The sequence below is a fragment of the Pinus tabuliformis genome, chromosome 4_2 (genome assembly GCF_031772625.1).
Source record: "Pinus tabuliformis cultivar Carrire ecotype Pingquan chromosome 4_2, CPIR1, whole genome shotgun sequence".
Taxonomy (NCBI): Eukaryota; Viridiplantae; Streptophyta; class Pinopsida; order Pinales; family Pinaceae; genus Pinus; species Pinus tabuliformis.
Genome location: NC_142304.1, coordinates 195,427,150 through 195,499,238, shown reverse-complemented (window position 1 = coordinate 195,499,238; position 72,089 = coordinate 195,427,150).

Below are 72,089 nucleotides of genomic sequence, written 5' to 3'. Positions count from 1 at the left end.
TAGGCAACACCAGTATGTCACTACCAGAGTATTTCCACCATTTTTTATGTGTGTATATTATGGATGTAGTCTGTTTCACTACTAGTTTCCCAACCATGGGGTGGAAATGGACCCTTCAAGATCCCACTCCCATCCATATATACCATAAAATCCTGTGGGAATCTAATTTCCACACCCTTTTCTATAAAATTTGCCAAGGAGTTATGCTACCCATCCACCAAGCCGTTTTTGATAAAAGAGCCCCAAGATTGTCTAATGAGGCCAAAAATGATTTCATACCAATAGGAAGTGGTTTGGAGGAGAGATTTTGACCCATGTCAGAGTCAATGGAAGCCTAGCACCTCCCCATGTTCTCCCATTGTATGTCCCGGATAAACTACTTACTAGGGAGATTACCTATCAAACTATAGGGGATGGGCTAACAAAAACCCTAAAGGAATCCAAGAAGTCTCTTTGGCCTTAATTCCCCCTCCAATGCAATGTTTATGCACTACATGATTTCAAGCATGTTGCGCTTGAAATTTATCATATTACATGCTTGAAACTTGCCACCATTCTTGGAAGATAGTTCGACCCTAACAAATTTGCATAGAATTTCACTGCCCAAGTGAAAATTAGACAGTTCAGTCATGAAGATGATGACTATGATGACCTATTTGAGTTTGTTGAACTATTTTCACAAATACAACATTTGGCCACATTAAAACTAGATCCAGAAAGGCTAGCCCAATTTCGACAATACAGAGAAAGAAGACTGCAAAATGTCCCTTTGGATCTGTTGAGGATCCCTCTACTGATTATCCAAGAGGAGAAGGGTTCAGATCAAGACTCAAAAAAGGGATTGGAATAGGATTTGGAACATAATTCAGGGCACAAATCAGAACAAGGCTAGAAACAAGGTTCAAAGCATAATTCAGAACAAGGTTCAAAGAACAACTCAAAGCAAAACTCAAAGCATAAGTGAGAGAAGAGTTCAGAAAAGTATTCTGAACAGAAATCAGAAAAATTTTCCAAGGAGATTGAAGTGGAAGATATATCCATAGAAGTTGTAATAACCTTGGTGAAAATTCCACATAAAAATATATAAATACCACGGATGATGGGACACGTATTCCAAGCTGAATGGAGGGCAGGAAATCCTAGTATGTGTTCATTTGGTTGTTTATGGCTAAGAAAATTGGCAAAGGCAATGGCTAAGGCATTAAAGAGGCAAAAAGGTATTTTGGCACAATTATTTATGAAAATAATGGAAATTAGGAGAAAAGGAAGGTGCAGGGTCACAGGTTGCATGTGAGGAGGAAATTGAAGGAAAATAATGGAAAATAAAGAAAATAGAGGCCTAATTAATAAGAAGGCTTCTGAGGATCAGTGGGCAAGCTTCTTCCTTGGGGAGCGAACCTTTTGTCAATTTAGCTTTGGATCTCTCTCATTATTCTCTCTCTCTCATACTCTTGGACACTTAGATTTTTCTTGGAGCACTTTGGCATTGGAGCAAGAAAGGCAAAGAAGGCAAGAGGAAGCAAAGATCAAGTAGGGAAAGGCAGGATCAAGTAGCTACAATAGGTTTCATTGCAGGTATCAACTTGCATGTGTGTTTTCCTTGCTAGATTTGGAATGCATGGGATTGCATGTGTTTCTTTTCTACCATGGATGGGTCTTGCCAAGTGTGACAGCATTTTCAGCCTATCTTTTCCATTTCCTGATAGCTTTGATGAGATGCGTTCTCTCATGTAGTTTATGGGGCATGGACGGATTGGATTCGAAGCTAAGTGGGGTGGATATCCGAATTTACAAACACATGGTGGTAGTGGTCCCTGAACCGGACTGAGGATGCACAAATCCACTGGCCTAGAAACCCCTGAACCAGACTGTGGGCTGCAGTAAATCCAGATTGTGTGCCTCGGTGGGCCTAGGAATCCTTATTGGTGAATGGCGGGATATACGGTAAAGTGAAGAGGTGGATTTTCTCTCCATTGGGCCTAGTGATTCCGGGATGGAATGCATAGTAAAACCTGGAGAGTATGTCTCGATGTAGAGCCTAGTGATCCCTGGATCAGATTGCAGATGCACGGTAAAGCCTGAAAGACTAGGAGGCACTCAAATTCCTCACGATGTAGGAAGAGAACTCTGGTGGAATCCACATTGATCGGTGTTTTTGATGTGTTCTATGAGTCCCACATTCATGTGTGGAATATGGCATGGGGGTGATTGGCTGAAGGGAGACTTGGCTCAGCTAATCTATGGTTGGGTGGAACGTGGTAGTCCTTGTTAGCTATGCTACATGTTTAGGCGTTTGGATGATCAAATTTCAACTCGGCCATGTGTTATTGCAGGAAGGGGAGCTCGCAGTGTTTCTTTTAGGCTTCTTCCCCTTCATTTTCGCTTATCCTCTGCTATCTGCGTTTTTCCTCCGCTTGGTCTTTCCATCGCCTATTTAAACCTTCCGAAACCCATGACCCTGCTGCCTTTATTTTTTATGTATAAATTCTGCATAGCTCCTTTTATTTAAGCCGTGGGCGCTAAATTTATCAGGCCGCGCCCACGTGACCCACCCCTCCATAGCCCTTTACCGCCTTTTCCTCGCACGTTAAATATCGTGCACCTCTCCACCATCGATCCCGTCCGTCGCACAATCGGACGGTTGACGCTCCCCCCGAACGCGCGATTAACGCACTCGTTAACTTGCAGGGGCGGTGGTTTTTTTCCGCCACGCGTCATGTTTTGATTGGATCGCGCGGCGATTTACGGATACCACCTACCCCCGATAGGCGATGCGGGGAAACCGCTTACCGCCGCCATACTTGTTCCTCGGTCGTTAACTTTCACGTACCTTCCGCTTGCGATCACCGTCGGATCTGCGCGGATCGCGATCTGACGGCTGACGATTGTCTTCGCCTATCCGCCTCCCGATTCCTCCCGCCAACGATCTCCGCCATCTGATTATTTAATCTAACGGCTAATGTTTATTCACCTTCTGCTCATGCTTCCACCATGTTTTTTAACTCCTTTGACTGTCTGGAGCTCCCGATGGATAGCAACGATCAATTACCTGTACCCAGCACATTCAATCTGCAACCAACTGCATTTAAAGAAGAGCATGGCCGAGAAGAAAATGGACGACCTCGGGCAGATAACAGCATTTATCAGTTATGGGTTTCTTTCAGTCAGTACTCCGCCTGAGCAAAGAAGGACAACAGAATATCTAGAAAGGTCGATTTTGTCCATTAAAACACTGAGATTGCAGCAGAGGCCCATATCTAATTGTAAATGTGGTTGGTGATCCATTAAGACACCTCCACACATAGGTTAGCAGAGATTTTTGTGAACAAACTCTATATATACCAAAAAGCAAGATGTAATAGGTTGATGAATGTTATTTTGTTGTAAGCTTCAACTTCTGGAGACTGTAACTACTGTGATACCTACAGCGTCTGGTCTTCATTTTCAGTTAATGCAAGCTTCTTTTGTTGTTAATTGCTCATTGTCCACTTCTTCTTCTTTGTTCCAGGTTGTGCATGTTATGCATTTATTCATGTGTTGTAGATGTTTAGCATTAGAGGGGCTATCATCCCACCTTTGTGTTTGGATCTAGCATGTATCATTGAACTTGTATGCAGGTTTCTGTTGTCTTAATGCCAGAGAGCTATCATCCTATCTGTGCATTAGGAAATAGAATTTACATACCTTTTAACTGGTTGTAGCTATCCATCACAAGGTCCTGTGCATCTGCTGGTGTGGTCAGTCTTCTCCATCATCACATTTTCTTTAAACTGTGAGTAATTCGTGGTCTAAAGCCTTGTAGTCTGGGGGTGTTCACCCATGTCTGGGGTCAAGCATAGTAGAAGTGGTTATCTGGCTTGAATATGCAGCATTTCTTTCATTCATCCACCATTTATCCAACATTTTGTTGAGTTTGTAATGTTCCCGAGCATCTCTGATATACAACCTAGGAGAATTTCTTGGGGTGATAACGGTCCCATCATCGCTTGGTTCGTTGCATTTATTAATGAAAAAATCATTCCCTTGATTTTCATGTGCAAATGTAAAGATGTATATATGGATTTTGATGGTCGATATGTCCATTGTCTTTTCGTTCCTATTATGCTGGTTATATGTATATTTTGTGACAGCAACTATGTATGGCTCTCGGCATGTTTTTACTTGTATTTGAATGGATATTGTATCTATGACCTAATAAGTGATAAGGCAGCAAAAGACATGAGGAAAATATGGTTCATGGCGATTCTCATATAAGTATGAGATCCCTACACTTAATTCTGTTGATCACACCTGTAGGTTACAGGTTGATGATATGTTTGAAAAAATGCCTGTCATGACTAGTAGGGGTATGGTTATGGTTTTTTTCATCTTATTGCTTTTGCATCCTTGTTTCCTTGTACCCTTACCAATTCCAAGTGATCATTCCATTCTGAGTAGTGTCCCTGGCTCTGGGCCGAAAAAGGTGGCTCAAATCCCACAATGTTAGCAAAACAGATCTTTAGTTTGAGACTAACCTGCCTAGCCAGTGTTTAGGAAGCCTTATAAAGCACCTTATCAGTGTCTGGGGAGCATTAGTCCTGAGACTAACTTTCCTGGGCAGTGTTTAGGGAGCGCTACCCTACCCTAAGTTTCTCAAACAACAGTAGGACCCAGGGACAGGTAGTCTGAGTGGCTGACTTGTCTCCTAAGGGTTATTTGGGTGATGTTGGATGACTGTATGTGATGTTCTGTTGATTCCATTTCCTTAAAGTCACCAAGGAGGTTTAACCTTATCATAGTGGCCTCTCGTCGCATGTTTACCCCAACTGGCTGGTTTCTTGGGTAGATGTGGGAGGAGGTTGTTAGAGAAGTACATACTGATGAATCTCCCTTCAAGAATCAGTTGGATGAAGCATGGAAACAATTTGATCAACAACTTCATGGAAAGTAAGGGGTAGAAGATGTTGAAATGGAGAAAACACTCAGCACACCCCAGAACACTGGACAAAGCTCATTCACTGATAGAGCTACTGATAAAGTTGTCGCTACCAAATAAATTGAGATCATCTTGGCCTTCCCTTAATCTAAAATCACCCTCAAGGTGGAAGAATTCCCTCCTCTTGACGTCTTTTACAGTCCCAAACATCAGGTTGTGGTGAAAATATAGAGGAAAAGGAGAATAACATAAACGTCGTCAGTATTCATTCCTGGTGATGAACATATAGATATAGTATGGAAGGATACTCCTATTGATCCTTCAGAGAATTTGAAAAAATTGTCACAGTTTACAGGTGCTTATGCATCTGCTACAATTGACAAGGCAGTCGAGGTTAGACAACTGGTCAGAGAAAAAGAAGAAATAATTCAACAATTAGAACAACAGTTGGTAGAAGAGAGACAAAGTATTGACCATCAAATAAAAACAAAAATATCCCAATTATAGCGGAGCTTTGATCAATTAAAGCTCTAGTATTAGGCAGAGATAAGTACTAAGGATATCCAAATACAACAGCTACAGTTTTCACTTGATCAGTTGAAGGATAATCCTAAAGTGGAGGATTTTATTAAAGAAGCATTAGAGCTCAACACTTTGTTATCAAGGCAACATGTAACATTCTATCAAAAGTTTTCTATCATAAATCCAATGTGCATTACAAGTGATTCACTGATGCATCAATTATCCGATCTGAGGGTGACTTTCAATGATATTGATGATAAAATCTTGGGATACATAACATGGTAGGATACTCCAAAAGGTAGAGCAGCAAATCTTCCCAGAATAGTGGAATCAAACAAGGAAATCCTCTTTACTGATTGGGGCATTCAATTGAAGCAAGCAAAAAGAGCAGTTTCCAGAGCAGCCAATGCTGCAAATCATATCATTGAAACTATCAATGATAATCTGCACAATGCTAACTTGATACAAGAATGCCCACCTGGAAATCTTCCCGATATAAAAGTCTTGGAAAGGCAATGGCGAGAAACTTCAAAAGCAAGGGAAGAGGCAATTAAACAGCTGACCAAACTCAACTGGGAGGGGTATTTTAAATATTTGGTGAAGCCACACAGTCAGTGGCTAATGCTACACTGCCTTGCTAACTCATCCACCCATTTGCTTCATACGCTTTCAGATGCAGTGTATACAGGACAGCTACGCATGAGAACAGGTAATCCTCTTAAAATTAAGCCAATGATGGATATTTACGAGCTCAGACAGCAAATGAAATAATAGACACGATTGCATTCTTGAGCTCGTCATTTCAACAGTTTCTATTTATGTATTTTTGTCACTTATTTTAAGGAGAGTGGTTTTAACCTCCTCATAACTTTCATGTAATGTCTATTTTTATACTTTATTTTTGTTATATAAACCCTTTCATGTCTATGAAGAAAGGGTCCCCAAATTTTATAAAGAAAAGCTTTGAAAGATTGCACTTTTGTACTTTTGAAGTTTGTCTTAGTAGAATGACTCAATCAGAGTCCCGAAGTTTTGTGAAGAAGACTTTGGAAGCTTGCACTTTTGTACTTTTGAAACCATTTTAATGACAAAGACTGGACTGGAGCTATTTATTTCATGAGCGAAGTCATATGCATCAGGTACTTTTATCATTGTATATTTGTTTGTTTATGAATTTATATCCATTTCTCTTTGTGTTTTTTGTTATATGTATCTCTTTTAATGCAGTTCTATATTAGTTCACTTCTAAACAAGCTTGAATTGTCATCCTTAATACATATATGAGAAATTTTTGAACGATATTTGATGCGTTATGTGTTTCATCAAATATTTTGATTAGCTATTTAATCAAAATAATTATCTTAAAATATTTTCATTTCTGTAAGTGTTTGATTGATCTTTATTATTATACACTAAGGACAATTATTCTAGATCACAGAAACACAAGCAAACCCCGGGTAATAGATAGATTAATATACAAGTATTCTAGTTTATAATCCAAACCATCTATCATTTAATTTTTGGTCATAAACACTTTATCCATATTATCACATTTTTATTGGGAAACTGGTCCCATTATATCCAGTCGAAGCCACTATCCACATGGATAAGGGATGGTATTCAAGTCTTCGACTGGGTGGTTTTCCCCCATGTTGTTGCAGCAATTTTCGAGGCTTCAAAATTTTGGCACTAGGAGGGCCACCGACTATGAATGGAAAAGAGAACTCAATCTAAATTAACAAGCAATTCCAAGAGTCACTCCCACAAAATATCACCTCCAACTTCTAGATCTTCATCCAAAACTCATATTTCTAGATCAGACGTTGAGCAATCACCTCCTAAATCTCCTAGTACATTTCCTGAAGCACCTTCTTCATATTGTAATCCTGAATCAACTGAGGTCTAGACTTTAATAAAGAAATTAGGAGAAATCTCTATTTCAGCAGAAAATCATGTGCCATCCGAAGCTTCTGAAGGAAGTATTTCTTCTATTTTTCAACCTACTCGAATTCTAACCCGTTCTCAAAGCAAGAAGCTTGGGGTTCCTCCATTTTATTCTCCTCTTCCTTCTTTCCAAAAGAAGACTAAGAAATATGAGTCACAGACATCAACTAGTGAGGTTTTGTCAAATTCTCCTCCATAAACACCTTCATTCCCTCCATTCATTCCTGTTAATACCCCTTCTTCTCAAGGTATCGGTGCTAGTTCATCCAACACTAATACACAACATTCCTCTTCTTCCATGCAATCATCCTCAATATCCGCCTCTTCCCAAACTCCAATAATGGAAGGAAGGCAACAACCACAGCAGCAACAACCATTACCACCAGTCATACCATGGGCCAATCCTAGAGTTGTGAAAATGGAAGCACCTCTCCATGATCTACCTAAGCATCTTGAAAGATGGATACCAAAATTTAATCCTGATGATGGATTACTTGCTGAAGAGCATCTCCATAATTATATTTTAGCCATTAATCTTAATGGAGTGGTTGAAGAAGACTGTGTAGTAACATTATTTCCCTACACCCTCCAAGGATCAACAGGTTCATGGTATTTTTCCTTACCACCAGGGTCTATTACTAATTGAGACATGTTTGAAGAACAATTCTTAGCTAATTTGGTGATGACTGCACAATTTCATCCCTTATTAATGATCTTTCTAATTTAAAAGCTAAGTCAGGAGAAAGATCAAAGATTTAAACTCCAGATTCAATAAATTGCTAAACAAGATACCGGCCACATCAAGCCCTGGTGTTGATGTCTATATCAAGTGGTATAGTTCTTCTCTTCCTTCCAATATAGCAATTTTTGTGGATAGAGCCAATAAGGCTACTTTAGTAGAAAACATGAAAGAAGCCCTATCTGTAGAAAAGAGAATAGTTGCATTGGAAAAGAAGACTACCCAGGAAGAAAGAAAGATGAAAAAGGTCATATTTAAGGATGAATCAAAGAAGAAAGCCCACAAGGGTCCTTTTGATCATGAAGGCTTGCAAAAAGCCCTTAAAACCATGTTAAATGAGATGGCAGAAATTAAGAAACATGTAGTTGAATCCTCCTCTAAGAAACCTTTTTGATCCTTCAAGAGGAATCATACATCTAATCCTCAACGTCCAAATACAATATCCAATGTTGTGTCTAATTTAGATGAAGATGATGAAGATACTGCATTATCTGATGATGAGACTGAAGATGAAGAATTGGTTGAAGTACACGGGATGTGGAATTTTATCCTACCTACCTCCGACGATGAAGATGAACAAGAAGCTTTAGCTGTTAGCACTAGGAGTAAAGGTCTTGATGATTCAAAACAATCAACCCAAAAGAAAAATCCCTCAACCTCTGCTACCAGGGATAAAGTGGTCAATAAAAAGTATTCTCCTACATCTCCCCAATCAACCCCATCCTCATCTAATCCTCCATCTCCATCCAAAACCTTAGTAGTTTCTGATACCATGGAATATAACATAGTGGAGAACATGAAGAAAGCCAGAGAAAATATCTCTCTTCATGAGCTCAGTAAGCTTACACATCAGCAGAAGATATTACTATAAGAATTGAATGTAGTTCCTGCTTCTCCTCTTCATGTTGTTGTGTTATCCAAAAATTCTAGAGGAATGGGTAAGCCTCCCAATGATTCATCAAATAAGGTTGATCCTTCCGATGTTATCTTAATTGGCGATAGATCTAACTCACATACTCCTCCTTTCCTCTTAACTTATGAAATCTTCAATAAAAATATGCACAACTGCTTAATAGAATCAACGGCCTTTTCAAACATAATGCCAAGATCAGTCTACTCCAAATTAAATGTTTCACCTCACAAGTTTGTATTTCACATTGTTCAACTTGATAGAAAAAAAGTCGAATTCTTGGGGGAAATGAATTCAGTTACCATTAGACATTCTTCTAATCCAAAAGTTTGTCAAGTTATTGACATACTAGTTGCTAATATTCCCAAATTTTATGGTTTAATACTTAGTAGAGACTGGTCTGAGAAACTTCATGGCTATTTTGCAACAGATTCGTCTCACATGTGGCTCCCTTACTACGGAAAGCCAAATCATATCATAATTGACCGAGAAAAACATTTGAAGCATACAGTGACTGATTTTGAAGATGAAAACGAACCAGTAGCTTTTAATCATAATGTCATTGCAAACTACTTTGTTGAGTCATTTTCAGGAAATTTCAATGCATAAAAGTCACCTTTTTTGGATAACTCTGGTACTTCCCAGATTGAGAACTTTTCTCAAACAAATTCTTCCAAATGTATAAATCTTGTAGATAAACCATTAGTTAAAACTTTGTCTTGGACTTTATATGTTGATGGATCTAAATCCAATGATGGTGCAGGAGCCGGTTGTATATTAATTAGTCCAGAAGGAGAAAAAACAATGCTAGCATGTAGGTTGGAATTTGAATGCACAAATAATATTGTTGAATATGAGGCATTGATCCAATGTTTGTATAAAGCAATAGGTCTTGATATCAAATATCTTCAAGTTTTTGGAGATTCTGAAATTGTTATCAAACAAGTAAGAAACACCATTCATTGTCTCTCTAGAAATTTAAAACATTACCAATCATTAGTCCAGGATATTACTTCACATTTTTTACCATTCAACATCTCTCCTATCCCTAGACTTCAAAATGCAAGTGCTAACCTTCTGGCTAACATAGCATCCAAGCTTATACCATCAGAGGATTACAGTCCATATACGTTTTCCATAGAATTAATTTTTCGACCATCCATTCTCGATAATGTCACCAATTGGTGAGTGTTTAATGACAACGAAGATATCCTAAGCTTTTTAACATCTGAAGGATCATATGATGATCAGATAATTGATGAAAATGAACATGATAATCAGTTGAAACAAAAGTCCAATGAGAATCCCATACCTAAATATGTGGTAAAACTTGAAGATCTTTATGATCTAAAAGACAGATTTAAGAAGGTTACTAATTCTAAACTCCAAAGTTCAACCTTAAGGTTTGAACTAGTAAACCTTGGAACTGATATCAAACCACAAAACATCAATCTAGGACTTGGTCTCTCACCTGATGAGAGATCAACCTTTATTCATTTGTTAAAAAAGTATAAAGGTATATGATACCTCAATCATACAACACATTATTCCCATGATATCCAATGACAAACCAGTACAACAGAAATTAAGGAAAATTCACCCCAATCTAGAAAGTCAAATCAATTCTGAGCTAGATAAACTCCTTAAAGCCAAGATTATATTTCCTGTTAGGCATTCAAAATGGGTTTCTAAATTAGTACCTATCAGGAAAAAGAATGGTGACATTCACACCTGCATAGATTTTAGAAATCTCAATAAAGCTTGTCAGAAGGACAATTTCCCATCACTAACTATAGAGAAAATACTGCAATCAGTAGCTGGTTCAGAACTAATGTCTTTTCTTGATGGTTTTTCAGGATATAACCAAATTTTGATCCATCCATATGATAGATTAAAGAGTACATTCAGAACTAAATGGGGGACCTATGCCAACCAGAAAATGCCTTTTGGTTTAATAAACACAGGGGCAACCTTCCAAAGAGCTATGGATATAGCCTTCAAAGGTCTGATAAACAAAACTGTTGTCATTTACTTGGATGACATAACTATTTATTCCAAGAAGAGAAACAACCATTTACATGACTTGAAGCGGATCTTTGAACACTACAAAAAGTATGGAATTTCATTAAATCTAAAGAAATCTTATTTTGCGCTAGATGAAGGTAAGATTTTAGGGTTTATTGTATCCAAAAATGGCATCTGTATTGATCCAAATAGAATAAAAGAAATTTATGAAATTCCTTTGCCCCATAATAAAAAATCTATGCAATCCTTTCTAGGTCAGATAAATTTTGTTAAGAAATTTGTTCCTCACTATTCCCAAATTGTTTTACCATTACAAATGATTAAGAAAAATTAAATCTTTAAGTGGGGACATAACGAAAGGGAAGATTTTGATTTAATCAAACAAGCCATTATGAATGCTCCCTCTTTAACAAATCCAAATTTTTCTAATCATTTCATCTTGTACACATTCGCTTCTCAAACATCTTATGTTGTTGTTATAACACAACTTAATAATAAACAAATTGAAGCACCCATCTCTTTCTTTAGTTATAATTTTCAAGGTGTTGAACTAAATTATTCAGAGGTGGAGAAACAAGCTTTTGTTTTTTTCAAATCTATAAAGCACTTCAGGCCTTTTCTCCTAAAAACGCACACTAAAATAATAGCCCCATTCTCAATAATGAGACAATTGCTTATGCAAAGGGCAGTAGGGGAAAAAAGGGAAAATTGGGTAAGAGTCTTGCATGAATATGATATTGGCATTAAACCAGCCAAAATTGTCAAAGATCAAGGTTTTGTAGGTTGCTTACAGGAGCTTCCAAACTACTAGTAGATGAGGACTCAGGTAATACTGTACACATATCTGAGGTAAGCCTAAACGATTTGGACTCCCAATATGTTGATCTCATTTTCTATTTGAAAAATGGATATGCTCCCCCTGAACTCAATCACAAAAGGTAAAGGGATTTAATATTAAAATAAAATCAATATGAAATCATTGATGATGTGTTATTCATGAGAAATTGTGATTTTGTACTATGAAGATGCCTTAAAAAGTCTGAAGCACAAAAGGTTTTGCAGGAACTCCACGATGGACCAGTTGGTGGACATTTTGGAAGAGATACTACTACACATAAGATTCTGCATGTTGGGTACTATTGGCCAACTTTGTTCAAGGATACCCATGAATATGTGAGGAAATGCAAAATATGCCATATTGCTACTGGAAGACAACGGAAACCAGCCTTACCTTTACAACCGGTCAACATAGAACAACCTTTTGAACAATGGGGATTGGATATCATAGGTGAGATTATTCCTCATTCTTCAATGCAACACAAGTATATCCTTACAGGTACAAACTATTTTACTAAGTGGGTGGAAGAAATTCCACTAAAGGTAGTCAATTCTGATGTTATCATTGAATTCATTGATCAATTCATTATTACTATATTTGGCTTACCAACTGCACTTATGTTTGATAATGTATCTTACTTTTCAAGAAATAATATGGCTGAATTTGCTCTTAAGAGGGGTTTTAAACTTAAGTACTCTGCTAACTACTACCCCCAAGGATATGGTTTAGTAGAATCAACCAATAAGAACCTCATAAGAATTATTAAAAGAACTGTTGATCAAAGCCAAAATAATTGGCACAAATCTATGACATTTTCTCTTTGGGCAGATCGAATAACTTAGAAGGCCTCAATAGGCACATCTCCTTTCAATCTAGTATATGGGAAAGAGGCTATTATCCCTTCAAATATAGCTCTTCCCTCATTAGCCCTTGTCCAATTTATCGAAGAAACACCATATTCTTTACAGCTAAGACAGTCTCAAATTCTTAAACTAGAAGAAGAAAGAGAGAAAGCCAAGCTTACACATGCTCGCCATCAGTAGCTAGTCAAATCTTCTTTTGATGCAAGTTTTGTTTCCACAAAATCTCTTCAAATTGTAGATCTCGTCCTTAATTGGGATAAGGCACATGAGGAAAAAGGAAAGCATACTAAATTCCAGAAAATGTGGCTTGGACCATTTCAAATTGTTGAACAATTAGGCCCATCAACATTCATATTGCAAGATTTATCAGGAAAGAGAGATTCTCTTCATGTCAATGGGATTATTTTGAAAAAAATTCCTTTCTTAGAAGATTATATCTTCTACTATAACATTATTGCATTTACCTTTTTTGTTTTGTTAGAAAATAATGTTAGATAACATTACTTTTGGCTTTACAATAAAATCTCTTGAAACATTTCATGATCTTTTGCTTTGAGAGTGGGAATTCTTAAGGAAATGATCACAACATTGGAAAATTAGATAAGTATCATAAAACTCTAAAATTTTCTTTTTCCATTGAAGTTGTAAATTCTTTAAAAAGCCCTCAACTTTATAAAATCATTTTATTCTGTTATCAGTCAAGAAAGGTTATCTTTAACAAAGTAAATACTATTTACAGCTAAGCATCTCCAACTCTAAAATTGTCACCCAAAACTCTTGAGTCAATGATTATCCCCATCCATTAACTTTACTTTTTTTAGAGTGTAATTAAAAAATATATTAACCTTAAAAGATAAGAGGTCTCATCATGAGCCAGCTTACCATGGTCATAGAGAAATAATAGACTAGCATTACCAACACTAAATACCAAACCAGGGTAATGGGTTATGATTATTTTAATCTTAAGACAAGGGGTCTCATCATGAGCCAACTTGTTTAGTTCAATTACAACCAGTGAATGGCAGTGTCGATTTCTGGTCACCAAACCAGGACAATGGCTTTTAGGTAATGCAAAAAATAACAAAAGAAAATTAAATAAATAAAAAGAAAAATTGAAATATACATATAATTTTGTAATTATCTCTAAAGATTGCACTCTTAAATGGATGGGATTTTGAATCATTGATGGTTAAAAGGTAATCCTATCAAGGCTATGGATGCTTGCTGGCAATAGTGGCTCTACCTATGACAAATGAGTATATGAAAAGGCTAAGTTGTAAAAATCCCCCTACTTTATCTTTACAACCAATTAAACACTGTCATAGACAAAAAGTATTTTCATCTATAAGAGGGTATAAAAGGAATTATTATTAAGTGAGTTTTTTATATTCAGAGTAATGTTACTTATATAAATATTTTGAAAATACTCTTCCTTTCCTGAATTATTTTTACTTAGGAAAGTTTTAGAAATTTCATTATTTTAAATCAGAGATAACTGGTTTTTCCAGTGAATCGTCAATTGTTGTGTTGTGCAACAACCCCCCCCCCCCCATTTATTTATATATAAATCTCTTAGGAAATTATTATATAAATAAATGGGGACTCTTTAAAATTTAAAAAACATAGGAAAAATTCATAGTTTACGGTTTTAAAAGGACAATTTGATTTCTTTTGAATAAACAAATACAAAGTCATTAGGCCCGAACAACTTGAATAAACCTACCTTAAAAAAAAATCCCGACATCTCGCATTTCGCAAGTCTCAATGAAAAATGCCTCATTTTATCCTTTCGAAACTTGCGATGTGATAAAGAATAGCCCCGAGAACCAAACATGTCTAAATCTCAAAGTATTGTCAAAAAAACTACTTTACGTCAGAACTTGCCCGCATCGCAATTTTATAGCAAAACACAATATATGAAAAATCCCGAGGACCATTCTGATTGTGATATACGATAAAGATATCCGGACTCGATAAAACAATTAACACAGTCTATAACATCTCGTGTCCGGTTAAATTGTAAATTAGCAAAAGGCTCCCCGCTTGTTTCACCTTCGATCCTCTTATTGCGATAAAGTTATTTATTAAAAGGCACGCTTTAATAAAATCATGAGACTAAATAACTTAAAGAGAAATCCGTACTTATTAATCATCAGTCGGGCCCGCTATAACACCACATCATTTATCGCGATTTCGCAATCACAAAAAGCCTTTGGCTACATATCCATTCTCCTCTACTCCAAAACCTCTGATTGTGATTTTGCGATCATCGCATCGCACATCACCCACACCCAATGAACCGATATACCAATATCGTTATCGCATATCAGCAGAGCATATGTAAATAGGTTTTATATACCCTTTGAAAGGTTTCTACGATGCGATATATAAATGCGCTAATAAATAACCACGTGAAGCCATGATTTTAGTTATTAAAGAATTCTAACGGTATTTATGATTTAAAAACCCAAGGTGATATGATAGCTTGTGTAGATTGATTCACATTTAAACTATGCTTCCTGTCATTTTAAAGCCTTGTATGTTCAAACACTTCCACATTTCACACCTATTTCTCTTCATTCCTCTGTGTTTCCAATTTGCAGGTTTAACTCGAGAAGAAGTTGTGTAACAGGATGACTAAGTCAAAGAAAGGAAAGAAAACCATGGAGACTTACAATCTGCACCTTCTGCTCCTGATGTAACAGAAATTCCCATGCTTTTCTCATATACTACATGCACAATCGACAGTGGAACCTCCTCTTGGGAATCTATGTACCAATTGTTAGAGAGCAAGGGTCCAAAGATAATTCAAAGAGTGGCAACTATAGATGCTACTTCTTCTTCTGAAGCCTCCCACTATGAAGTTGCAAGCTCTTTTCTTCACAGAATTGTTGCTCGACCCAAGATTTTTGCCTTATACCAATATGCTAAAATGGATAATTGAGAATATTAACATTGTCGATGACATTCCTGACTTCAAGGAAAACAGTTATCGGGTCCTTTATAGCTGAAGACTTGAAGAAAATGTACCATATTCCTAACCCACAGAAGGTGTATGACAAAGCCTTCCTCAAGCACTTTGCAAGCGAGAATGATGTGGCATCATACCCAATCAAACAATGGAGATTCTACTCGAACAAACATAAGCATGAGAAATTGGGTATGTATTCTATATCTTCTCTCGCCGCTCCCTATTCTTATATTACAGCTATGATGTGTAGGTTGTTTGGGCATGCTAATATAGCTAAGTTATCAGTTGAATGGGTTCCTCTAATTGATGCAACAGTTAATTCTTTTATAATGGATTGGGGCATTATCTTGTCTAATAACATTGCCTTCCAAATCTGAGAGTTTAGGCAACACCTGTATGTCACTACCAGAGTAGTTCCGCCATTTTTTATGAGTGTATATATTATGGATGCAGTCTGTTTCACTACCAATTTCCCAACCATGGGGTGGAAATGGACCCTTCAAGATCCAACTCCCATCCATATATACCATAAAATCCTATGGGAATCTAATTTCCACACCCATTTCTATAAAATTTGCCAAGGAGTTATGTTACCCATCCACCAATCCGTTTTTTATAAAAGGGCCCCAAGATTGTCTAACAAGGCCAAAATTGATTTCATACCAATAGGTAGGTGGTTTGGAGAATATCTTTTTACCTATGTCAGAGTCTATGGAAGCCTAGCACCTCCCCATGTTCTCCCATTGTATGTCCTAGATAAACTACTTGTTAGGGAGATTGCCTATCAAACTGTAGGGCATGGGCTAACAAAAACCCTAAAGGAATCCAAGTTGGCCTTCATTCCCCCTCTGATGTGTTGTTTATGCACTACATGATTTCAAGCATGTTGTGCTTGAAATCGATCATATTACATGCTTGAAACTTGCAACCATTCTTGACAGACAGTTCGACCCTAACAAAGTTGCACAGAATTTCACTTCCCAAGTGAAAATTAGACAATCCAGTCATGAAGATGATGACTATGATGACCTATTTGAGTCTATTGAACCATTTTCACAAGTATAACTTTTGGCCACATTAAAACTGGATCTATAAAGGCTATCCCAATTCCGACAATATAGAGAAAGAAGACTGCAAAGTGTCCCTTTGGATCTGTTGAGGATCCCTCAACCAATTATCCAAGAGGAGGAGGGTTCAGAGCAAGACTCAGAATAGGCTTCGGAGCAAAATTCGTGGCACAAATCAAGACAAGGCTCAGAACAAGGTACATAGCATAATTCAGAACAAGGCTCAGAGCACAATTTAGAACAAGGCTCAGAGCACAATTCAGAACAAGGCTCAGAGCACAACTCAAAGAAAAACTCATAGCAGAAGTCAGAGATGAGTTCAGAAAAGGATTCTGAACAGAAACTAGAAAAAAAATTTCCAAGGAGATTGAAGTGGAAGATATATCCACAAAAGTACATATTGATGAATCTCCCTTCAAGAATCAGTTGGATGAAGCATGGAAACAATTTGATCAACAACTTCATGGATAATAAGGGGTAGAAGATGTTAAAATGGAGAAAACACTCAGCACACCCCAGAACTCTAGACAGAGCTCGTTCACTGATAGAGCTACTGATAAAATTTTCGCTACCGAATAAATTGAGATCATCTCGGCCTTCCCTTAATCTAAAATCATCCTCAAGGTGGAAGAAATCCCTCCTCTTGATGTCTTTTTACAGTCCCAAACATCGGGTTGTGGTCAAAATATAGAGGAAAAGGAGAAGAACATAACCATCGTCAATATTCGTTCCTGGTGATGAACCTATGGATATAGTATGGAAGGATACTCCCATTGATCCTTCAGAGAATTTGACAAAATCGTCGCATTTTACATGTGCTTATGCATCTGCTACGATTGACAAGGCAATCGAGGTTAGGCAACTGGTCAGAGAAAAATAACAAAGAATTCAACAATTAGAACAACAGTTCGTAGAAGAGAGACAAAGTATTGACCATCAAATGAAAACAAAAATGTCCCAATTACAGTGGAGCTTTGATCAATTAAAGCTCTAGTATCAGGCAGAGATAAGTACTGAGGATATCCAAATACAACAGCTACAGTTTTCACTTGATCAGTTGAAGGATAATCCTAAAGTGGAGGATTTTATTAAAGAAGCATTAGAGCTCAACACTTCGTTATCAAGGAAACATGCAACATTCTGTCAAAAGTTGTCTATCATCAATCCAATGTGTATTACAAGTGATTCAATGATGAATCAATCATCTGATCTGAGGGTGACTTTCAATGATATTGATGATAAAATCTTAGGATACATAACATGGCAGGATACTCCAGAGGACAGAGCAGCAGATCTTCCCAGAATAGTGGAATTACACAAGGAAATCCTCTTTACTTGTTGGGACATTCAATTGAAGCAAGCAAAAAGATAAGTTTCCAGAGAAACTGATGCTGCAAATAATATCATTGAAACTATCAATGATAATCTGCACAATGCTAACTTGATACAAGAATGCCCACCTGGTAGTCTTTCCGAAATCAAAGTCTTGTAAAGGAAATGGCAAGAAACTTCAAAAGAAAGGGAAGAGGCAATTAAACAGCTGACCAAACTCGACTGGGAGGTGTATTGGAAATATCTGGTGAAGCCACACAGTTAGTGGCTAATGCTACACTGCCTTGCTGACTCATCCACCCATATGCTTCATACGCTTTCAGATGCAGTGTATACAAGACAGCTACACATGAGGATAGGCCAGCCTCCTGAAGTTAAGCCAATGATGGATATTTACGAGCTCGAACAACGAATGAAAGAATAGACACAATTGCATTCTTGAGCTTGTCATTTCAACAATTTCTATTTCTATATTTTTGTCACTTATTTTAAGGAGAGTTGTTTTAACCTCCTCAAAACTTTCATGTAATGTCTATTTTTATACTTTATTTTTATTATATAAACCCTTTCATGTCTATGAAGAAAGTGTCCCAAAATTTTATAAAGAAAAGCTTTGAAACATTGCACTTTTGTACTTTTGAAGTTTGTCTTAGTAGAATGACTGGATCAGAGTCCTGAAGTTTTGTGAAGAAGGCTTATGAAGCTTGCACTTTTGTACTTTTGAAACCATCTTAATGAAAAAGACTGGACTGGAGCCATTTATTTCTGGATTCATATACATCAGGTACTTTTATCATTGTATATTTGTTTGTTTATGAATTGATAGCCATTTCTCTTTGTATTCTTTGTTATCTATATCTCTTTTAATGCAGTTATGTATTAATTCACTTCTGAACAATCTTGAATTGTCATCCTTAATCCTTAATACATATATGAGAAATTTTTGAACGATATTTGATGCGATATGTGTTTCATCAATTATTCTTATTAACCATTTAATCAAAATAATTATCTTAAAAACTTTTTATTTCTGTAAGTATTTGATCAATCTTTATTATCATACACTAAGGACAACTATTCTAGATCACAGAAACACAAGTAAACCCATGGTAATAGATAGATTAATATATAAGTATTCTAGTTTATAAACCACCCCATCTATCACTTAATTTTTGGTCATAAACACTTTATCCAACTTATCACATTGTTATTGGGAAATGGGTCCCATTATATCCAGTCGGAGCCACTATTCCAAACGGGTAAGGGATGGTATTCAAGTCCCCGACTGGGTGGTTTTCCCCCATGTTGTTGCAGTGACTTTCAAGGGTTCAACAGAATGTCAGTAGTTTTACCTGTTAAAATTTTACTGACAACGGAGATATCAGCGCTCCCTATTTCTCTCAAAATCGTTGACAAACTGAATGTCGTCTCTCATCCCTAAATCATCTTCTATTAGCGGAGACACAATTTCATTCCAAAATATTTGACAATGGAACTGCCAGCTTCACCCAAATCGCTGATGATGGTAATGTCAGCTTCTCGACCGTTCTGTTGTATGCAAAAAAGTATTAGGTTGATTGCCATCGATAATACAAAAACCCCTAGTTTGTGAAATAGATAATCAAAATTTTAAGTTTTCTTGCCCAAACCTCCTCGCTGAGGGTACTCGCTGCCCTGAGAAGTACATCCACCTTCTCCAGTCTTTGCTTCTTGCTCTGCCTTGTATCCATAGGACCCTTCCTTTTATTTTATTTGTCTTTTCTCTTCTTAGAGCCTACAACCTTCTTCTTGTTGATGATAAGGTCCTTCAGTGGCACATTGTCAACATCAATCATCTCTTTGGCCAACTCTGGGTTATTTATGAGTTTAATTTTATATCTTAGTTTGTTTGTTGGCCTTGTATGGGGTCTTTTGCCACCTTTATAAACTGCAAACAATGATTCCTCCTCTTGCGTCTCAATATCGGTCTCCTTGCCTTTAACAATTTTTGGTTTAGGTGTGTCTGCAGGGGGGGTTTCAATAGGTGGACTTACAACCTAGGGAGGACCGATATCAGCAGGTAGGTTTATAGGAGATGCGGGGTCTACTTACTAAGCCTAACACTTTTTCTCAGGTAGAATTTAGTGATTTTAAGGCTAGAGGATGTAGATGGGACCTCTAGGTTTTTCTGGATAGTAGTTGGCTCAACAGGGGCTTTTCCTTCAGTCTTTTTCCCTTTTTTATTGGTTTTTGACCTTCCTCTTCGTCTCTTGAGGGGTTGAGGTTAAAAACCTCCCCAAAACAGAAAGTGGTTCCAAGTCCTTTCTGCCCTAGCTAGTTGGTTTTCAATTAGAAGTTTGATCAGGGCTTTGTGATATATGAAATGGGAGGAGGGGTTTGTTCGAGCCCTGAACCTAGTTGCCATATGCCTAAGACTTTTTGGTAGATAAAAATAGGGATTAATTCTAATTTGACCAGCTAGATGTTTAAGGAAGTAGAAGTGATAAAGGTTTACCCGATTTGAATCTCCCTTTGCAAGTGAAGTATTGCTGACAGAGGTGAAGAGGGGAGTGTTATTTTTCTTGTAACCATTCCTACCGAACTCCAGCCCTCTAGTTCTGACCCTTGAACTCCTCTTTCAAAAAGAAAGGGACATCGGTCCCTGTCAACATGTGACTTTGAAAAATCCTTTCTCCATCTATTGGTAAGGCAGTGGCCTCAACAATTAACTACTTTGTAACTGAAAAAGACAGACCCCCAACCTCCATGTGATTTCCATCAAACCCCTTAGCAAAAGACCAAGCCACTGCATCGTGGTAGTCGGTGCAACTATGGAAAAACTAACTCGAACCGGATTTCTGAAACTGTTGCTGGATCTCACGATATATGTATAACAAATTTGGTTCTTTGGGCTCATAATGATTTGATTTACCTCCTTTTCCCATTATGTTGTGTGGCCTTCCCGAGATTTGATCCTGAATCTGCGTGAGTAAGATAGGTTCAACAATGCCAAGTGTGGTTAACTCCTAACTGAAAACAAAAATTATTGGCGGGACATGGTAAAATATCTTGACATGTGAAATAGAATATTACAACTATGCAGGTTAATGATTACATTTTTGAAGTGATAATTACGAACAAGGTTCGTAACACATGATAAAATCATTACAATAAAATCACTCATAGCAGGGCTAAGAAAACTTATTAACCCTTACTTTTTACCCCTTCAAGCCAAATAAATACATGTTTGAATGATATCGTTGATGTTGATGTTGATGTGGTCAGCATAATCACGACCTTTTAAATTTAAAATTTTGTTTTGGCGCTGGCGGTTGGCCTGTCAATTAAAATGAAATTTTTGATGAGCCAGTTGTTAGTGAATTCTCCAGCATATTATATCATATCACTAAAAAATGTTTATAGCCCCGCTATCAATCATTTCCATGTTTATTACATCAAAAGCGTTGACACTGAAACTGTCAGCCTTTTCTATATATATATATATATATATATATATATATAGTGTGATAACATGTACATACGAAACCGAGGTAGAATATGATGTTGTCTCTTGGGAAATCAGAATGACAAATGTCGGGAAAGTGTTCAATCATAGGTTTAAGGAATCATGCCTTCAATGCTTCAATAGAATCTACATCTTCGGTTATCGAAGATACCCATGCAACTTCAAAAGGAAGTCATCCATGACATGTAGACTGAATTTGGGTCAGGTTCGTTAGTAAAGCAAGTTAAAAAACAAATGATTCAAGACTACAAGAGATTTCGTTGCAACCAAATGGAAAAAAAAAATAAAAAATTCCTCCTGAGTTAAGGGCCAAAAGAAGGCCAACTGATGTAAGCGTGAAAGTATGGAAAGAGCTCATGAAAGCATATGATAGAGTAGATGCATGGAGGAAGTCCAGCGAGGAGAGCATACAGGTATTTAAATTTGGTCATAAGATTATTTCAAATTTATTAAATGATTTTTATATTTTACTAGTGCATAATTAAAATCGAATTAGTGTATCTTTCAGGACAAGGCCTTGAAGGCCAAGCTTTCTGTTTGGTCAATTTAGTGAGGTCTAAATTGCTACTTTAAAATGTCAACCCGGGGTTCGTAAACTGACGAAGTGAAGTGTACTATATGTACTAGATAACCATTTCCTTAGTCTTTTGTCGTTTTTAGTTTTTTAAGTTTGTTTTTGGATTTATCTTTCCCTAATGTGAGATGATGAAAAGGTGATAAAGCAAGTGAAATATGGATGATTATGGTGATCTCTAAGTGGTTTTTCAAAACTTAAAAGAAAGAAAGCTTTAAAATAACTGCAATGAAATCAATTCTTAAAAAGAAATAAAGACATCAAACAATGAACTAATGACATCGGCCCAATATCTTTGTTGCTAAATGAAAATGAAAGTGAAATCTATACTAAATTCAATTAAAAGTAAGAACAACTAATCCACACTATTTCAACTCTTCAACTCAATCTTCCTTGTGAAAAGATATCATGAAATGTTAAGCAATGTGAAATCTAAAAGAAGTTAAAATGCATAAAAGAAACTAATCACACTACTTTAACTCTCTTGACCTTTTGCCTTTCAGCTTAATTTACCCTGTGAGAAACAATCATGAACAAGTCAAGCAATGTGAGATCTAAAGCAAACTAAATCAAGCTATAATGAGTGATATTCTGGTTCCTAATAAAGTTATTTGATTATGGAAAGAAACCGTTAACAGATGAATAGCATGATATCTAAGAGCAGAAAATAAATGTACAACTTAAGGAAATGACAGTACTGGAAATCAAACTTCAGAAAACAAGAGTCAGCGACAAAGACAAGATGATCTCGTATGCCAATAGTTATAAAAAGAAAAGGTGAAAAATTGCCCCGGGCTGCCTAAGAAAACCTGCAGAAAACACTGATCAGTTGTAACCATAAAAGAGCAGCAATGAAAATGTAAATCAACAGAAATCAAAAAGCTTTGTTATGTACAGCTAATATACATGATGAAATAAAACGCAGCATTTAAATGACAACTGTACAGCTAATATACATGAACAGGAAAAAAAAGTAATGCAAGAGTTAAAGGACAACTGTACAAGGCTTTAGTGAGCAGGGGCCCTCTGCCACTTCAGCCGATTCAACGAACAGCTACAAGCTTAAGTTTAAACCAGTCTTCTCATATATTAAACAGCAACGTAAAAGTGCAGTGGGGAAATACAACAACTTTGAATTACATTACAAGAGATTAACTTTTACAAAGTTCATGGACGCGTTATTTATAAGGAAAGAAAGCTGAACAAATTAACTAAATCTACGCTATTAACCACGCTGCCAGAGACACGTAAATCCTCTTCAGCCCGGATCTAGGTAACTGTCATCATGTTTATTAAATCTGAGAGGTATGGCTGTTGGATTCACGCTACTAGGATGTCTTCGTGGCTAAGGACTGTGCCACGTAGCTTCACGTGCTCAAAAACAGAGCTACGCAGAGCCGTGCCACCGCTGAACACTTCCGTTGACTATCCTTTGCCCCTTGTTTGACCGCGGGCTTTTATGGGCGTGCTGGATGATTTGGAGGGACACGTTCCATGTCCTTGACTCCTGTAACTTGCCCATGTGGCTCGTTTCTTCAGAGGACACCTGTAGCATGGTGTTTGACAAAACGGCTGCGGAATCCTGTGCTGGCTGCAGAAACCTGGGTCGGCTGCGGAAACCTGTGTCGGCTGCGGAAACTGAGAAGCTTCCACAGCTGTCTGAACAAAATTCTAAACCAAACAACAGTCATCAGCGTAGTTAGAAAACCATGTCAAAAGCTCTTTTTTAAACTAAAATACAATGATTTAATCAACTTGGTGGATGAAATGAGTGGAAAAAGAAGGCTGAGAGGGTGTATAGGAAGGTGCAGGTTCGAGGCTCAACATACCCCCACTGTGAAGGTGTTGCATGTCCTCATGCAACCAAAACTTAGTTATTTTCCCTTAATCCATATGCTCTGAGGCTTCTGCAAGAACATCTAGCCCTCTTCTCTTTCTCTTTGATGCTAAAATGGTCCTTGGTTTCCTGACTAGACATTTGAACTTAAGATTAATCAATTCCCTGCTCAACTTTTTACACTTTTTCTTCAGCTTCCTGTTCTTCTTTTGCCACAGTCCTAAATGGAGCATAGTGTTATCATGGACAATCTTGTCTACCTTACTCTGCTCTTTGAGTGCTTCGTTTTCCTGTTTGATGTGCCTATTTAGGACTTCCAATTCAAACACTTCCTGTTTTAAAGACTGTACTTGTGCATCAAGTGGCAAGGTAGTGCTTGGTCCTGCAGCTGATTGTTCCAAGGAATCTAGGTAGTTATATACCTCTTGCTGATTAGGATCTACTTCAGGTGTCTTTCTTGGGCTAGGCTCAAAATCAAAATCTGGTGGAGGAGGAAGACTGTCCTCTGTTTCTGGCCGAAAAGGGCTTTCATCACGTGGAGGACTTGACTCAATGTCTGGCTGAGCTGGAGCTTTTTCAGGTGTTTCTTCACCTAAATCAATAAAGTGTGATTGTTTTTCTTGGGTTACACTCTTCTTTCCTTTTAGCCTACTGCTCCTCCTCACGTGTGGACTAGTGCTCTTTTCTTGTGCACTCTGTTTTCCTTTTTGTTTCTTTGTTATGGCAGCAGCTTGAAGATGTACTAATCTTTCTGCCAAAGTTTGAGAATCTTCCTCTATGGATGGTTCAGGGGATGGATAGGTTTCTTGAATGGTTATTTTGCCTTTGTCCTTCTTCTGTTTCTTGTTTTTAGCTCCCTCTTCTTCTTCTTTCTGAATAGTTTCCTGAATGTCTATTGTAGGAGAGTCTTGGGCTGTAATATTCTTTTCTTTCCTCCTACTTCTCTTTGGAATTTTTGGGGAACTGCTTCCAGAGGCTTCAGTCAGTTCTTGGAAGTGGTTTCTTGTCAAAAACTTTTCCCAAGTATCCTTAGTGTTTTTCAACTGATCTTCAATAAGGATTTTTATGAACCCGTGATGGTAAAGATGGGGTTCAATATTGCCTACGTGTTTTTGAACAGTAGAGCTTATTTTCTTCAAGCTTGATAACAAAAAGTAAGGCAAATTAAGGGTATAACCTTCCATAAAATTCATCATTAGCCTGGCATGATACATGTACATGGAACCAAAACGACCCTCGCATGTGATAAATTTTTGGATAAGTAATAACAGAGTGGACCATTCTTCTTTTATTGCATGCACAGGGATTCCTTTTGTAAATACAGAGGTATCCATACCTGGGTTTTGGAGCATGATTCTCCATCCTTGATCGTCCACACTTCTGTTTTTGAACCACCTTTCACCTTCTTGTGGAAGACTTGTTGCAGCTGCTATTGTGGCCTCGGTCACTGTAAATTTTAAGTCTCCTATCTCCACTGCGTGTCCATTAAAGGACCGTGCAAAGGTTTTAGTCACTTCTTTGTTATAGCCCCTGAACTTTTGAATGAATCTCAGCCACCTTGCTTTCTTCAACGACTCCTTCGTTTGAGGATAACCCTCCAGGTAATTTGGTCCTTCCGGTTCAGCTCTTAGTAGTTTTCCCATTCTCGGCTTTAAATTCCGACTGAAAATTCTACTGCGTATGAAGGTTCAGGAAAAAAAATGGGTTGATTATGGGATTCTTAGGGTAACTGGAGTGGCCATAATCGAAGTTCAGGATGTATGTGGTGACTGTAGCCAGGGTTTGGAGCAAGCTGTAATGGATGCGGCGGAAATGGAGAACAGGGAATGGTATGAGCACCGAGGGAGTAAAGGGTAAGCAACAGTAACGAGTTCAACATCGAATGCATGCGGGAGTGAAGTGATAAATGGGCAGAATAACGGCTGAGTCCTTTTGGATCGGATGACTTGCGCACACGTCTCAGCAGACGGCTGCGGAAATTATGGTGAAGGAGAGCCGTAGTAGAGTAGGTCACGTCTCAAAAGTACGGCCAATAAATGGGAGAGCAGTCCATCTCGAGTTTAAATTTAGAATGATCATGGGACCGTTTAGAAATGAATAAGGTGTGTGGAATGACATCGTGGAAGAGGAGTGTTATGGGGCTTGCCGTATCAAATCATTGCATTTAGTGGAATTTGCCATGGTTTAATAACTATGCATAATAATGACATTGAATTGTTATTTGGTAGATATTTTTGATCATACCTTTGGAAGTTTATCATTTCTTGATTAAGGCTTCTGACCCATTGTTGTTCTTTGATCTTGAAGATGCCCCATGTCTTTGCTGCACTTGGTGATGATGACACTAACCTTTGACTGTGAGTTTTTTTAAAACAGAGTGATGCCAGCTGTAAAGACAGAGTGATGCTGGCTGCGGAAATCGTTTCTGGTTGCGGAAACGGTTTCCAGCTGCGGAAACTAAGACAACACCCCTTTAACTGCACAAAGATTGTTAGAGAAGAACTAACTAAATAAAATAGTCCTGAGAGGGACTTTTATTGATGGAATGAAATGAAATGAGTGGAATGAGATGGAAATGAAGTGGAATGAAGATGGAGATGAAAATGAGATGGATGAACTGAAATGGCAAATGAGGTGGAGTGAAGATGGAAAGAGAGAGATTTTTTTTTGGAAAATATAGAGTGTCAGGTGCCCTTGATTTTCACTCTACATTTTATGTATAAGACTGCCAATCTATGATTGGTTTTCAGGCTTATACAAAAGATTTTTTTTTCTTTTTTTTTTCTTTTTTTTTTTCCTTTTTTTTTTTTCAACTGAAAGAAACAAAGACTAGGCTGATGGAGGAGAAGGATTCCTCTCCACTAGCCTCATTGCAGAATTTTCTTGAAACATTTTGACAAATTCCTCTTTTGAGAGTGGCTTATGATAAATTTTCAATCGGTGGCCATTCACAATGAGAGGAGTTTGAAACTCATCAATGGTCTTGACTCGAACTGCTCCATTGCTAAAGACTTCGTCAATCTCATATGGTCCAAGCCAATGAGTCTGAAATTTTCCTTTGAAGTCTTTAAACTTGGAATCAAACAGTAATGCCCAATCTCCCTTTTGAAACTTTTTCTCTTTGATATATCTGTCATGCCACTTAGTTCTTTGGTGTTGAACTAGATCAGTCCTTAAAATGCATCTTGTCTTATTTCATCTAGCTCATTCAGCTGCTCCATTCTGTGCTTTTGAGCTTCTGATAGATTCATCCCCAACTGAACTGCCATCTTGAAAGTCTTGACTTGAAACTCAATGGGGAGCAGGACTTCTTTCCCATAAACAAGTTCATAGGGAGAATGTCCTGTTGTATTCCTCCATGTAGTTCTATAGGCCCATAAGGCTTCAAGAAGCCTTTCTGCCCAATCTCTTCTATGTAGATGAACAGTTTTGGTGATGATGTTCTCAAGGACTTTGTTTGTAGACTCCACTTGGCCATTTGCTTGCGGATGGTACGGAGTAGATTTTCTATGCTTGATTTTGCATTCTTCCATCAGCTTCTCCATCAAATTAGATGTGAATTGACTTCCCTGATCTATCATAATTTCTCTTGGGACACCAAAACCAGTAAAAATATCCTCAAAAAGAAATTGAACAACTGAATTTTCAGTGGCAGAAGGCAATGCCTTGGCTTCTACCCATTTAGTGACATAATCAGTGCAAACCAATATATATTTCTTTTGTCTAGATGGTGGATTAATGGATCCAATGAAATCTAAAGCCCATTTTTCAAAGGGTTCGATGAGTACCTGTGGCTGTAATGGCATTTCATTTGAAAGAGTTGGTCTCCCAACTCTTTGGCAGCTGTCACACCTCCTGACATATTGTTTTGCATCTTTGAAGAGAGAAGGCCAATAATATCCTAAAGAAAGGATTTTATAAGCTGTCCTCTTGTCAGCGAAGTGCCCACCGCATGGCTCATCATGACATGCCTTGAGGATGTCAGGCATTTCATCTTCCCGAACACATCTTCTGATCACACAGTCTAGCCCTGTTTTGAACAATTCATTAGAAATCCATGAATAACTCGAACTCTCCTGAATAATTCTTCTCCTTTCATTAGGAAATAAATGTGGAGGTAGTTTCCCTGTAACCAAATAATTAGCAATATCTGCATACCAAGGAGTTTTAGTAGTTACTGCAAACAAATATTCATCTGGAAACTTATCCTCTCCAGGAGAATCTTCGTTAGTATTTTGGATTCTAGACAAGAAATCAGCTACCGTATTTTGTTTCCCTGGTCTATCCAATACGGTAATATTGAATTCTTGTAAAAGTAAGAGCCATCTGGTAACTCTGCCATTAGTAACAGGTTTGTTCATTAAATATCTAATTGCAGAATGATCAGTATGGACAAAAGTTTCATAGCCAATTATATAGTGTCTAAATTTATTGATTGCATGAACAACAGCTAAGAACTCTTTCTCAGTCACAGTATAATTTAACTCAGTGGGAGTCAGATTTTTATTGGTGTAGTAAATGGCATAAGGAACTAAATCCTTTTGTCCCAATACAGCTCCTAGAGCTGTATCTGAAGCATCTGTAGAAATATGGAAAGGAAGTTTCCAATTTGGTCCTCTCAAAATGGGTGCTTCAGATATTCTTGTTTTCAAAGTTTCAAATGCAGATTGACAGTCAGGATCCCAATTGAATTCACAGTCTTTTGTAAGTAATTTGAAGAGCGGAGATGCTATCTTGGTGAAGTTTTCAATAAATCTTCTATAATATCCAGTAAATCCAAGAAAACTTCTAACATCTCTTTGACAATTTGGAATAGGTAACTTGGAGATGACTTCAACTTTTGATCTATCAACTTTAATCCCATCTCCCGAAATATGATGTCCTAAAACAATCCCTTCAGTAAACATCATAAAACATTTTTCATGACTTAATGAAAGATTTGTTCCTTTACATCTTATAAGGACTTTTTCCAAATTTTCTAATGCCTCTTCAAATGAATTACCATAAACTGTAAAATCATCCATTTATACCTCTACACAATCATGGATTAGATCGGAAAAAATTCCTAGTACTGCCCTTTGAAATGTGGCAGGTGCATTACATAATCCAAAAGGAAGTACTCGGTAGGCAAAAGTTCCCCATGGACAGGTAAATGTGGTCTTGTCTTGATCTTCAGGTGCTACCTGAATTTGATTATAGCCACTAAAACCATCCAAAAATGAAAAATACTTTTTGCCTGCTAAAGTATCTAATACCTGATCAATAAAGGGTAGAGGAAAGTGATCCTTCAAAGTTGCTTTGTTCAATTCCCTGTAATCAATGCAAACCCTCCATTTACCATTCTTTTTAGGTACTATAACCAAGGGAGAAACCCATCGGCTATCTGAAATTGGATAAATGAAGTTTACCTTGAGTAGTTTTTGGAGCTCTTCTTTCACTATCTCCCTAAGGTTTGGATTCATCCTTCTCTGAGGTTGTCTAATTGGTCTACTGTTTTCTTCGATGTAGATGTGATGAATGCAAGTCTTAGGGTCGATACATTTCATATCGGTATACTCCCATGCAAATGTAGTAGAATGCTTTTGCAAGAGTTTGGTTAACTTTTCTTGTTGTGATCTTTCCAAGTTTCTGTTGATATTCAATGTTTTCCCTGGAAGGATCTCAATGGTGGAACTACCAAACTCTTCCATAGAGAAAAGAGACATCTGTCTAGAGGATAGATACTCAATGTTGGCATCCAACTGAAATTGTGTGTAGTCATATTCTGAAAGTGTTCCAAAGTTTTCTAGTGTTTTTAGAATTTGACTATCTTCACTAATCTCAGAAATGGTAAGGACGGGTTGTATAGTATCTTCATCATCGACCCACTCATCTTCTTCTATTTTTGTTATTGCCTTTGCTGGAGGATACAGATTGAACTTCTTTGTTGAATTACCATCTGAAATATACATATCCCCAGACCTACAACTGATAAAAGCATCAGCTATCGCTAGCAAAGGTCTTCCTAAAATAAGAGGATGTCCTCCTAGATTACTCTTGGGAGTTAAAATCATGAAATCGACTGGATATTCCCAAGAGTCTAAGGAGACTGGAATGTCTTCTAATACACCATCTGGTTTGATAATTGATCGATCTGCAAGTTGCATTAAAGTAGGTGTAAAGAGAAGATTAGGAAGTTTTAGCTGTTCCATAGTCTGTCTACTCATAATGTTGATAGCAGCCCCTAAATCAATCAGAGTATTTGGAATTTCAATTCCATTGATATGTGTTTTGACAATTGGACTACCGGGATCTATATACTTCTGCATGGTAATTTTACCCATCATGATATCTGCAATTTTTCCTACCAGGTGGATTCTTCTTGTGTCTCTTGGTTTCTTTCTTTGTCTTTTAAGGCTCAACTCCTTTATTGTTTTTGCTAGAATAGGAATCTCTTTAATGGCTTGTAACAAGGGAATCTTGATATAGACATTCTTCAATTCATCTAGAAAATCATAGTCAAGCAACAAGATTTGTTTTTCCACCCCTTTGTCAATTTGTAATCTTTCAGGAAAAGGAGGTGTGGATAAAGATGCAGGTTGCTCAACTATGGGAGTTGTGGGGGTTAACTCTTTTTCTCTTTCTTTTTGAGTGTTTGGGTTTTGAAGAGATGCTTCAGAACCCTTATTGGCTTCAAGAGAATCTTCCTCAAAAATGCTTTGCTTTTGAGCATTTATAGAAGGCTTATCTAGGACTCTACCTGATCTGAGTTGTACATCATTGAGAGGAACAATCATATAGGTAGGAAATTGTTGTCCTTCTACCATATAAGCATTTTGAGGGTTTTTATTATTGGGGTTTGGCAATGGCTGGGAAGGAAGTTGATTTGACTTTTGTTGGAATGGAAGCAAGAGTTGAGAATTTGGATTCTGTTGAGAAGGTTGTTGTTGTTGAAATGGTAATGATAATTGTGGATTTTGATTTGGAAATTGTAAAGCTTGTTGATTTGGAAAAGATGGGGGATATTGATAAAATTGAGCAAATCTCCCATAAGGATTTTGCATACCTTGTACCCATGATTGAAAATGATTTTGAGATTGGGACCAAGGTTGTTGCCAAGGATTCCAATTTGGTGGGGGTTGAAAATTCATAGAGTTGCTAAACCCTTGATTTTGTTGCCCCTGCCAAGGTCTCCTTGCAACAAAACAGAGAGATTCGATTGTATTTGGATCTTCTTGAAAGACAGCTTTGAGCCCAGGAATTGAAGGACAATCCTTGGTCTCATGATTCTCTGAACAAATTACACATGTTTCTACAACTTTTGCATCCAAGGGACATTCCCTTAGAGCATGTTTCTTCCTACACTTTGGGCAAAATATGGCCAAAGCCTCAGCTTCTGCTTTCTGCTTATTATGTATCTTAAGGGTGTCTAGTTGCTCACTAAGACTCCCTAAGATGTCAGTTTTGAATTCATCAAGCATGTTGCCAATCTCAGCCCTACTTACTGATCCAGTTGCAGATTTGTTTGCTCTGATGAGAGAAGGATCTCTAGGCCCTTTTTGAGTTTTAGATTTCCCCCTTGAGAGATGGACACATAGCTCTGCTATATCATGAAGTGGAAGCTGAGATATGTCTCCTTTTCCCATCATGTTCAAAATATCTATCCATTCATCTCTGATGGCTTTTAATAGAAGGGCTTTTAAGGTATCCTCATCTACATTACTCATTTTTGCTCTTTTCAGGTTGTATTGGAATCTTTCAAGCAAATCTTCCAAGTTTTCATCTTCTCCTTGCACCATTTTGAATACCTCATCCTTGTGATTGGTGGGCATACAATAGTCCAGGCACCTATCCAAAAATGTTTGTTTCATGTCATTCCAAGACCTAATGCATTGAGGGAGTAACCCCATGAACCATTTCAAAGCTGCTCCTTTCAATGTTGAAGGAAACAGTTTGAGTTTTTGAGAGTCTTCCAAATAATCATAAGTTCGACACACGACCTCAAACTCAAATAGAAATGTTTCAGGGTCCTCATTTCTTATCCCATGAAAGTTTGGGAGGACAGATGGTGAGATGTTTTTCATGGTTGCTCGAGAGTCTTCATCAACTATAGGAAACCCAAATGAGTTATCTCCATCTGTATTTCCCCCAATGTTACCTCTACCTTCTCCATTATTTCCTCCTCCACCTCCTCTACCTCTACCAAATCCGTTTACTCGTTCCTCTGTCATGATAGTTTCCCTAGAGACTTCAAAGTCCTCTGGTTCCTCTACTAAGGGTGAACGAGAATGAATTTCTCCCTCTTCTTCCTCAGGTGATTCTACTTCTTCAATTACAATTTTTCCTCCTGTGGAAGGAAGGAAAGGATCTCTTCCTAATTCAGACTCGATAGATGGTGTGGGTGAGTCAACTACTGGTTCTTGAATTTCAGGGACCCTAGGACTAGGAGTGTGGGTTGGAGATGATGAAGATGTCTCTTGTCTATCCCTTGAAGTGGATGGACTTGTAAAAATCGAACTCTTAGCCCTAGCTAAAAACCTTCCCCTAGAATCTCTTGCTCTATGCATGTCATTTTTATTTTTTCTTCAAGTCGGGGTAATAATTCCTTTTCTGATCTTCCAGGTCACTCTAGGTGCAAGAAGAGAGCATACTTAAGAAACTATTAAACCAATAACTTTCTCTTTTCTGATCCTCCAGATCACTCTAGGTGCAAGAGGAGAGCATACTTTGAGAGGTTATTAATTTTCCTTCCTTGAAATTTTCTTGTTATTATATCTTCTTCTTTTTTTTAAGAATTTGGCTACCTAATTTCACTTCCCCGGCAACGGCGCCAAAATGTTTGGTCAATTTAGTGAGGTCTAAATTGCTACTTTAAAATGTCAACCCGGGGTTCGTAAACTGACGAAGTGAAGTGTACTATATGTACTAGATAACCATTTCCTTAGTCTTTTGTCGTTTTTAGTTTTTTAAGTTTGTTTTTGGATTTATCTTTCCCTAATGTGAGATGATGAAAAGGTGATAAAGCAAGTGAAATATGGATGATTATGGTGATCTCTAAGTGGTTTTTCAAAACTTAAAAGAAAGAAAGCTTTAAAATAACTGCAATGAAATCAATTCTTAAAAAGAAATAAAGACATCAAACAATGAACTAATGACATCGGCCCAGTATCTTTGTTGCTGAATGAAAATGAAAGTGAAATCTACACTAAATTCAATTAAAAGTAAGAACAACTAATCCACACTATTTCAACTCTTCAACTCAATCTTCCTTGTGAAAAGATATCATGAAATGTTAAGCAATGTGAAATCTAAAAGAAGTTAAACTGCATAAAAGAAACTAATCACACTACTTTAACTCTCTTGACCTTTTGCCTTTCAGCTTAATTTACCCTGTGAGAAACAATCATGAACAAGTCAAGCAATGTGAGATCTAAAGCAAACTAAATCAAGCTATAATGAGTGATATTCTGGTTCCTAATAAAGTTATTTGATTATGGAAAGAAACCGTTAACAGATGAATAGCATGATATCTAAGAGCAGAAAATAAATGTACAACTTAAGGAAATGACAGTACTGGAAATCAAACTTCAGAAAACAAGAGTCAGCGACAAAGACAAGATGATCTCGTATGCCAATAGTTATAAAAAGAAAAGGTGAAAAATTGCCCCGGGCTGCCTAAGAAAACCTACAGAAAACACTGATCAGTTGTAACCATAAAAGAGCAGCAATGAAAATGTAAATCAACGGAAATCAAAAAGCTTTGTTATGTACAGCTAATGTACATGATGAAATAAAACGCAGCACTTAAATGACAATTGTACAGCTAATATACATGAACAGGAAAAAAAAGTAATGCAATAGTTAAAGGACAACTGTACAAGGCTTTAGTTAGCAGGGGCCCTCTGCCACTTCAGCCGATTCAACGAACAGCTACAAGCTTAAGTTTAAACCAGTCTTCTCATATATTAAACAGCAACGTAAAAGTGCAGTGGGGAAATACAACAACTTCGAATTACATTACAAGAGATTAACTTTTACAACGTTCATGGACGCGTTATTTATAAGGAAAGAAAGCTGAACAAATTAACTAAATCTACGCTATTAACCACGCTACCAGAGACACGTAAATCCTCTTCAGCCCGGATCTAGGTAACTGTCATCATGTTTATTAAATCTGAGAGGTATGGCTGTTGGATTCATGCTACCAGGATGTCTTCGTGGCTAAGGACTGTGCCACATAGATTCACGTGCTCAAAAACAGAGCTACGCAGAGTCGTGCCACCGCTGAACACTTCCGTTGACTATTCTTTGCCCCTTGTTTGACCGCGGGCTTTTATGGGCATGTTGGATGATCTGGATGGACACGTTCCATGTCCTTGACTCCTGTAACTTGCCCATGTGGCTCGTTTCTTCAGAGGACACCTGTAGCATGGTGTTTGACAAAACGGCTGCGGAATCCTGTACTGGCTGCAGAAACCTGGGTCAGCTGCGGAAACCTGTGTCGGCTGCGGAAACTGAGAAGCTTCCGCAGCTGTTTGAACAAAATTCTAAACCAAACAACAGTCATCAGCGTAGTTAGAAAACCATGTCAAAAGCTCTTTTTTAAACTAAAATACAATGATTTAATCAACTTGGTGGATGAAATGAGTGGAAAAAGAAGGCTGAGAGGGTGTATAGGAAGGTGCAGGTTCGAGGCTCAACACTTTCTAAATATCGTGCCACACATCACAGTGGCAAAACAGATTTAGAAGCATTAGCATGAAAATTTGTAAGTATATTTGATATTTGAAATTATATTTTTTTTAAATTTTGTACAAAAAATTGAATGATTGGATATTAATTACTTTAACTTGTCTATCTTCCAAGTTTTGACAGGAGCGACAATATCGTCATTATCCATCACAATTGGAATTTGATATGATACAAGATAGAAAGTGGTCTGATTTTGTTATATGGATGGAGAATAAGGTCTCATTTGTTGACTTTCAATAACTTACTTGGATATTTTTATGTTAATATGTCAATTTTCATTTCTTGTATTGAGTTATTTATTTGTGTAGCTTGAGTTCTTTTGTTCTCCCATCGGTCATAGCACCCTTCTAAATCACCAACCTTTCACTAATATCAAGTCCTTAGAAATCAATATCCAATCATGGCTTTATAAGTCCTTTTTCCAAAAACCCTAAGCCAAACAAGGGATGCAAGACCATGTAATACATAACCCATAGACAACAAAATAGATTACATGGGATTGATTATAGATGCTTGGGTTGAGAGCACATTACATGGGATTGATTATGGACCCAAGATACATGTGTTGAGGAGCATGGGATGATTTTCTTGGAAATCAAGAAGCTTTGTGATGAAGAGCACTTGACACTTACAACCCATGCTTATAGAGTGCACCACTTGAGGATCGGTCTTTTGATGTGTATACCGTTAGCACCTAAATCTGCCTTAGGCTGAAGAAGGAAAAAATTAGGTTAACCACAAACCACGCTCAGTCTAGTAGCTAGCCCTACCAGAGCAGGAGAGGGCTCTCTCCGAGTCACGCTCAGCGAATAGATAGGTAAAATGGTCTGAGATGACTTACAATGCGATATTTACCTTAGGCTAGTAAGTGAAAAGGGATTTTGGAAAATATTTTATAAAGTGACCGAGCTTCTGGGATGTATATGGGACTGGCGCTCAGCAAAGAACAGAGAATTAAAAATGAAGGCACAGATTATTCCGTGAGGCAAGGTAGGCAGAAAGAGCAGCAATTTAGACTTAAGGTGACGCGGAATGGAGAGATTGCTGAAGAGAGTGAAAAGGGCATGATCGCATGAATCCTTTACAACAGAAGAGTAACACTGCACATGAAATTTTCCCATAGGCAGAGCAATATAAATTGAATTCTACCTAATCTCACTTAGAAAATTTCACTGAAATGAAGCATGAAATGAAATATGAAACATAACAAGATACATATGGAACATAAGAACAAATTTGCTACACTCACGACCACAAGAATCTCATGAAACAGAGCCACTGCCTTTCATTAATCCTCTATCAAAAATACACAGTGCAGAAACAGAGTTTCTTTCCCACAGTCTCCTAGAAGTTACAAGCCAGCCAACCCTTTGCAAATAACTTGCATACAATATATAGAAAGTGTAAAGAAGAGATGGAACGCCACTCAAATCATTTCGAAAAGGAGATGGAGAGCCAACCATCAGCTACAGGTGCAGCGCTCTCAAGCATGACATTTGGCTAGGGTGACCCTTTGCATTCTTTTGCCACTTGGATAGATGCCCACCTGGAGAAAAAACTCTTTAAAAGCCACCTTTGGTGCCAAAAAACTGAAGAGTAGATGACCGGGCCCACTTGGAGAAGTCGCGACCCGAAATTTCACGAAACAGGAGCAAATTGACCGTTTTTTCCCCTGTGCGCCGTGCCAAATTCCCTGTGCGTCGCGCCACTTTGGATCCTGTTTTGGGGCACTTGCAGGTGTCCAAAATGTGTCCAAGTGGGCTTTTTGGAAAGCCTGTCCTGTCTACTTTCCAACCCAACTAGAATTTCTAAATTTGAAGCTCATTTGCCCCTCCAAATATTCATTCTCCCAAGACTGCTTTCTGTGTATCCAAAAAGTGGCAGAGAGGCCATTTTTGGGTGTTTTTTGACCTTTAGGAGACCCAAAACTTGTCAAAATTTCTTGCCTGGGCACCAGTAGACGTATTTTTCGATGCTAAATCCAAATATGCAAGTCGTTCCTTGATTGGAGTGCTAAAATTTTAGCGTCATGCCAGTGGCGCGGCGCACAGGGAGGAATTTCTTGTTTTTTGTCCAAAAAATTTGCCTGTGACCAAAATTTGCCCAAATTTTTTGAAATTTGGGCTGGAGGTTCCCTATGAAGTGCTTTTTTGTGCCAAGGAAGCCTCGGCCAAGATTCAAAGCTGATCTTGCTCATTTTCCTCCTTTGCCTCCTTTGCCTCTTTATTCGCTTTGCTCAATTTTGCCTTTAGGCTCCTGATTCTCGTTTTGGAACTCATGATTTGGGCCTGGTAGTGATGATTCAAGCGTCTCAGCATGTCTTTCTCCCTGTTTGCTTTTTCCAACAGCCTCTCCAAATGCATGTTGACCCTCTCAAGGTTGGACTCCCGGTCTTCATTGATTTCTTGCTCCAAAGATGTGAGCGGAACCCTTCTTCATTGAGCAGCTTGGCGCTGCTCACGGATGTTCTGCAGCTCCATGATCGTCTGTTGGTCCTCAAGCTATTTGTTTCTTCGCTCCAAGTAGTTCATGTTCCACTTGGCCCTTTCTAAACCAATGGTCAAGTCTTCAATCTCTGATTGCTACTCCCTGATGATCTCTATAAGCTCCTCATTGGTTGGTTCTGCATTTGTCTCGTCATCCTGGAGGAGAACAAACTCGGTTTCTTGCTCACCTGATGGCCCTTCCTCCTGCACTGGCTCCTTGTCCTTACCCTGCTCCTGTGATGCTGACGACGGAAACGAGGCCCTATCCACCCCGAGTGGAGATAAAACTCGCTTTGTTGCTGCAAACAACGGTCTCATGCCTTTCGGATAGCCTCTCTGATATTTGATGAAAACTGGCATGGTGGCAGTCTCATGGCTCTCAAACTGATGTGAAGGACTTCCCATCTCAGGCTCAAACTGATGTGAAGGACCTCCTAGCTCATGCTCAGACTGATGTGAAGGGCCTCCCACCTCATGTTCTGCCTCTGATATCACTGGTGGAGCACTCAACAAATCACGGGAGATGAAGTCCTCCCAAGCAATACCCTGCAATCCCAACTGATGGTCCACCAAAATCCGGATGAGAGAAAAATTATAAACACTAGTTAGCTGCTGTCGTGGGGTCTTGCGTTGCATGAAGTTTTTCATCTTCTCAATGTTGTTGCAGATGAAAAATGGGAGGCTCATCATCCGCACCCTGGTGAAGTGCATGAGCAAGCGGATGTGATAGGCATAAAGGTGAGAAAACCTCCCCTCGCAACTGAAATACTTCATGATCAATCTCATGAGTGGGGCATACTCATCCCTCAAAAACCTGAATGGAAAAACTCTGGTGAGCTGGCTCAAGCAGCTATCCTTGATGTAGGGCTCATAGTGATGCCTCTCCACCTTCTTCTTCTTATGCCACTGCTCCCCAATGTTTGGTATCCTTGTTGCCACTGATATAGCCTTCGGCATCAAGGTGAAAGTGACCCCAGCCAGGCCAGATTGGCCTCCCTGTAGATGAAGTGCAAAAATGTGGGCCAACTCATGATGAACTTTGACATTCACCACCCTTTGACAAAATTCATAACATGCCAAGTGCTGGAAACAAGACATAACAAGTGGGCATGCCTGCAGCTCAGTGAGGGTGCTTGGCTCATCTCTAAGATGTCTGCCACTCCGGTGATGTCTCCTATGGGCCCTCTCTCCTGAAGATGTGTCACTGTGTGTATCACCCTCATAATCTGATGAATTTTCTGATGCCATTACTGCTGCTTGTACCCTGAGTTTTATGTTGCCCGCTGGATCCAATGGAACTGATGAATGCTCTGAAAATCTGTCACCAAGGGGACAATAAAAAAGGGGAGTGTTAGGAGGGGAATGATGAAAATGGGAATAGGGGGTTTAAATGAGAAATTTATCATGGATTTGAGAGTGTTTGGGGTATGGTTTTTATGGGGTAGGGTTTGGGACTTTTTGGGCTATAGGAATAAAGGGATGAATGGATATGATTATAATGTAGCTAGGGTAACTATTAGGGGAAACTGCTCGAGGGGAATTAGCTGATAGAGGTAGGATAGGAGCTTATTTAGCAATCATGTTACTGTAGCAAAACCCTAGCTTTTTTTTTCCCTTCTTTGTGTCATTTTTGTGTTTGCTTAACAAAAGTTTTGCCTTTGGTTTTATGGTCACCAAAATCACATTTTTCTTTGAGTTAAGGATCAATGGTGAAAGGATCTAGGGCCACCTTTGCAATTTGTAGAGCCATTTATGAAAATTTGGGCGATTCGGTGCTTTTTTTGGGTTCACAAGCCTGTGCGTCGCGCTCTTTGCCCAGTACGCCGCGCGCTTTGCCCAGTGCGCTACGCGCCGGGTATGCACCGCGCCAGTGCAATGTTGACACTGTGGCCGGGCTCCTAGTGCGCCGCGCCATCTTGTTTGTGCACCGCGCGCTGTCAATTCACCCTATGCTTGTTTGAAAAATAGGGGAGAGGGCTTTAGGGCATTTTAGGGTGGTTTCTTTAGGAGGTAAGGTGGAATAGAGGTGACAAATGACGAGGAGTGAGGGGACAAGGGGATGGGAGGAAAACCTTGGTGGTGTCTTCAAATTTGCAACCCTGTTTATCATTTTCGCTTAGATGAGCATTTTCATGGATGGCCAAACATGCTTTGGATACCCTTCAACATCTTAGAAACACCAACCATTGACCAAATTTACAGAGAAGGGGTTTCATTCGAGCCTACCTCTTGCTTGCTAGCCTTCAACCGGGATATAAAACCAATTTGCAAGTGTTTTGATCTTCCTGGTTGTGTGCATCGTGCGCCAAGCCCAGTGAGTCGCGCGCCTTGAGTGCGTCACGCCCTTGTTGATTTTTCACTGTGGGCTCGCTGCCAGTGCGTCGCGCCCTCCGTGTGCGCCGCGCGCCCTGGTGTATGCGCCGCGCCACCTAGAAATCTGCCCTCACTTACTCGAATTCCTCCTACTTAGCTCTCTTTTCTTCAACAATGCCTCTCTCAAGATTTTCCATATCACAATGACTTAGTTTTGGGTCAAAACAAATATATATAGGCTTTGAGAGAGTTGGGTTCAAATTTTTCTTCTTTGAAAACCCACTTCCTAATGTTTGAGTTTGCACTTTTCTCATTGACTTTAAAACACTCTGCTTTTCCTTTTTTCTTTGAAATTTTGGATCTCGTGATAAAATTTTCGGCATTTCTTTGCGGGGACTGTGTGACTAGGCCTCTGGCTTTGAAATCCATGACTGCATCTGAAAATGTCAACTGGCGATTTTTGGAAGATTTTTTCATAGTTGACCTTGTTTGACTTTTCTTCAAAATAGAGTTTTGAAGAAGATTCGATGTCTCTTCAGGTGATGATGAAGCTTTCTGAACCGTAGCTGTATAAGGTCTCCCTCTGGCTTGCATGGCTTGTTCTGGACATGTTTTTCAAAGACCACATTGATGATTTCCTACACCCAACAATAAAAATGACTTTGTCCTGTAATATGACCAGACCTTGACTATCATGAACTTTCAGTAATTATGGACAAAGACCTGAGCCAGCAGGGGCCAGACATGAGGGAAAATGAGTAGCATGACTTTCTCCGTCAGATCATGACATGTCCCTAGCGAAATGCAGCTGAGTGAATGGAGCAGGACACCTAGAATTGAAATGCACAAAGAGTTTTGATCTCTGACGGAGGGCTGACCAGACCGACTCTAACATATACCTTGGAGAGAGAGCGCCTCACTTAGAGACCTTATCTTGCACATTAAATTAAATTACTTGAGAAATTAGTCCACTTTACCAATGTTTGCCTCCCTCACCTAATCTATATAGAGGGAAGAGAATGTCTTTGTCTACACTATACTCATTATTCCATTTATATAATTGTCATGGAGAGCTCTTAGTGCTTGTGTGATGCAATCGAGGAAGACCTAGAGTTTGTAATGTAAACCCTTGAAAATAAATGAAGATGAATGTTAACACTAGGGATGATCTTGAGTCTTGGCACTTGTCTTAACAATTATTTTCCATGTGGTAGGATGAAGCATGTATTGAGGTCTAAAACATTTGGTTTGTAGTGATATAAATATATTGAATGAATTAAGCATATATGTAGGGACATGACTATTATAATATGAACATTTACAATGTATGTCTGTATTGGAGCCTGTTTGAACTTTGAAGGCCTGGTTTGAAAGAAAAGACCTAAAACTCTATATGACACTTCCTTTTATAGCCCTATGGGGAGTATGGTTAGCACACAACTTGGTTATTTTTCAAAATATAATTCTTCCTACATTCTAGACTACAACAAAAGTCTTCTCACTATTCCATCTCTGTCATACCCTTATTAATCCTAAAATAATCAGACAAGTGGGGAAGGTGACAATATACTTATAGAAGCAATGTGAACTAGTTTTTGGAGAAATTAATAAATAAATTCAATTGGCCTACTTATCTATGATTACAACCTTTAAAATTGATGTTGTGGTATGGAGAGAATAACATAAAGAAATTCAAGGTTTAAATCATAGGTTTAAGCAAAATCATAGGCACTAGATCTACACCAGAGAGCGTGAAATGAAAGAAAATAAGATGCAAAGACTGCAGAGTGTTTCATTAAGGTTTCTTACATAAAAGTCACAGGTATCTCAATTATTCACACTACATTGATAAATTTGTTAATGAAAGAAACCAACAACTTTATTATAGAGGTCTCAGAAGAAGAATAACATAAATGCTAAGTTACTAAAAAACACCTCTTTGGTTGCCCACTTTCAAGCTTTGACAAGCATGATGAAATGACTTGTTGTTATAACATATGTTGTTCCAACATACATTGTTACAACATTTGCTTCTTAACCTGTTGTTACCTATGTTTATGCTTCTCAATTTGTTTTCTTGATCCCCCAAGTGATGGTGTAGTGTTGGGTGGTAGAGACACCTCTTTGGTTTCCCACTTTCAAGCTTTGACAAGCAAGATGAAATGAATTTCTACCCCCTCATTCGTTACAACATCTGTTGTTAGAGAATTCGTTGTGATGATCATTATTTTAGTGGTTTCAATAGTCGCAGTCATTATAGCATCAAATTTTACAACAATTTCAACATCTTCAACAATAATGAGTGTTACAGCATCAGTTGTTACTGTTGCAAATGGTAACAAATTTAATTTTCCCTTAAATTAAATTAGGAGAAAATTGTAATTCAACATCACAAGACAACAAGAATGAGTCAACTAAGTTAATTTTACTTAGTTGGCTCAAATAATTCAAGTTGAGGGCCTAACTTGAGTCATGTAGAGTGGTTCATAAATTTTAGGAGCTTAGGTTGAGTGTATTTTGAGTTGTAATAGTTTAATTCAGTTAAGTTGAGTTAATGTCAATTAAACTAGTTCCAACTGCTGGAGGAACTAGTAGGAGGTCTAGCAGTGGGGTGTAGCCTCATGTGTTCAACCCGTTAACTAATAAATCAATCATAATTAACTCATGCATGCATGAAATTTGAGTTACCCAGATGAGATTAGAGTTCAAGGGAAGTGTACTATCAATTGTATAATTTTCTGAGTGGGGCATGCAGTGAGAGAAGGGCCTATAGGGATTATTTGATTCTAATTGGGAATTTCCCTAATTAATAGGGGGCTAATTCCCAAGGAAACAACACAAGGAAATAGGAGCTTGGTAGGTAGCATAATTGGCTAATAATTGGCCAGAGTTAACTTGTGAGGCAGTGAGATAGATTGCACTTGTGCATAGATTGTTCAGGTTGAATAAGCATTGTATTTTCTTCTCTATTTTTTGATCTAATGTAATATATAGATAGGAAGGGATTTTGAGAAATAAGCTTTCCCCTTAGATAAATATTTGAGCATATGTGATTGAATCTTGTCTCATGTTTTGTGATTTATCGATCAATTAAATTGTTTCTGCTAATGAGTAGAGTAGATTCAAGTCTTTTGTTTTAGCGTATTACATAAGAAGTTTGAATCTACAAGGAATTTCTATAGTTACAACATTTTCAGCAGATTTAACATTGACATGTTGTTATGGCATTTGTTGTTACAACATCCGTTGTTAGAACATTTGCTTCTAAATCCATCGTTACCTATGTTTGTGCTTCTCAATTTGTTGTTTTGATCCCCCATGTTGTATCTTTGTAGGCAGTCCTCGGCTAAATAACTAAGCCGAAGAATCAATGTGAGGAATTGACATGAATTGAAAGAGGAATTGAGAGGAATTTAGAAGGCTAAACATTCTCCCTCAACATTTAATCATCTAATAATAGCATAGACGTATAGAGGAACCTATATAGTCAACACAATCCAAGTATAGCCTAGAAGCAACAATATAAAGATTTTTGGGGCATTAAATTAATCATATTGTTCGATTTCTAACTAAGTTATGAACATGACTTTGCAGAGGGACGTTAGGGAGATTGATACTCAATCTAACCCTTCTTATACTATTCTCAAATATACGCAAAAACTGACTATGAAATTACAAGAAGAAATCACAAGTACAAAATTGTTGTCATGAATGAAGACTAGAAGTCTTTCATTATATCCAAGTTGAAAGTATTACAACAATATTACAAAAGCTTGCTCCATGTATCAACCCTTTCTTATTAAAAAATAAGGTATATATAGAGTGCTTTACAAAATATCGTATCTCTTAAAATATTTACATTCAAAGTATTCTTTATCCAAAGCTTTAGATAATGTTTAAACAACTTTTAACCAATGTTGCAAACATCGACGTCGAGATGAAATCGGCAGGGTTTGGAAAACCAAAAAATTGTAAAAATCAGGAAAATGTTGGTAAAAATTGGAAAAAATCAGTAAAATCAAGATGCCATCAAAATATCAGTAAAAAGCGGCAAATATTGGCTAGTCCAAAAAATCGTGATTTCGAGATAAAATGGGGATGTTATCGAGATGTTCGCAACACTGCTTTTAACTAAAAATAGAAATTTTCTTAGAAAACAACTCCAAAAATGCTTGCAACTACGCTTGATTTCTGCATTCAAGTTCAATATATTTGAAACTGCTATGTTCTTATTGCTCAAAATGCTTAATAGTTATGCTCTGTTGCTAATATGCTCCATTGATAAGCTGAATTTATTGAAAAAAATTGACCAACTTCTCCCATTCTTCATTTGTTTGGTAATTGAGATCTGTCATCTGTCTACATGATTCATTTACATAAGTATGCTCCTCATAAGAAGGTTTTACTATGAACAAGTGTTTTATTTCGTGGCAGATGAAAAGGTCATCATCTAAAATTTGAAGTAGATTCTAACCGCTAATATCTCACTTGTTCCATAAAAGTTTGTCTTGTCCCCTGCCTCTCTCTTCAACAATCTTTCATATTGTTCTTTTGTTACCATCTGACCATATGAATTCTTAAAAGATGGAAGACCTCTTTCTTCCATAATAGAAATTTTTTTGTAGAATTTATTGATTTGCACTAGAATATTTTCACACTTTTCCTTTGTCTTCAGCATCAAAGTTTTCTTCATGAGAATTTTTCTAGTCTGAATAACAAATTTTGCTCAGTATACAATTCCTAGTTCTTCAAGTTCTTCTTTAGACCTTGTATTTAGAGGTTTTATTATCTGACTTGCTTGTCCAGGTTTATTTCCCAATTGTATGACCTTGTATTTAGAGGTTTTATTATCTGACTTGCTTGTCCAGGTTTATTTCCCAATTGTATTTTGATGTCATTAACAACTTCTTTGTATCTTTCAATCAACTCCTCTTGTTCTACAATAATCTCTTTGGATTGCAAAATATCATACATAGATGACATAATTTCTATCCAAATTTGTGCTTTAGTCTGTGATAAACATTGAATACAATTAGAATTGCTCAAATATTGTTCTAATTACTTTTTTAAATTTTCATTTTTCTTTATTTCCTTGACTAAGCCATTGTTTCATTCATTTTTGTTCATCTTAACTGTGTCCAAATTTTCTTTCAATATGCCAATCTCAAAACCCTTTATTTTAAGAGAAGATAATTCTTGTGATAGAATTTTTGTAGTAATATCTTCTGTGGAACCTGTTTCTGTTGTTGGAATTACTACACTGTCAGTTTGGGCCTTCTATTTTAACAACTCTTCCATCCTTTCTTGCATTTTCTAAATCTGCAGGTTATGTTCAATTAGATAGGATTATTTCACTTCCTTCTCCTTCTCTAATTCCCCAATTTCTTGTGTTTGGGTATGCTCTGTTGTGGGCAGCTTCAACTGTCTTCTAAGTGCTTGAATATCTTCATTTTTATTCTTAACAATCTCTTAAGTTGCATCCATATTTTTGGGATCCAAACCTAAATTACTTACAAGGTATTCTAGTGATTTGATCCTAGCATCCTTCACTAGAGAAAAAAAAAATCATTTTCCATTTTGAGTTATGCAATAGTATTATTTAAAAAATTCTACAATTTTGATACATTTGAAGCAGAAATAGTGTGAGAGGAATAGATCATCTCACCAGTTTTTATATGCAAATCAATTTTATCTATAGGATGGATCTATTTAGTATTGAAAGATAAAATAGAAGTATTATAATCTCTAGCACCTCTAGGAGAAGAAACTTTAGGTTCAAGAAATGCTGACTTAAATTCACCTTTTTCAGTGTTAAGAGCTTAAAGAAACTTCTTGTTACTGGAATAAGTTTGCTTCTAGAACTTGGTATAAGTTACTTCCTTCAAAGCCTCATTATTTTTCTTCCCTTCCAAAAACTTAAAAAATATGTTTTGGTTAGAAGAAGAAGAGGGAGAAGATTGTTCTGTCCCTGGATCCAATTATTGCATTCTGAAAATAAACTCTCCTAAAACAATAATAGTTGGTGAAAAAATGTTGGAGGAGACACTTTCTGATATCGCTCCCTCCATATTATTTTCCTTCTTTCTCTTGTATACTCTAAATTATTCCATTTATGACTATGATAATCTTTGGTCTATCCTCTTAATTTATTTTTCTTTCATTGGAGGTGTAACCAAAATTTTATGTCATGTTGATTGCTCCACAGTTTTTTCTTCTGTCACTTTCTACAAAGTGTTTTCCTCCCAGGTGTCCTTATTAGAAAACTTCTCTATCTCAGGCTTGGACAAATGAAAATAAGGTGGGGCCTTTGTTTAACTCTAATGGCTGAAAGTCTCCCAATGGGGTCACATGGACAAGTAACCCCCAATTTAAACTTCATTTGTGCAAACAATTGTTCCACCTCTTTGTCTGTTGACCTTCGATTCACTATAAATGGCCCTACATATGCCTTCAGTTTAAACAAGGTTTGTTTCCTTCTAGGTAAAAAATGCAATTGATCGACATTGAGGCCTTGTCTGATGAATTCAAGCACAAAAATACGCATGGGCAAAAAAATTGGCAACTAAGTGGAAGTTCACACCCATACAATCTATTTTATGTAAAATGTTGGTACAAATACCAATCATCAAGCCTTGTTTGTTGACTAAGCTGCATAATCCTTTTGATTTCAAGTGAAAGTTTGGGAGGACTATCACTAATCAATAAACTATAGCATATGTGAAGAATTTTTTCACAAAATCAATGAAGGAAAACTCCTCGGAATTCCTTCTGACCAAGGACATCCAATGAATCACAAACCATTGATTCCCTTGAAGATATTGCTTTTGCAATTCTATTGGGAATCTGTCTGGCTGATAATACAAAAACAAATACATAAGGACTGATTGATATTAAAATCTTTTTCAACTCCAAATTAAAGAAACAGTTCATGAATGGCCTCAGATAAAAACTAGTTGAAATTGAATAATATTTGTGGTTTCTTATTTGGACAAAAAGTTGACAAAAAAGCTAGAACTACTTCATCCACTTTCTCATCACTCTGATACCCTAAAATACAACATAAAATGGATATGATTTGTCTTGAAAATTCTGGAAACATTGATGAAGGGTAAGGCAAAATGTGAGTGGGAATTTTAGTCCCTTCAGACATGAATAATTCAAAAATAGTCACTCTTTTTTCAAAAGTTAAGTTCTGATATATTTCCAATAGAATTTAACTAGAGAATGGGTGCAAAGAGCTGGGCAAAGATATGCATAGGGATTTTAAAATGGACTCAGAAGTTATAGAAAATAGGGTTTCACCATTTTGAGCAATTATGGTTTTCTCATTGGGTAATTACCTGTCCACACACCATACTACAAATTATGGAAAAGCATGAGTTATAGGAAATATAAACTGGGGTAAAAAGGAATCCCACAGGGAAAACTTGTCTCTATTATCTTGAAACTTTTGGGAAGCACAATTTTGAAATTCATATAGGTCAAACTTTGAGTTTGTATCTTATATTCTTCTTTCCCTATCAACTAAGGGAAATTCATTAATTTTTGGGAGGGTTTTAGACCAAACTTGAGACTCTTTTCCTTTAGTTGAACTCATTTTGAACTATCAACTTGTATCAAGGAGCAGAATTACTTGTAAATTATACCGTGCACTGTATTTCTAAGTTGTCGTTGAGGGCTTTATGTAATTCCGCACTTTGATTCTTTGTGTCTGGCAACTAAAGGAAAAGTGAGAGGGAACAAACAAAGGCAGTGGCAATTAAAGTATGAACGAGATTGAGAACGCAGTGGAATGAACGTTCAGAAAAGGACCATATTTATAATTAAATTGAAAACAATATTCAAAATTAAATGCAAAACTGTCAATAAAATGGTGGCGGGAGATATTTATTACCGAAAACTAGGAAAGGTTTTTTGTGCGAGGGGGTAGGCGGTAAGTGGTAATGAGTGGGGTCGGGTGCGCAATTCATATGTCATTGCCACGTTGCAAAAATTGTTTTGGAAAAACAACTTTTTGCACCCCCCCCCGTTAAATGTTGAGCAAGCAGGGGGCCGCGCAATAGAACAAGAGTCGTCAATCACCAAAGCGTCAATCGCCGCCAATAGAAAATGAACGATATAATAATATATTGTGGCATTATATATTTTCACGCAAACTATTACAAAGTGCAATAAAAACAATTTTTTTTTTAATTTTAATCAAAATTTTGAAATTTTCAATGTAACAAGAAAATAACACAACTCCCCAAGTGTTAGTGTAGTGTTGGGTGGAAAAAATACCTCTTTGGCTACCCACTTTCAAGCTTTTACAAGCAAGATGAAATGGCTTTCTACCCCGTCAATTGTTACAGCATCTACTGTTATAACATATGTTGTTACAATATTGGTTGTTACAAGATTCACTATAATGGTCACTATTTCAGTAGTTTCAATAGTAGCAGTTGTTATAGCATCAACTTCTATAGTAGTTTCAACATTTTCAATAGTAATGGGTGCTACACCATCAATTGATACAACATTTTCAGCATATTGAACATTGACATGTTGTTATGGCATTTGTTGCCAACAACATGTGTTGTTACAACATTCGATGTTACAACATCTATTTTTCAATATGGTGTTATATATGTCTGTACTTATAAATTTATTTTCTTGATCCCCTAAGTGTTGTAGTGTTTGGTGGCAGAAACACCTCTGTTGTTGCCCACTTTCAAGTTGTGATAAGCAAGATGAAATGGCTTGTTGTTACAACATCTGATTCTCAATCCATTGTTACCTATTTTTGTGCTTCTCAATTTGTTTTATTGATCCCCCAAGTGCTGGTGTAGTGTTGGGTGGTAGAAACACCTCTTTGGCTACCCACTGTAACACCCTCCTCCCAAATTTACCTAATTTAATCGGTCCACCGGGGTAAACATGTGACAAAGAGTTACTATGATATGATTCGACCTCCTAGATAACCTTAAGGAAGTGGATTTGATGGACCAACACTTTAAATACCTCCATCAAGAGCTACAGGACCTTCAAGAGCCAACCAACCCCTCCAGATGTCCAACCCCTAAGAGAACTTTCTTCTTGACTAAACTATACCCCATTCATTCCCATGACAAACCTTCCATGTGACTGAGACCCTCCAATCGCTCCCACAACAAGGCCTCCATGTGACTGTGGCCTTTTCCAGACAGTTATGTTCCACTGACCTCAAATTATGTGCCATGTTTTTAGGGCTAGGACTCATGCCTCTATCCATAACTTAATGAAACTTCTAGAAATGATAAATAACAATATGATAAGGCCTCTAATGCAAAACTTGAACAAGGACCTGACTTGAAAAGGCCTAGCCATGAAAAATATTTCGTCAAACACATCATGAACATGTAATCTACAAATCATATAAACACATATCAGCATAGGGACTTCATACTTATCCGAGAGTCATCAAGAAGGTTTGATGCCCTTTCACAATAGTTTCATTATCATCTATTAGGTCATGCATTCATTATTCATTCATTTACTAATCAAAACATGATGAGAGCCATGACTAAGACCTGTCATAAAACCATGCTTATAACCAACATATAACCAATAGAATAATAATAGTAGAACATTAAAGCCACATAATAACAAGTATAATTACAAATAAAACACAAGAGGAAATAACTCTTATTAACATATGCAAAATCTGACCAATCCAGGGACTTCCATGTACCACCTGACCATAGATTAGGCTGAACCAAATCTTTCTTTCAACCAAGCACCCTCATGCCATATTCCAAGCATGAATGTGGGACTCACAACAAAACCAGTCAAGGCTTCCTCGGGCTTTACCATGTATCTGCCAAGGATTACTAGGCCCAAATAATAAACATACACTACAGGCTTTACCGCAATCCCTTCATATACCATTCAAGGGATCACTAGGCCCTAAACAAGCAGGGATGCCTCTGGATCTCTCCAGCTAAACCATGAGGAATTTTTTTGTCTCCACCCTCTATGATTTACCATGTATCCTGCCATTACCGTTCAAGGGATTTCTAGGCCCAACGAGGGTATTCAAAACCAGGTTTTACCATGTATCCCGTCATTAGCGGTCAAGGGATTCCTATGCCTTATGATTTTTCCTGATACCACCCCACTCAGTTTCTAAACAATCTAATAATCTAGCTCAACCAAGTAATAGAAACCCCATCAGACCATGGCTATTCGAAAATGGAAAGGTAAAGCTAAAAACCATTGTCACACCTAGGAAAACCCATGCCAATGACAACAAGAGAACCAAAAACACACATGCATGTATCATGCATGCCAAAACTAGCAAGGAAATCATACATGCAACTCGATACCTGGAAGTAATCAGGTTATAACCACTTGATCCCACTCTTCATTGCTTGATCTTTGCTTCCTTTTTCTTTCTTTTCCTTCCTTTGCCTTCCTTCCTCCAATGCTAGAGTGCTCCAAGAATACTTTAAGTGTGTGAGAGTATGAGAGAATAGAGAGAGAGCTCCAAAACTGAACTGACAAAAGGTTGTGAATTGATCCTCATAATCCTTTTTATCAATGAGGCATCTATTTTCTTCATTTTCCATTATTTTCCTTCTTTTTCCTCCTCACATGAAACTTTTGACTCTTCACCTTCATTTTCTCCTAATTTCCTTTATTTTCATAAAAAATGCCAATGAATGCCTTTTTGCCTTTCCAAAGCCTTTCCCATTTCCTTTGACAATTCCCTTAGCCATAATAAACCAAATAAACACCCACACTAGGATTTTTTGCCCAACATTCATCTTGGAATATGTGTCCCATGAGCTTGGTCTTAACTTTCCTTTATTAACTTTATTATATGTATTTTTACCCAGGGTTGTTACACCAACTTTCAAGCTTTGAAAAGCAAGTTGAAATGGATTTCTACCCCTTCAATTTTCTCCTCAAGTTTCTACCTCTCCTTAAAGGCTACAAATTCACCTGCTTTGATAACATATGATCCATAAATAGTAAGCCTATGGCCTGTTTATCTCATCAACATAGATCGTTGTGAAAATAAATATAAAAGAAAACAATGATGTATCTAAAACTTGACGACTGTTTCCAATGCAATTCATTAATGAGTTGTCAATGCAATTCATTTACAAAATCATAACTTTATCAAGTTGAGTTCAAGAATCCTTTGTTAAGCCAAGCGAGTTAAAGGATCCTACCCATGATGCATTGTTGTAATTCATGTAACCAATGCTCAACCTTCAACTTATATAACCTTCGAGTTGACTCTAGTCTCATTCCCTATAACCATTTTGTCTTCAACGCATTTACTACATCTAGCTACTCAACATTGAAATGAAACATTGACCATCCCGTCAGTTGAGTGTGGAAATGCAATATATTTATAGCACAAAATTTTACAAAAGTTTCGCTCAAAGAGTCCCTATATATCCCTTTTCTTTGTGTGTGTATGTGTATGTGTGTGTGTATTGATTTCTTTTTTAAAGAAAATGATAAAATAGCTACAACACCATTTTTTAAAAAAAGACTTCTTCAAATTGTTGAAAAGTGGTGATACTACCAGGTTGAAGGGATCTGAATGAGTGTTATAGCATTAATTGTTATAACATTTTCAACAAAATTAACATTGATAGTTTTTATGGCATCTGTTGTTACATCATTAGCATGTAATGGTCACCTTTCGGTGGTTTCAATAGTAGCAATTGTTATAACATCAACTTTTATAGAAGTTTCAACATTTTCAATAGTAATGGGTGTTATAACATCGACTATTATAGCATTTTCAGTAAATTTGACATTGACAGTTGCTATGCAATTTGTTGTTACAACATCCTGTGATAGCCCCACCCATAGTTCTATTATAAAATGCATTGTAAATATTTTTACAAATATGTCAAACTAAGAAAAGGGTCTGAGTCAAAGGGACACAGATTCAGAAGCTAGGGAGGAGGATTGCTTGCTTGGGAGTTTGAGGTTTTCTTGTGGATAAAATCTAAAATGTTTGGGACAGCCATTAAAAATTGGTTGGTTCATGAACTAATGAACTGGTTCTTAAAATTGAATAAACTACAAGGATGGTACACAGGCCCATGCACTTGGGAATCTTCACAAGAAAAAGGGACAAGAAACCAAGAGGGGAACTGTGCAGTACAAGAAATAAAGTACGAAGCAGTAAATGCGAGCCAGGAAAAGAAGGCAAGGCATGGTATTCAAATTCATGTTGAAGGAGAGAGGAGACATAATTTGACCAACAGAAAAATAGAGAAATCAGGTTCGATCAGCAGGCAACGTAAAAAATACGAGAAGAGAAGGGGATTGATTCTTGTTTTCCTTAGAGGCTATGGGTTGATATACTAGTCTCTAGAGCTTTGTAACAATATGGGTTTCCCTGGAGGCTGTGGGTTGTGATAGGATCCTTGGAGCCCTATAATGGCTTGGGTCCCTAGGGGTTGTGGGTTGAGACAGAGTCTAAGGAGCCCTTTAACAACTTGGGTCCCTGGAGGCTGTGGGTTGGGATGTAATTGTTGGTTATGATTTGGGTTGACCCAGGTTTGATCTATATTGCGCACCAACAAAACCCTCAATCACTAGCCCTTTCGGCAATGACCTACAAGCAGATCACAGTCTCACCCAAAGTGACTATGGGAGGATGCAGAACCAGGTTTTGCAGCCTTGAAGGATGATGTGATGTGGTGTTTTATATTATCTTTTATTCTTAACATTCATAAATCACTTCACCGCATTCATTTAATCACTTAAACATACCATATAAATCCATAAATCATCATTGTACTGAAATAAAGTGCAACTGTAATAAACTGCTACGCTACAACAGATAGTAAGAAAATATACATATGAAGACACCAAATTACCGTGGTTCACCCCAATGTAGGGCTACGTCCATAAGAACTGTTGCTAATATAATGATTCTTTGTACAACAAGCAGTTCTTGAGCTACACACTCAGTTGCAGGTCATCTGCGCACTCTGCGCACTCAGCTGTAGAGCCTTGCCTTCTTTTCCTGAACAACAGATCACAAAATTTCCACCATAACACAGATCTAGATCACTTCTGATGATTCTTTTCTTATTATTTCACACTATATATACTATTACATCAAGGGTTACATCGTTACAATACCATGGTCCAAATACCATGAACTCCCTAATACAAGCAGCTATGGTCCAAAAACCCATGTATCTTTTACATTATCACATGATTTTACAAAAAGGAGGGTCTTCAACCCACTCTGGCACCCTTATACCGCGCATATATTCCAACTGCTTCCCTGCGTGGTAAACTTGGCACTCCTCTCCTCTACTACATGGCCTAGTTCGTGCTCCATTACGTGATCCACTTCGTGCTCTGTTGCACTCTCCACTACTCAAAATGTAGAGCCTTTACCAAAATTTAGGCCAAGTTGGGTTGTGCCCAAGATGCCTCCAACACTCATATGTGACTCGTCCTAAGTCACTGAGTTTATTTGCCTCTAATTTTTGTTGCAATATTATTGTAAGTATTGTTGAATTGTTGCAAGGTCTCTGTGAACTACTTTTCTTCATTGCACACCTCTTCTAGCAGTGCTTCATTCACATGTTTTGCAACCTTTTGCACCATCGTTGTCTCCCTTTGTCGAATATCTTGAAGCTTCTCATCTACTGCCTTCGAAATTTGGAAAGCCTCATCCTGCCATGGTTGAGTCCTATCTAATAAAACCTATTCTTCCTTCTTCAGTTTCTCAATCTTTTTCTAGAGGGCCTTTCCCTCTTTGATTTGGCAAGCTTCTGCAAGATTGGTAAGGTCTTTGCAAATTCCCAAATTTCTTCCCACTGTTGTTGCTTCTCTTGAATCTCTGCCTACACTTTTTTTACATTTGGATCTTCCTGTAGCGAAGTCCAAATTTGTAAACTCTCGCCTAATAGTTTTCCACAGTCTGCCACTGCTGTAGAGATGCTGGCCATTCCAGTCTTCAGGTTAGCCTCCCTCTACTCTCTTACTTCCTACGGCGTGGTTGGCTGCAACTTCATTTTCAGCTCACAGATCTGCATTTCATATTTAAACTGTATTGTTGTGATTTTCTCCTTGTGTCCTTTAATTACAAGGCCTAGATTCATGACCTTGTCCTCTGCTGGCTCTTCTTCTCAGACATCAAGGTCCAGAATCTCTCTGCATTTTACTTCAATAACCTCCTTGATCTTCTGTTGTTGTTGAACTTCTTGATCCCTCTCCTGGATCATCTATTCTAGCTTCTGTTGTAGCGAAGCCTACTCTTTTTCTACCTGAATGTTCAGCTGCGAAGTGTGTTGTTCACGCAGCTTCATCTCCTCAATTATCTCCATATGCAGCTTGTGTAGTCTTGGCAATGGTACTACTGCGATGTTCATATTGACATGCTTCCACCCGTTTTCTTGTTGATGTACCTCAGCGTAGTAAAATGTAGTGCTTTCGCTGGTATTGGCACTAACCTCACTACAAGTGTAGGCTCTATTTGTCTTTCTTATCCAATCTCCTTTACTCTATTTGCATGGGTTGTCTAACTGTATGTGTCCAAATTTTAGTTTTGTGATCCACTCCTACACACCTATGTGAAATGCATCGTATCGATCTTCCAACTTATTCCACGATTCTATTGTCGCCTCCTGAATCTTATCCCCAATCTTCTCCAGGTCCCCATCAAAAAGGAACATTGGTGTGATATCCTTCATCTTATCTGCATTATGCTTCCGGCGCAGTCATCCATTCTACGGGCCATTGTTGTACTGGTGCAAGGATATCATCTTCTGCCACTAAGTATGGCAGGGGGTGCCATTTTTTCTTTATATCCCTGCAGACCTGTATATACACTTTGTGAAAATTGGCCTTCAACTTCGCAACAGTGCTATACTATTCGTATAGGCTCGGCGACAGGCGAGGGTGTTGATTCACCAACATATGTAAATCCATGTGATATAACATGAAAAACATCTTGTTCCCCATTTCTCACGACGATTGGGTGGTATACCACAGTGATCCATACTGCGCGGCTTCACAAACATCTGAAGCTACCGGAGGGAATTGTGAATCCTCCAGTTCTCTCCATGCCAGCATCGCTATAATCAAAATTAACCATGCATAATGAAATCTTGTACATTTTTCCTGGACCTCTCAGCAGTCATCTAGTAATTCTTTGCAAAGGTATTTGGCCCAGTTGTGTTGAACCCCATTGGCGCACTGCGCAGCTAATGAAACCACCAATGCAGGGACTTCATTAGCCCAACACTTTCTCATGACCTTCCCAGCCAATATATGTGCTACGAAGTGAACTTCCTAGTCACTAATTGATTTGATATCATACCCCCTCTTTCCATTTGTGAGACCGAACTTTTTCTTCATGCTCTTGACTATGGCGCAGTCCTGGTCTTTTCAATGAATTCTTCTGCGGGGTTCCATTCTTGATATGGTAGTCTGGTGATTCTTCGTATCAACATTGGATCTATACAGATCTTATTTCCCATCCATAAGCATCCATCATCAACAATTGTCACACACAAGCCATGCTCCCCGGACATCTACTGAAGTGTGGCACATTTATCATGTTCATCAATCCTGACTGTGTTGATCCATTTACCCATTGTTGCGACTCTAAATTTGTTACACCACTCTCCAGGTAGTTTACTTGTTTTAGATATCTATCTGGTGCGAATTGTGAGTATTTCTTTCTATCATTAAAGTCATAGTCTGTGAACTTTAGCTGTAGTATTTTCCCAAGTAATTCCCTAGTAAATGGTACTTCCTCTCGCAATAGGGGTGAGAAGGTGCCAAAATTTGTATCCTTCGAGTCTTTCACTAGTTTAGCATTCATTTTTCTTGGTGTAATGAATGGTGGTAGAGGCGATGGAAATGTTGTGCCATTTGTTTCCATCTGCTCTATGTTCTATGCTTCTTCCTCACTGCCTCTGCTTCTTCCTCACTGCCTCTGACTTGCTTGGCTTCTTGTTGAGGTTTGACGGGGTTCTTATCTTTTTTCTTGTTTGTTCTTTTTTCCTTGGTTGGTTTCTTCCGTGGACATCTCCATTGTTTTTGTGATGATGTTATTGCAGTTGATGTTGTTGTGGGCGTACCAGTGGTTTTTGTGACTACTTCCATGATTCCAGATAAACCCTTCTCACAAAATTATGAACAATTTCTTCCCAAGAACGCTCAGATGACATACGACAGTAAGAATTTATGGAAATTTTTCACACTATCAACACTCGAACTCTTAATTCATAAAAGTTCCAAATCTGGGTGGGACGTAGCTTTTTATAGCAATTTCGAGTTTCTAACCTCATCATTAGCTTAGATTTTATCCAAATTTTGTTCAGATTGTGTTCATTAATTGCATATCTATCCTTAGATCTTGTCAATTTGTCCTCATAAATGCAACCTTCCACGTGTTTTAACATTAACTTTTCCCTTTTAACAGTCATATTTTTCTGGCGAACTTCGAAACATCCATATTGTAATGAACAACCCTTCTTATGTCACACTTCCTATGTTCTTCGACGTAATCCAGACTGTAGCGAAGTAACTTCCTTCGTCGAAGCTCTCTACAGCGTAGTTTATAGTCCAGTGCCCACTTCCAACTGCAGGTGGAACTAAGACTTTTCTCCTTTCTTCTTTAGAGTGAGGCTTTTTTGACAGGGTTGTCCCTATACAGCTTCAACCTACTACCATTTACTCTTCCTTGGATCAATTCTCCATTTAACTTTGCTAATTGAATTGTGCCTCCATAAGTAATATGCTTGATAATATATGCGCCCAACCAATGTATCTTGAATTTTCCTGGAAAATTTACAAATTTAATATCATAGAGGAGAACAAGATCCCCTACTTGGAACTTCTTCTGCTTAATATGTCTGTCATGCCAGGATTTTTCTCTTGCTTTTTGTACCTACTAATGGAATCATGATATAAATATGTCTTCTTCCAATGCAAGCAACTGTGAAATTCTTTCCTCCATTACATCAGGGTATGCCATATCTATAAAAGTTGCAATCCTCAAGCTAGGCACGATGTATTCCATGGGAATCACAACTTCTTTCCCATAAACTAACTTGGGTTCCTTCTTTGATCCTATGTTCACCTTCTTGGTCTTCAGTGGCTTTGTTATATCTTATATTTCTAGATTATGTCTAGTTACTTAGCAGTATCCTTCTTATTTTGTTATGTCGATGTTGCGAGGATATTCTTCCTCTTCTGTGGTAAGGTTATAACACGCTATTGCAATTTCTATGTGCACAGCCCAATTAGGTTGTTGCCATATCAATGGGGTTACATTCTCAATTATGTTCTTCTTAACTGTTTGAGGGGCCAAATATATGTATGGGAAATCATCCTCAAAGTTGAATGTTGATATGAATCCATCAACCATGTATGTACAGTTTCTTGTACCATGTTGAAGCTCTATTTCTAAGTACCAATTCTTAGGGATTGTCTCTAATGTGTGAATGAATCCATGTACACATTCTTGCTATGGAATCTCTTTCCATGTTGTAGTGCATAACTGGATATGCTTCCTAGGATTAGTTTCACCATCATATTTTATCTCTATTTTCATATATATCTATCCAAACCTTATCCACATCAATCTTTGACAATCCTACCAGCCTTCTATATTATTCATGTGTGCACCCCACCATCTAGCAGGGGTAGCTTTCAAGACTACATCCAAGGCAAACAACCTTTGATTCTCTGGAACATGTTCTTCGTATTCAACAAGAAAAGTATTTACATCACCGAAGCCATCATAAGAAGGTAGGTTACATACCTCTAATATCCTACATCGAATTGATTTAGTAATTCTTACACAACTCCTTATCAATACTTCATGTAACCTATTCTGCCAATTTTCCAACTCTTCTTCTGAATCTAAGGTACAAGAACTATCGTGCTCCCAAGTCAACTTGCCTTCTACAGTAGGGTTAACCCAATCTTGTTCCTTTGCTGTCATTTGATAGAAATTATCTATATCATCTGCGCAGTATTATTCTCTAACTGGTTCTATATGTCATACTCCTTCTGATGGATCCAAGGGAATAATTACTCTCATATTATTCCCTTCAAATATCATTTGTCTCTTCTTTATATTAATTTAGCCATATTGTCAAATGCCCAATCAAGTCCGAGCAATGCAGGGTAGGTGTTATTATCATCAACAATCTCCATTACTTCAAAATCAGCAGTAGTGCGAACTCCTTCAATGTCCACTGTTACACCTCATAGTCTTCCTAAGGGGAAGATATTTTGTTGATTTTTCATCCTTAACTGAATAGGTGACCATTGTAGCTTTGGATTACTGATTAACTCTTATGTATGCTTCATTAAGACATTAGCATCAGATCCCATATCGAGGATAAACTGATCCATATCATATACTCCTATTTGCGCACTAAGCCTCATCTCTCTTCCAGTTCTTTTATGTCGATGCAAATTATTGACTACGCGCATCTCGCTTCGCAATGTTTCTTTGGATGCACAAGAATCTATCAACTCCTGAAGCCCTTCTACCACCTTTTGATATCTTAATAATTTTATACAAGTATGCAAAAAATATTTTAAAATACCTGCTTGATTTGTTGAATCCTGGTCTTGTGTCGGAGCTCAATCCTGTGTCGAAACTCGATTTTGCATCGAAGCTTGATTATGTGCCAAAGCTGATGATACATCACAGCTAGTTCTCTGATTTGGCTTTGCACTAGAGGTCGAAGCTCCAACATCCATAAAGCTTCGTTTTGCTTCCATAAATACTTATTTTTCCTTCTGAATATCAATAACATGAACTTTCTCAACAGTTTTTATAACCCAAGTACTTTCATATTATTTCTTCTCATCTGCTTTATCACTTCCGGTCACAGCTCCACTTCTAGTGACAATACTAATTCGAGGTTTGTGGGTCCTCCTTTCAGCAGCCATCATTTGATTATTTTGTGTCGGTTTCTAATTCCTTTTTATTGCATCTTTGTCATAAGTACAGGGCATTCTTCAATTACATGGTCAAAGGATTTACAGTACTTACATGTCATTGTAGGTTTATGACAATCTCTCGGAAAGTGACATGCCTAGCTACAATTATAGCAAATGATCTATCCACATCCTCGACCATCTAGAACACCTTGACCCCTTCCTTGGTAGCCTCCTCAACCACAACATTTTCCGCTGCATTCATGTTTATTACATGCCAGTAATTGGGGCTTCATCAGATGCAATATCTTTTTCTTCTTCATTGTCAGGCTCAACCTTCTCATTAGCCGTGAGGTTGTTGGACAACTGTGTAGCCATGTTTCTCATGCCACGGTTCCATTATGGACACGTTCTTTCCGAGTGCTTGTCATGGTGAAATGTGTAGTATGAATCTGTCGTGAGCTAGTCAAGGATCAAAACCAGATTGGAGCTCTGCACAGATTTGTCCCGCTGGTTGTTGCTACTACTTGAAGCTAAATTCTTCTTCGGTGGGTACCTGGAAGGCCTGCTGCTCGTGGTTTTCTCATTTGTCCATTTTTTTAAGTTCAACAAATTCGGTAGTCAGGGACTTAACGAAATGAGTAAGGCTCTAAATGTCATTTGCTTCCTTTTTCTTAGCCTTATTCACAGAGGTTTGAGGCCTCTTGCCCGTGTCTTTGGAATCCTTAGTGGATTCATCATCTACAATGACTCCAATAGTGCACAGGTCCTTCTCTATGGAAATAGCCTCCTCCAAATTTTATGTCAATGTTAGTCTCGCAGCTCACTTGACGAACTGCGCAATTCTATTCAGCAATGCAGACGTGTAGCATTCGATGGTCATGGAGTCATGAGGTTTGGTGTCTACTGAGGACTTGTTTAGAATGCGGTTAAACCTCTGATTGAAATATTTAACCTTTTCTTTTTGCTCCATCTTGACACTATCGAACTCTTTCAGCGACATGGCAGGGGTCTTATCTTTAGCAAACATTTCAAGAAAGATTTGTTTGAACACCCCCTAGTTCTAGATGGAATTTGGTGGAATACGGTGGTACCATACAGTTACTCTTCCATCCAAGGTACATGGAAATAGTATGAATGCAACATCGTCATAACGTACCTCAAGTGTTTCCATATGTAAGTAGAACGTGTCTAAGTGATCTTCTACCTTCACTGTCTTGTCAGGGTCATATTTCGTTAAGAGATTCTCTGTGTGTCTCAGCGTCTTATGTAGGACATCCGGGAGCGCCAATGGGCCCTAAGTCATCCATTCTAGATTTTGTTCTCCCATGTTTTCCTCTTCTTCGTCCTCCTCCTCCTCTCCTGAATCTGATTGATATTCTTCTAAGTTTGTTGGTTCTTCATCCCCATCTCCTCCTCCTTTGTTTCCTTCCCCTCCATCTCCTCCATTGGAACTTGAGCCCGAGAGTAAGAGGTTGACTTATTCTTCCTTTCGAAATATTGGGGGTTCCTCTTCTTTCTCCACAGTTTTTTCCAACTCTTCAAGAGTAGCGAAGATTGCTTCTTCCACAACTGAAACTAACACTCCTGTGGGGTAGTCTTTTACTTCCTCTCAAAATATGGAAGAGCTTACACTCCCAAAATCAATCCAATAAATTTTTGCAAATTGATGGGTGATTGATCTAAAAATGGGGCACTTAGGCTTCTTGTCTAACTTACAAGAACCTCTCCCACTTCCAAAGCTTAAATTATTCCCAAGTCTTTATGATTAACTAGTGCGGAATTAAATATGTTCTTGAACAAAAGGTGTATGTTGGTGTTGCTTAATAAAATTGTTTATGAGCTATGATTTAATGTGCTCAAACTGATATGTACATACATATAACAGTAAATAAAGCAGCAAAGACAATGCAGCAATAAAACACACACAGAACAACAATATTAATTAGGATTTCACCCACAACTCTTGGGCTACATCTCCGTGAGCTCCAGTCAACTCAACTAGGCTCTCTGGGATTATGGTATAAGTCCTTTTTACAAGCTCTTGGCTCAACTCCTACTGTTTTACATAGAAACAGTGGGTCCAGACACCATGTCATTCCCTGGCTCTTGGCTCTTGGCTCTTGGCTCTTGGCTCTTGGTTCTGCCTCTTTGGCTCTGACTCTGGCTCTTCAGCTCTAGCTCTGCCTCTGGCTCTTCGGCTTTGGCTTCTTTGGCCCTCTATCAGTTTACAGCTCTTTGGTTTTCCACTTAAACTCCAAGTGACTCCCTTGGCTGCACACACTTCAGCTTTTTCTTTCTGTGCTGCTTGTTTTGCTTCTGCATTTTTTTGTGCTGCTCTCTTACGCCTTAGCTTCCTGCTTTGGCTTCGCTTTCAGCAACAACTCCAACAACAAAAAAACCCCTTCTAGCTCTCACACTCATGGCTTTTAAGCTAATTGGTGATTGTCTGTTCATTTTCCCCTTCGGGCTCTTCGGCTTCCTCAGTCGTTCCTCTATCAACAATGATCATGAGGAATCATTCCTCTTCCCCGCTCTGCCTCTTCGCGCTTCAAAACGCATCCCTATTGCAGAAATGCCCACCTACAACGTGGCGCAGGGAATGATGGCTATTTTCTCATGGAAAATGAACCGGCGGCCTCCTTTTAAGCGAAAATCCACGAAATATTGTGTTTCAGGCTTGAAATGGAAATACACAGGAAAAGCACTATCGGGCGTGAAATTCGAACGTGAAACTCCATTAAATTGCCCCTAAAATCCCTATCAGGTCCACCTTCCATCGCATATCACAATCACTTCGGTGGCATGGCCAATGGCCAAAAATCCATTAAACGGGAAATACAAAGGAAAATCTAAATTTCCGGATTTGAAATTTTATGAAATCAGGCTTTTAAACCCCATCGGGTCCAGTCTTGATAGCAATCGCAAGTCACAACAGCCCGGGGTCATTCCCTTTTGGGATTTCTAACAACGATCCGCCGATATCATCGATCGCAATCGCAAGTCACACTATCGCATCGGCCTGGGGCCTTTGCCTTATGGGTGCATATGCCTGCCTCCGACCCAATCCGTCGATCCGATCATCAGAGATCGTTGATCGGGGGTCCCTTCCACCTGACCTTAAGTCCTCCTCTTGGCCTTATGTATTTCGATTTCCTCAAATAGCCTTTAGGCCATTTTTAATGGATTTTTCCCCTTTTTCAAAGGATAAAGGGAAACTTCTTCCTGCGATAACTTCTTCATCTGAAGTTCGTTTTCGCCCATTCAAGTTGCATTGGATTCAGAATGAAGAGATATCTACAATGAGACTATTTCTGAGAGTAGCCTACAACTTTAATTTTCCTCTGATTCACAAAGGATTTGTGCCATTTGGCACCTTTTACCTCTTATATGAAGTCTTTTAGACTTAGAGGTTTATCCAGGAACCATTTTTGTCACGCCTTCCCACTAAAAGAACTTTTGGTATCCAAAAGACTGATATATTGATCTGAACAATAAATGAGAGTGACTCACCCTCTTCTTTCAGCCTCCCTACACTTGCTTTGCATAGTGCATCTAACCAAAGTCTCTAACCACTTCCCTTCTTGGATGGGCTGGTCTTCCTAGGAAGAACTGTCTTCCTCCTTACCTTCCTGCAGAACTTCTGTTGAACTAGTCATAGAAGGTGGTTTGAACTTCTTTGCCTTGATTAATGATCCAAGGTGGCTCAAACAAATGTGAAGTACATCTAATCCACAAAACTTTCATTTGTATCTGTTAGACAAGTTGTCAACAACGACTATTAACAACAACAGAAATACAAACAACAACTGGATGGTCTAAACTCCTGCTTGAACAAAAGAAACAGATTTCACAGCTTATGAACACCTCCATATCTTCATCTACAATCAAATGATGGACTAGATAACAAGCCCACAAAACATGCCTTTAAACAAATGACCCTTCAAGTCAAGCATGTAGAAAAATACCATTAGGATTCTTTTTCAAAAGATGAAACACTTCATCATTATCTCCATTTGGAGACCAAGTTAACTTCTCCCAAATCAACATGGCATCACATGCATGTCAAAACAATCAGCCCTGCAAGTTAATTACACATACATGTTCAAAAACAAGGAAATCATCAACATCCCTGTGTTCATGCATCTCCTGCTCATGCATGCATTCAATACTTCAACTTTCACTTAAGCACATTGTACTTTCGAAGCTGAAATGAAATATAATGTAGATGCATCAATAGACATGCAATCTTAATCGGATAAGAACTCTACCGTTTCTTACCAATCCCTTTCAAAGGTACTACCTTTGTCTACACATTAGCATCATCATGTGAATCATCCTGAGACACATCATTCATGGAATCTTCACTTCCATTTATGCCATCTTTTCTTTCCACTTTCTTCAGCTTTTGTGGAAGCATTGCTGGATTCAAAGTCCAACGTTTTGCAGCAAAATGTCCTTGCTTATGGCAGTAAGTGCAACACATGTGCATCCTCTTGACAGCATGATTTTCCTTGTCCAATGGACCTTTGGCTTCTTGCTTCTTTTCCTTCAAAAGTTTCCTGTATGTGGCCATTCTCTTCCAACATCTAGAAACATTATGGTTATCCAACGCATAAAAGGAACATGCAATTCTTTTCCCATACTTATGTGGAAATTTATCATTCTTTGCAAAATCAAAAGGAAAATGTTTAGAACCAGATTTATACCTTTCTCTTTCTCCTTTATTGCCTTCATGAGGAGGTGAAGCAAATGAATAGGTGGCTCCCTTTGGAACACCATCAATCTCTTCAAGGCTGTTTGAGTCTCCCCAACTCTCTGGTTCAAGTGTGTGCTTCTGAACACCTGCATCCTGCAAATGATGTTTCAAACTATTGCATTCTTCCTGGATACAATCTTCACACTCTGTAATGCAACTCCTTCTTGGCACTGTTTCAATGGACTTCACGGAAGCTTTGGAATTCTCTCCATAAGATTGTCCATAGCCAAGACCCAAATACTTAGGCCTTTCCTCAACTATTATTGGCTCAACAATACCTTTTGCATGTCTACCCAAACCTTTTCCTTCATAGCCCATCTAGGAAATTAGCTTGGAACCTATGCCTCTAGTATTTTTTTCAAAAGAACCAATATAAGCATCCTTAGAGGAATTTGAAGACAAACTGGAATGGTTTACCTCTTCTTCAAGCTGATACTTGACCAAGTCTTCTTGGGCAACAAAGGGTTGTGTCTCCAACTCACGCATCCTTTTCAGGTTCATATTTGCAATATGAAGTTGCCTCTCCATTTCTTACAATTTGTCAGAAAGCAGTTGCTTCTCTTCCTCCACGGAATTCAACTGCTCTCTAAGCATGCTACTCTTCCTTCCATCCTCATAAATTTCTCTCACCATATCCATCATGGTGGGCAATTCTTGCTTCATGTCTTCATCAAAGAATCTTGTGAAGAATGCAGAATTTGAGGACCCACTTGTAGAAGTTGTCATTATGTCACTGAACAAAAAAACTTCAATAGGATAAATAAAGAGCTTATTCAACAACCTTTTGCAACAAACCTCTTGTGCTCCAAAGATTGCCTTGAGGTCCTTTGGGATAAGAAGAGTTCCTTCAGCTCTCTTTCCTTCTTGTCCTTCCTGGACTGAGCTATCAATAGACTTCCTCTTACCTCTACAAACTCAGAAAATAGTCAGTCTGCAACAAGCATACAATCAGCCTCTGACTGTTTAAACACCTTTCAGACAAGCAATCTGTACTTTGTTAATCAAGCATTCGGATATAACCCTCTTTGAAGGTGGGGTTAACCAAACTTAAGCTCTAATACCACCTGATCTGAAAATGGGGCACTTAGGCTTCTTGTCTAACTTAAAAGAACCTCTCCCACTTCCAAAGCTTAAATTATTCCCAAGTCTTTATGATTAACCAGTGCGGAATTGAATATGTGCTTGAACAGAAGGTGTATGCTGGTGTTGGTTATTAAAATTGTTTATGAGCTGTTATTTAATGTGCTCAAACTGATATATAAATACATATAATAGTAAATAAAGCAGCAGAGGAAATGCAGCAATAAAACACACACAGAACAGCAATATTAATTAGGATTTCACCCACAACTCTTGGGCTACATCTCCGTGAGCTCTAGTCAACTCAACTAGGCTCTCTGGGATTATGGTATAAGTCCTTTTTACAAGCTCTTGGCTCAACTCCTACTATTTTACACAAAAACAAGGGTCCAGACGCCATGTCATTCCCTGACTCTTGAAGCTCTAGCTCTTGGCTCTAGCCCTTGGCTCTAGCTCTTGGCTTTAGCTCTTAGCTCTGGCTCTTGGCTCTGGCTCTTGGCTCTTGGTTCTGGCTCTTTGGCTCTGACTCTGGCTCTTCAGCTCTAGCTCTGGCTCTGTCTCTTCGGCTTTGGCTTCTTTGGCCCTCTATTAATTTACATCTCTTTGGCTTTCCACTTGAACTCCAAGTGACTCCCTTGGTTGCGTGTGCTTCAACTTTTGCTTTCTGCGCTGCTTGTTTGGTTGCTACCTTTTTTTGCGCTACTCTCTTACGCCTTAGCTTCCTGCTTTGGCTTCGCTTTCAGCAACAACTCCAACAACAACAAAAACCCCTTCTATCTCTGACATTCATGGCTTTTAAGCCAACTGGTGATTGTCTGTTCATTTTCCCCTTCGAGCTCTTCATCTTCCTCAACCGTTCCTCTGTCAACCGTGATCATGAGGAATCATTCCTCTTCCTGGCTCTGCCTCTTTTTGCTTCAAAATGCATCCTTGTTGTAGAAATGCCCACCTGCAGTGTGGCACAGGGAATGATGGTTGTTTTCCCATGGAAAATGAACCGACGGCCTCCTTTCAAGTGAAAATCCACAAAATACTGTGTTTCAGGCTTGAAATGGAAATACACAGGAAAAGCACTATCAAGCGTGAAATCCAGACATGAAAGTCCATTAAATTGCCCGTAAAATCCCTATCGGGTCCGCCTTCCATCGCATATCGCAATCGCTTCGACGGCATGGCTAATGGCCAAAAATCCATTAAATGGGAAATACAAAGGAAAATCTGAATTTCCAGATTTGAAATTTTATGAAATCGGGCTTTTAAATCCCATCGGTCTGGTCCTTATCGCAATCGCAAGTCGCAACAGCCTGGGGTCCTTCCCTTTTGGGATCGCTGACAATGATCCACTGATATTGGTGATCGCAGTCGCAAGTTGCACTATCGCATCGACTCGGGGCCTTTGCCTTATGGGTGCATATGCCTGCCTCCGACCTGATCCATCGATCCGATCATTGAAGATCACTGATCGGGGGTCCCTTCCGCCTGACCTTAAGTCCTCCTCTTGGCCTTATGCGATGAGATTTCCTCAAATAGCCTTTTAGGCCATTTTTAAAGGAATTTGCCCCTTTTTCAAAGGATAAAGGGAAACTTCTTCCTACGATAACTTCTTCATCTGAACTCTGTTTTGCCCATTCAAGTTGCGTTGGATTCAAAATGAAGGGATCTCTGCAATGAGACTATTTCTAGGAGTAGCCCGTGACTTTCATTTTCCTCTGATTCACAAAGGATTTGTGCCATTTGGCACCTTTTACCTCTTATATGAAGTCTTTTAGACTTAGAGGTTTATCCAGGATCCATTTTTCGATCAGTGATGGGATGGACAGCTTGGATATGATGATACAGGATTTCACGTTTGGGTCTGGGAGGTGAGAAATGACTAAATTCATAATTGTGTGAAGGGGAGAGGGAGTGAATGTTATTGCCTTGACTAGATAATGGACGAGTGGGGTCGGAGGGACAATCAACCATAAACCACTGGTGGCCCTCCTTCTAACGCTAGAAATGTTAACTGTACTAGACCCACCAACATTTAGGGGATCTCCCCGATATGAAGTCCCAACTAGACCTTACACTGTTTGATGTAGGAGTCCCATCCAATACGATGGCCTAGTTACCATTTACTTAGAGATTGGCCTTAGCTCTTGTTGTTGAGCAAATGAGGGTGTTATGCTAGTATCTTCGAAAAGTGAGGTGAGTGTTCCTAGTGAGTGCATAATGTATCTTGTGTCTAAGTTCTCTTACTACAAAGGGGGAGAGTAAAGCGAGTCTCTAAGTGAGAGGTGGTAGTACCACCTAGGGAAAGACGCGTGAACCAAAAGAGGTCTATCCAACATCCAACGAAGTAGTCCCCAACGGATGCGACAGTCGTTAAAACCAAAGTACAAGGGAAAACACGTACACCATCCAGCAGAGTAGTCCACACGGATGTGACGATCGTTATAACCAATAAGCGAGAAAGGTTTGTCTAATATCCTGTGGACTAGTCCACAAGGACGAGATAAAAGTGATAACCAATATAGCACATTCCCAACAATGTAAGTACTAAAACAACTGAATTAGTTAAACTATCTTAGTAAAGGTGAAACAAACATGCATTACAAATGCCGAAAGAATAGTCTTACAAACATCTACAAAACATGCATGAAAACATGCTAGCCTTAACATCCTTCTATATTAAGAAAATTTTCCAATACACATTTGTACACCATACATCACTAGTCCCAGTAGTGGGACATTGGAGCCACACCTAGATCCTTAAAGAACTGACTAAAAACTCTCAGGGCTATGTGGGAGGAGCCAAGGTGAAAAGTCCTTGCTCATACAATGGGAAGGGTATATATAGCCAAGTGTGATGCTTGACCCTTCTGACTGTTGGACTACCTTCATGACCATTCAACTTCCTATGTCTTTTCAACTGATAGACTCTTCATCTTCATGTGTGTGTCCATTGGACTTTCACTTTACATTACATTCAGTTGCAACAGATATGGCCCATAATAGTGATGTGGCTTTGAAAACTCATGACATTGCTGACATGGACTGGTTGGCTATGGTGGTAATGTCGAGTTGTCGTTGCTGGAGTGATGGATATGCTTTGTCTTCTCCTTTGCATGGCTTGATGTTCCAGGGTCTTCAATGGTCTTAGTCTTGTAAGATGGTTACATGCATGTGTTCCTTTCACTTGCTCTCTGATGAGCTTTTTTCGTCCATCCAGCTTCTTCTAGCATGTGCGCTCCTTCATCCCATTCGTCATCTCACCATGATCTATCAGTGTACTTGTTCCAACAATTCACTCATGATAGGACATAATCAAATCCAAAAACTCCTAGTCTAAGATGATGCATTGCTTTCCATGGTCTAAGCCCAGGACAAATGACAAGCTCGGAAGAGGGCCCAGTAACTACGCACTGCGAAATTCCGGGTGATAGGGAGGGAGACTGGTCAATAAGACTACGCAGAGTGCAGCTCATACTTAGATGAGGAACTTCATGACACAGTCTTCACTATCAAGAAAAATTGTGTAGTGGCCACTGGGAGGTAGGATTACACAGCTGAGGTCACTAATGGCAGCTGCAAGGTGGGACCTTGGGAGGCGCCTATGCGCATTTTTCTGAGGGAAGACAAGACAAGGTGGTAATAGGACGAGAGAAGACAGTTGTACACAGTTATTGAGAGCAATGAGTCCCGATTGAGGGAAGACACTGGGAGGACACCTCTGTTCAGGGCTTGGGAGCAGTGGGTCCCGGCTAAGGGAAGACACTGGGAAGACACATTTGCGTAGTTCTAGGAGGAAAAGTAGGCTCAAGTCTCTACGCATTGTGGGGTTCCAGCAGGTAGGGAGGAGACTTGATGACTAATCTCACGAAGTGCAAAATTTAGGACGAGCTTTGGGGTAGTTTCTGCGCAATTATGGGAAGGAAGGTAGGTTGTTCATTTTGGGATTGTGCAGTGCAACTGTCTTAGAGGACAGCCTCAAGTACTGCGTAGTTCCAGGTAGCATAACAACATCACTGAGGTTTGAGATTGCGCAGTGCAGCCCAGTCGAGGTCTAGTGAAGGGGGTTGTCCGGTCGAAAGGAATTTTTTCAGGAAAATTGTTGTGTCGGAAGAAAGTGTACCTGTGAGGACTCAATATTGTGATCAGACACTTAGGATACTTTGAAAACATGACAACATTGACCCCTGGGACAACCAAAAATATCATTTCCCTCTGTGAGATCATCTAGAGCTAAAAGCAATAAGTGTGACACTTGAGATAGACCTTCGGACGCTCGTGACACAAAGACAAACCTTTGAAATCACTAAAACAAGACTGCCAGTCATGAAAAAGAAAAAAACATGCCAAAAGACGATAGTTGGTCAAACAAGAAAAAGGGGTGAAAGGACTCAAAGGGAGCTCACGGCATTAGTCTGAGTGTTTGCAACCATAAATGAAAAACCAAGGAAGGCTCTGAAATTTGAGTGCAAGCCAAAATTTTGGAGGGTGTTACAATCGCTACAACACTTAGCAACACATTGGTTGAATACCAGCTTCTCTATTTTGGTCCATTGTTAGTCCAGGCCTTGGTCCCTCAGGGAGTATTGATTCATAGTGCAGATTACTTCAACTTCCTCACTTACCCCGTGCACAAACATGGTTCACCTTTTACCTTCTCAGTTGAACACAACATAATATTTATCCAGACCATAGTGTTTCGAATCGGGAAGGGTAGTTTGGCTCGCGAATTTTTCAGAGTGTATTTTTTCATCTCTAGTGTTACTTCGCTGCCAGAAGGCCTGGAAAATACCCCGGTGGAATCACGCAAGAACACAAGCATTGCTCCACTGCCAACGAGCCTAGACAGTACCCCAGTGGAGTTACTGGCTTCACCTCTCTGCGCAGGAAGCCTTTCTCTTCTTTCGCCTTTTTTATTTTTAAAAGAGAACCATGCATAGGCACTTATTTATTTTTGGGGTGAAAGAGGGATCCCGACTTATTGAGAGAAGGAGAGGTGGTTCCTTTAGAGAATCATATGAAGACCTTTGATTCAGGTTTGCTCGTTTAGATTTTCCCCTTCTCCATTTCTACTAGTTGGATGAGATTGAACATGCCAAAGAAGAAAACTGAGTGTAGGCATGAGGTTTCCTAGCTTGGACACAGGTTCATGGTTTTACCAAAGCTCTCCTTGCAAACGGATCCTATTTTATGTCAAGACTTCATCGGCCAAGAGTTACAACCAAATACAAGGAAGACAGACACAAGACTAACCAAGCGTTGGAGTGTCACAAGACTCTTTGAACTTCAACCACGTACACATTCAGAAGGTAGAAGGCAGTGAGGTGCAACACTTATTTACATAAGAAAGAACGACAGAAAAGTAAATAAATCGAAACAGCGAACAAAAAAACACATCAAGCAATGAAAAACTATGTAAATAGTGCGGGGTGTGGCCCCTGATCTCATTGAAAATAACATTTTAAATCTTAGCCCTTGACAGGGAGAGAATAAATCTTCTCGTCAAGTGATTGAAGATGATACATGTGTTGGCCAAGCTTCTCATGGATTGTGAAAGGACCAATCCACAGGGATTGAAACTTCATGTGCTTGCCTTTGTCCTCGTGGGATTTGTCCCACTTTAAGACTAAGTCACCCACACTGAAGCTAGTACTCCCTGCACAGTCTCTATCGAACCATCTCTTTATACAGTTATGGTGAAGTGTAAATTTTTCTTTTTCTTTCATCCTCTCTTCCTGTAACTTGTGCAGTGTGTCCATCCTATGCTAAACTAAAAGACACGACTTACCTTGGGATTCTTGGGACAACTGGAGAGCAGGAAATTAAATGTTCAGTGGGAGGATGGCTTCCTTTTCATATACCAAGAATTAGGGGGAGGTATTTAGAGAAGGCTTAGGCGCCACTCGGTCAGCCCATAAAGTAGTCACCAGAGCGGAGTGCCAGTTTCATTGTTCAGAGTAAATGGTATTTTTGATGATGTGAATGAGGTTCTTGTTGGTAGATTCAGCAAGACCATTTCCCTTTGGGTAGTAATTACCAGAATGCCTCAAAACAATACCATATTCCAATGCCAAGTCATAAATCTTTAACGAAGAAAAGTATGTTGCATTGTAAAAAATAAGTGATGTAAGAACGCCAAACCTGGAGATGACGTTATACTGTAGGAAGCTGATGACTTCCTAATTGTTCACTTGTTTTAGTGGAACTGCTTCAATCCACCGCATGAAGTAATCTATAGCAGTCAAAATATAACAATGTTTCTTTGATGAATGTGGGGAAATCTCCCCAATGATATCCAATCCCCACTATTGGAATGGTTCTTCCATTGCAATAGGCTGCAGCGGGGCTATTGACCTTCGATTTCTATTGGCGCATCTCTAACAAACTAGACACTTATAGGCATAAGCATGTGCATCCTTGAATAATGTAGGCCAGTAGAAACCCACCCGCATAACCTTGTGCATTGTTGTGTTATTTGTGAAGTGTCTCCCGGCTGGTCCATCATGGAGATCATGTAAAACCTTTTTTGAATCCTGTGCCTCCAAGCACCTGATAAAAATACCATTGCAGTGCTTTCTGTAAAGCACCCCATGCGTCAACAGGTAAGGTAAAGCTTTCAATCAGAGTGACCTCTTCTGTCGCATAGAAAAATGAGAGGGCACGATGTCGTGCTTGTTGGGTTGTGTTATATTCTTTCCACATAGTTAACAACGGGTTTGAAGGGCACCCGTAACCCCACTTTATGGGGTCTGGGGCAGTGCCCCGGAAAATTTTGGTTTTGGACCCTATGTTAGGTTGGGCGGACCCACCTCTCGTTTTGTGCATGATTTTCACACATGTTTTTGGACGTGATGGTTTTCGGTCCATGGTATTGGATGCTTTGGCATGTATAAATATGTATTGTAACATTGAAAGGAACATAATGAAAAATCAAGCTGGTAGTCCTGGTTTTGGGATCCAGGGGAAAATCTCTATGTATATGTGTTTTATGTGTTATGATCTCGCATTGTTTATTTTCTGTGTTTTAGAATTCATATGCAGGTAATTTCTGGATGGGGTTAAAACCTACATTTGGTATCAGAGTTGTTTTGGCTTCAAGGGGATGCCTTTGTTGCTGAGGGGTTTTGCTCGGGCCTGTGGTAGACCCTGTTCAGTGGGAGATCTGTAAGATAGATTCTGGTGGTGAAAGAAGATGGCGAGTAGTGGAAAGATAGAGATCAAGAAATTTAATGGTCAGAGTTTTGAGTTGTGGAAACTCAAGATGGAGGATCTGTTGGTGGATGAAGACCAGTGGATCGTGGTAGATCTGGGTACTAAACCAACAGGATTTTCCGATGAAGAATGGAAGAAGTTGGATCGGAAGGCAAAGAGCACAATACGATTGTGTGTCTCAGATTCAGTATTGCTGAATGTATCAAGGGAATCTACGGCGAAGGCTTTGTGGGACAAGTTAGGGACTTTGTACCAGTCTAAGTCTCTGGTGAATAAACTGTTCCTGTAGAAAAAGCTATGTAACCTGAGGATGAAAGATGGAGACTCGGTGACGGAGCATCTGAATGCATTTAATACTGTGGTAAGTCAGTTAGCATCTGTTGATATTAAAATTTCAGATGAAGATAAGTGCATCATTTTGTTGTGTTCTCTACCAGATTCGGGGATAGTCTGGTTATTGCAATAGGTAGCAATGCAACTACCTTACATTTTGATGAAATGGTCTCATCCTTACTGATGGAGGAGATGAGACAGAAAAATATAGAGCCAAAATGGTG